The 72,089-nt window shown below is 36.2% G+C and overlaps 1 protein-coding gene across 1 annotated transcript; it reads right to left on the reverse strand.

Moving 5' to 3' along the window:
- Window positions 1–25,784: 25,784 nt before the first annotated feature.
- LOC120088021 (PTI1-like tyrosine-protein kinase At3g15890) lies at window positions 25,785–29,752 on the reverse strand. The gene is made up of 4 exons (XM_039045048.1): window positions 29,288–29,752; window positions 28,691–28,838; window positions 26,908–27,170; window positions 25,785–26,832 (listed from the first exon to the last, which is right to left on the reverse strand). Exons 1-4 carry the CDS (start codon window positions 29,329–29,331, stop codon window positions 26,178–26,180), a joined length of 1,110 nt encoding a protein of 369 aa, XP_038900976.1. The 5' UTR covers window positions 29,332–29,752; the 3' UTR covers window positions 25,785–26,177.
- Window positions 29,753–72,089: the final 42,337 nt, after the last annotated feature.

The raw sequence follows: 72,089 nt of genomic DNA on the forward strand, positions 1-72,089 counted from the left end.
GGGTTTGTTGATCTTCTTGGATGATCGGCCTTTGAGCTTGATGATCTTCTTGAATGATCGACCTTTGGACTTGTTGATCTTCTTGAATGATTGGCATTTGGACTTGTTGATCTTTTTGGATGATCGACCTTTGGGCTTGTTCATCTTCTTGGACGATCGGCCTTTTGGCTTGATGATCTTCTTGGACGATCGGCCTTTTGGCTTGATGATCTTCTTGGACGATCGGCCTTTGGGCTTGTTGATCTTCTTGGATGATCGGCCTTTGGGCTTGTTGATTTTCTTGGATGATCGACCTTTGGGCTTGTTGATCTTCTTGGAGGATTAGTGATAACTTGTAGAAATACAAGTTATTGTCTCTCAAAAGTTGGAACAATCAGGATTCTTAATGACAAAATCTCATCTTTCTTGAAGGAAAACACATGAAATCCTTCAGGCATAACTAACCTTTACAAAAACATTCTTTTTGATCAAATTGTGTCACTAACGCATCTTATCGTAAGATTTCAATAAATTTTACCAAGTGTTACATGCGCAACTAACGAAAAGGCATGCGTTTGAAGAATTCCAATGTATAACAGATACATTGGTTCGAGCTGTTCCTGTCAAATCACCACTTGCAAGTATGGGTATCTGAATGTCGGCATCTGAAAAGCAACTGAAATGGAAATTAATGCTGTCATATCACAAATTGCTGAGGGAGAACGCCTATAAATAGAAGACTTGCACCTGAAAAATGAAGCACTTAGCATAGAGAGCATAGCATAGCATAACATAGAGAGCTTAGAATAGAGTAGTGCCGCTGCTGTAAGAAGATCACTAGAGGAAAAAAACGATCACCATTGTTAATCAAGGAGAATTGAAGAGAACCAAGCTTGAGAGATAACTTTTCTTCATTTCTTTAACAAGTTGGTTGTACACACATTAAGATCAAGCCAAAGAGGACAATAAATTGAACTCTGCGGCTTGACTCATTTTCTTTTTACTCTATTTCCATTCATCATTCGTGCAATTAAGTGTGTTATTGTAAAGACAATTTCAATCTTTATAAAATCGTGCATTTAATCAATTCACTTGCCTCTACTTACAGTCTACCGTGTTAAATGCGTTTATGACTTTCTGCATGCTAAAATTCTAAAAGCTTTAATCATTCTGATCATTTGGGTGAAGTTATCTCAGCTAAACTATTCGAGAAAATAGGATAGCTAGAAACGCATCAAGTCAAAACGCACAATAGCTCTAGAGATAAAGATATTTATGATTCACTGTTTTCTGTATCCAACGCATGCACCCTAGGGATAGGGACATGTGGAATTTGCATTGAGAAATGTTAAATGATTAGAAAGACAAAAACCCAATGCATTAACATACACTTGATTGTAAACATGCATCCTTCATCTTCATTCTTGTCCTCTCTTTCTTGTCCATCTTACTTGGATCAACGCATTCACTTATCACCTGTCTCTTATACACATCTAGATGTGTATAAGAGACAGGCTTTGAGAAATGTTAAATGATTAGATGGATAGAAACTCAACGCATTGACATACACTTGATTGTAAGCACGCATCCTTCATCTTCATTCTTGTCCACTCTTTCTTGTCCATCTTACTTGGATCAACGCATTCACTTATCACTTAGCACCATTCCTTCATTGAACCTTATATTTAACTTGAACTCCTGTTTCTTCTTGTACGCAAGCAGTTAAAGTAGTGTAGAAAACTTATTTTAGCATTTATTTAGAACCCCTCTACATCTGTGCAACGTAAGGCTTGCATTAGTTTAACCTAAATCCCTGTGATCGACTCTGGACTTACTAGGAACTTGAATTAGATTTATACTTGGATCTAGCTCAGGTAAAGCTTGTACCCATCATCCAGTGAGTGTAATGCATCATCCATTCTTCTCACCTAGGGAAGTCATTCATTATTCATCTTCATTCACATCAATCTTATCTTTTATTTCCACTCATTATACACTCCTAACACACATCAGGAAACCATGAACAAGTTTTTAGCGCCGTTGTTGGGTATTTAACAACAAGGCTAACTAGAATTTTGTTTGTATCTTTTGTAGAAAACTTGTAGCTGGGGGAGTATTACAAACTAAGCCGAAGCTTGTAAACGTTTTATGAGTAGGGAAAACACTCCTGAGCTCCTATACGACCCTGAAGTTGAAAGGACCTTTAGACAAAGAAACCAATCAAAACGTCGTCGAAGGTTAAGGCAACAACTAAGACAGCAACAACAAAGACAAAAACAAATGGTGGATGATCAACTAAACCAGAACATAGCTCAGCAATTAGCCAACGCTGCCACAAATCCAATACTGATGGCGAACAATAGTACGTATCCAATGCGGGAGTATGTGTCACCTGTGCTGTATGACTTCTCACTAGGGGTCATATACCCGACGTTAGATGGAATGTGATTTGAGATGATGTTTATAATGCTCTAGATGCTTCAAACTGTAGGTCAGTTTGGAGGTGCCCATGGTGAAGATCCTCATGCCCACATGAAATGCTTCCTAGAAATGTGCAACTCGTTTGTGGTTCTTAGAATCACTTTGGAAGCCATCAGACTCTCTTTATTTCCCTATTCTCTCCACAATGACGCAAAGCAATGGGCAAGTTCCTTGGAACCTGGCAAGATAACAACATGGGAGAAATTAGTGGAGAAGTTCATACAGAAGTACTTCCTTCCAACTACTAACGTAAGGAGGCGTAGAGAAATTATGAACTTCGAACAAGGAGAGTTTGAAACATTGAGTGCTGCATGGGAATGCTTCAAAGGGATTAGTTAAGAACTATCCTAACCACATCACTTTTAACTATTCAAATGGAAAGCTTTTATGGAGGGTTGAACCGAGCTTTTCAAATGGCAGCTGACGCAACCGCAGCTGGCGGCATAATGGATAAGTCCTACAATGAAGCTAAGGAAATACTAGATCATCGCATTGCGAAATACAACATGAAATGGGTAGACGGTACTTATGATGCCAGAATAGACAATAGGAGGCGTTCTCAGAGTGTGAACAATGTTGACTCAAACGCAATTGCCACACTTTCTACATAGGTGGCTGCTACGACGAACCTTTTGCAAACTTTATCATTGGGAAATGTAGCTCGTACTCAAAAGGTGAATCAAGTGGACACATTTGTACAACCCATGGTTAGCTGTGTGGGCAATGGAGAACCTCACTCCTATAATGATTGGCCGCAAAATCCGCAATTTTTTCGTTTTATCAAGAATAACCCATTCTCAAATACTTACAACCCGGGATGGAGAAACCATTCGAATTTTTCTTGGGGAGGTCATTAGCAGGAACAACATCATCCAGGGCAACCCAACAACAAAGACAAGAACCGCCGCCTGGATTCCAGTCATCACAACAACCTCAGCATCAATCCTTCAATAGAGGTGGTCAGGTGTCGAGTTCAACTTCTCCGCTTGAGAATCTCTTGAAGGAGTACATGGCCCAGAATGACGCATTTTTGAAGAGCCATGCATCATCTATCAGGAACTCGGAGGTGCAAGTAGGGCAGATTGCTAGTGAACTGAAGAATTGGCAGTAAAGAGTGTTGCCTAGCAATACAGAAACCCCTGGAAGTAATGATGGGAAGGAGCATTATCATGCAGTGATATTGCGAAGTGGTAGACCTCTAATAGAGAAGAAGATGAACCCAAGAAATAACAATCCTTCAGTAGATGAGCACACAACGCATACCAAGGCATTTGAAGAGCGAGAAGAAAGAACACTTGAAACTAAAAGTCATTCCGAATCGAGCACGTCTAATGTATGGTCGCCTATGGTGCATTTAAATGCACCATTTCTCAGACGCCTGTAGAAGAAGAATGATGAGCAGCAATTCAGGAATTTCCTCGAGATCCTAAGGCAATTGCACATTAATATTCCTCTTATAGAAGCCTTGAAGAAAATGACAAAGTATGTGAAATTCCCAAAGGATGTTCTAACGAAGAAGAGAAAAGTCGGTGAGTTGGAAGTGTGGTGCTGACGTAGGAAAGCAATGTGTTGATCAATAACAAAATTCCTAAGAAACAGAAGAACCCGAGAAGCTTTACAGTCCCTTGTTCAATTGGAGGGATAGACATAGGAAATGCGTTGTGTGACCTGGGAGCCAGCATTAACCTTATGTCCCTTTCAGTTTTCAAGAAACTAGGAATTGGTGAAGCGCAACCCGCTTCTGTGACGCTTCAGCTTGTTGACAGGACAATCACATACCCAAAAGAAAAGATTAAAGACGTTTTGGTGAAGGTTGACAAGTTTATATTCCTGGCCGACTTCATTATCTTAAATTATGAAGCATATTGGGATGTTCCAATCATCCTTGGACGCCCATTTCTTGCCACTGGGAAAGTATTGATAGATGTACACAAGGGAGAACTGACTATGTGCGTGGATAACCAAGATGTAAAATTTAATGTGTTGAACGCATTGAAGTTCCTAGACGATGAATAATGTTAACCTGACAGTCCAATTGACCTGCATGATGAAGAAGAAATTGACCAAGTTTGCGAGTAGGGTTGATAACGGGGCCGGGGCGGGGCGAGTGAGGGTCCCCCGTCCCCGGCCCCATGGGGGAAAATCTCCCATGTTCCCACCCCCGTCCCCGTCATTTGAAGGCGGGGACAGGGGTGGGGATTCCCCATCAGGGAAACGGGTCCCTGCGGGGCCCCATTCCTCGTTTCCCCACGGGGATTCCCCTACTAATTCCCCACGGGGATTCCTATAGGATCCCCGCGGGGATTTTCCATTTTTTTTTCTTTTAATTTTTAGTTTGGGCTTAACTTTTGGGCTTAAATTTAGAATTTATATATTCAATATTGGGCTTACACACATATAAGTCTATAGTATACATTATAAACATACATATAAATAAGTTATTTTATATATTATAAATATATTTATAAAATATTAAAAATATAAATATATAAAATTGGGGTCGGGGTCGGGGTGGGGATACCATCCCGTCCCCGCCTCGTCCCCGAACGGGGCCTCGAAAAAATACCCCGGTTTGACCCTATCCCCGATCACACCGGGGATTCCCCACCCCGATCGGGGCGGGGCACCGTGGGGATCCGACCCTGTGGGGAATTTTGCCAACCCTATCTGCAAGGTCCATAGTTGGAAGAAACCATAAGAAAATTTTAGCTGTTAAGTCTAAGTGAGTGGCAAACCAAACAAACACGTCCATATTTAGAAGAACCACCAACATTGGAATTGAAATCTCTACCTCATCACTTATAATATGCTTTTCATGGACCCAATAACACTTTGCCTGTGATTATTTCAGCCAATCTTTCTGAGCCTAACAAGTGTTCTCTTTGCAAATGTTGAAAAGGCACACGCGTGCAATCGGGTGGACATTGGCTGATATTCGTGGTATCAGGCCATCCTATGACATGCATAAGATTCGGCCGGAGGAAGGGAAAACAGAATCGATCGAGCCTCAGTAGGCTAAATCCTGTAATGAAAGAAGTGGTAAAGAAAGAAATCATTAAGTGGCTCGACGTAGGGGTAATTTATCCCATCTCAGACAGTAGTTAGGTTAGGCCAGTCCAATGCATCCCCAAAAAGGGAGGCACCACTATGATAGTTAACAGCAACAATGAACGCATTCCCTCCAGAACTGTCACAAGGTGGAGAATATGCATGGACTACAGAAACTCAATGCATCGACAAAGAAAGACTAGTTCCCTCTTCCTTTCATTGATTAGATGCTTGATCGGCTAGTTGGAAAAGAGTTATATTGTTTCTTAGATAGATACTCCAGATATAACCAAATTCTTATTGATCCTGAAGACGAAGAGAAAACAACGTTCACATGCCCCTTTGGAACATTCACTTTCAGACACATGCCCTTCGGGCTCTGTAACGCACCAGGAACTTTCCAGAGATGCATGATGCCGATTTTTTATACTTGATTTTATGAAGTGAAAAAATGGATGATATGTGTTGATGAAATTGCGTTGTGCACTCAAGTTTCCCCAGCGAAATCTAAGTGTAAATTCCTCTGAGTTTCCTGGTAAGTCCAGGGTCGAACACAGAGACTTGTGAAAACAGATTGCGAACCTTGCTGTTGATTGCTTTAATGAGAAAATAAACAAATGCGGCAGATTTGAGAAAAGGAAGTTGCGTGATAGATTTAATGAGTATGCGATGAACGGGTTGAAAAGATCTTTAGTTAGCGTTACTTGGTAATGCGTCAGACTATGCAATCATGTTACAACCATACACAACAAGTCATTTTCAAATGCAAATGCGATGCTCTTAAGTCTAGGACGCATGTGTTGAATGCAAAAGTGTCCATAAAGCTTATTCTTAAATCTCTACTCTTGTCCTATGCGATGATGCAAAATACATGAAAGCAAGGTGACTGCATACAATCGTATCCATATCTCTAGGATGCATGCGATGCGTTAATAATAAATAGTGCTCATTCCTAAGCTTCTATCTCTTGATTATGTGTTCTAATCTGGCTTTTCCGAGCCTAGATTCTAACCTGGCCTTCCCAAGTCTAGATCCTGTCCTTAGATTACCCTCCCAAGTATCTCTAATGGATGAATGAAGCATACATAATACAAGATAATCGTAAAGAATGAAGATTCCCTAGTTATGCTAGCTAAATGCTTCTCAACCCATTCAACTAATTTAGCTACTCATGCATAAATAACAGAGAACGAACAGATATAGAGAAGGAAATTCCATTTTTATAAATGTGTTTGAGTACAAAATGACAATGGAGGTAAAGGTAGAGAGCCTGGAAGCAATTCCTTGTTAACCGAGGCTTTTACACTGAAATCTCTATTCCGTTCTAAAGATGTTCCTGCTTCCGCAGGCGTCGGCCCTCTCTCTGCCCTTGAAACTTCCGGCACTCTCCCAAGTTTACCAGAACGATCTGCCGGCACAACCTCCTTCCTCGCTTCCACCTTAAAATGAAAGAAAACTAAGAACAAAGACGTATGAACTAAAGAATGGTGAACTAATCAACTCGTCAACCCCTTTTCTGAAGAATGCCCTTGGTATTTATAGAGCATCCATAGTGAAAGGCGGTTTCTCTCTTATGATTGTACAGATGGGACGGCTTTAATTCCTAACTGATGCGCCGAATAATTGTCACCAAAAAGCTGAATGTACTTTGTGATCGTTATCGACTGTCAACTTAATTCAGATTCGACTATCATCAACTTTCTATCCCATCGCGATTGATTAGTCTTTCACTCAGATGCGCTCACCATGTTGTGCTGACCAAGTTACGGTGATCCTTCTCGGGTGAATGTTTGCGAACACAATCATCGCAAAGCCTTATGGTGAAGTTGCGTTCGACCAATGATTTCTTATGATCGAAATTCTTGCATTGCATCAACGCATATTCTGCACAAAAATACAAAAATCAACTATTCTAATGTGTTGAACGCATGCGACCGTAATATTATGAAATCGATGCTTAATGGACGCAAATTAACATATTTCATCAACGCAATCCAACATTGTTTAAGAACTTAGCACTATGATAACGTGCATTTCTACCCGTTATCAATTTTCTTTGACTTTTTAGAACAGACTGTTGAAGTTTTCATGGATGATTTTACTATTTTTGGGGACTCCTTTCAATCCTTCCTAGACAACTTAGAGGTTATTCTCGCACAATACGAGGAAACAAATCTTGTGCTGAATTGGGAGAAATGTCACTTCATGGTGACTGAAGGCGTTGTCTTGGGACACAAGGTGTCCAAAGTAGGACTGGAAGTTGATGAAGCAAAAATTGATGTTATAGCCAAACTTCCCCTGCCTGCGAATGTTAAAGCACTACGAAGCTTCTTAGGCCACACATGCTTCTATAGAAGATTTGTGAAAGGATTCTTTCAAATTGCACGACCTCTAAGCGCTTTGTTAGAATTAAACATGCCTTATATTTTTAAGAAGATTGCATCAATGCATTCGACACATTTAAGTATGCGTTAACAACAACTCTGATACTGATAGCCCTGAATTGGACGCAACCCTTCATTTTGATGTGCGGTGCGAGTGATGTTTTCGTTGGAGCCATGTTAGGGCAGAGAAAAGGAAATTTGATACATCTCATCTCTTATGCATAAAAAACACTAAACGAGACCAGGAACAAGATACCACTACTGAAAAGGAAATGTTGGCGGTAGTGTTCGGTATAGAGAAGTTCAGAGCATATTTGGTTGGTGCGACAACAATGATCTACATGGACCACTATGCTATAAAGTTTCTGATGGACAAAAAGGATGCAAAACCAAGGCTGATTAGATGGGTACTACTATTACAAGAATTTGACATAAAGATTAAAGACAAAAAGAGAACTAAGAATCAGGTGGCTGATCACCTGTCAAGGCTTGAAAACAAGGAAATATAAGAAAAACAAGCTAAAATCAGAGATGCGTTCCCTGATGAATGCTTGTTTAAAATTGAAGATATGGAACCATGGTATGCTAAAAATGTTAATTATTTAGCCATAAAAGATTTCCCTGGGCACTTCAATGCATAACAGAAGAAACGACTTATTCATGACAGCAAGTTCTATTTCTGGGATGAACCATTTCTCTACAAGCAAGGTCCTGACTCCATTATGCGTCAATGCGTTTTGGAAGTTAAGACACAATGAATCTTGGCTGGATGTCATGACTCACTTTATGGGGGTCATTTTGGAGGGCAAAGAACTGCTGCAAAAGTTGTTCAAAGTGGGTATTTCTGGCCCACCCTCTTTAAGGACGCTAGGGAGTACGTGCTGAAATGTGATCCCTGTCAACGCACTGGAAATATTTCTTTAAGGGATGCTATACCTGTCTCTTATACACATCTAGATGTGTATAAGAGACAGGTATGGGGCATTGATTTCATGGGACCTTTCCCTCTGTCTTGCAGGCAACAATACATCTTGTTAGCAGTCGATTATGTATCAAAGTGGGTCGAGGCTATAGTGTGTGCCAAGAATGATGCGGCAACTGTTTCAAAATTTCTTACCAAAAACATTTTCATGCACTTTAGAATGCCTAGGGCACTGATAAGTGATGAAGGTACACATTTCATTAACCGTATCATTTCTAAATTACTTGCTAAATATAACGTCAGGCAAAAATCGCTACCGCATACCACCCCCAAACCAACTGTCAAATAAAAGTATCGAACAAAGAGATCAAATCTATATTAGAAAAAGTGGTCAATGAATCTAGGAAAGATTGGGCACAAAAGCTGGATGAAGTGCTTTGGGCTTACAGAACTGCCTACAAGATACCAATAGGTATGTCTCCCTATTCTTTGGTATTTAGAAAAGCATGTCACTTACTCTTGGAATTGGAATACAAAGCATTTTGGATAGTGAAGAAGCTAAACTTGAATAAGGAGATTGCTGGTGAACAACGCAAGCTGCAACTCAACGAGCTCGATGAGTGGCGGCTTAATGAATACGAAAACACCAAGATCTACAAAGAAAAGACCAAGCGTTGGCATGACTAACACATCGGTAAGAAAGAACTTTATATTGGTCAAAAGGTCTTGCTATTTAACTCGCGTTTGCGATTGTTCCCAGGAAAATTGAAGTTCAGGTGGTCAGGTCCATTCATTGTAAAAACAATCTTTCCTCATGGTCCTGTGGAACTTACACGAGAGGATGGTACTAACACATTCAAGGTAAATGGGTAGCGGGTGAAGTGTTATCTTGATGGAAATCTAGAAGTGAAAAATCATCCCTTGAACTACGCGATGCTATCTGAAGCTTGGGTTGAAGCCTCCCTGCGTTTGATTAGACACATATTCCAGGGACACTTCCTCTTCTTCAATTTTTTTTGCCTTGTGTATTTTAAGCTATTAATTTGATATTTGATTCTTGTTTAAATTTTGGCTTTCTTTGTTTCTTACTTTGATTGCTTTTTTGTTAATTCACATACAAAAAAGCTTCGTTTTGAATGTTTGTTCAAACCAACTTAACAACTAAATGTGTTAGGACTAGATCAACGCATCGACATGCGTTAGAAATTGGAAAGACGCTCTTTGGGGGGATCAACCATTCGAGTATTTAGAATCCCAAGACACGTCTCTTCGCATTCACAATTAATGGGCAACCTAAACATCCAATTGACTGACACATCATAGTTGTCCTTTTGCCTCTCTCTCTTAGGTTGGTTTATAAAAGGGCTTCCAAACCCTTTTTCTTCTTCTTCATCTTCCTGAGCCTCTATGTTTCAAAAAGAAATCGCCCAACCCTTACCGTCCGACCCAGCCAACCCTTCGTTTAAAGCTCCAATCATCCATCAAGTTTGCAATGTTGGACACCTCGGACAGTCAAAATCAATCAATGAGCATCGCCGGAGATTCACCGGTAAGCTCTTTTTCTTCTTCGTCAGTTTCATTATTGCATGCCTCTTCCCCTTCCCCCATGTCGAAGACCCCCATTTTAGCTAAGTAGCGAGGCGGTTCTTCCTCCACCTCTCGAAGGCCATCTCAACCCAAAGCGGCTGCAAGACCTGCTCTGCTCATAACCCTCACGCGCACTTCGACATCATCCAAAAGCCTCCAAAAATCCCAAACCTCAAATAGAACTAAACCTTCCGCTCCAACCTCTTCCAAAGCCCCAACCTACTCCATCCAAGTCGCCACGGTAGGTTGCATCTAAACGACCCATTTCATCTTCTACCGCACGACCATATAGAAAGCCTGCCTCACCATCAACCATCCCAAACATCACCCTTTTTATGTCGACGCATGACCCAATCTCGAACCATCTTTGCATCACCCCATCACTTGCCATGCGTCCATTGGCCCCCTCTTTATTCAACCCTTGGCCATAATTTTTCCTTCTGATGGAGACCAAGCCAACCAAGCCACCTAACCTTCCTCACCCATTATCATCTCCTCTCTCGGTTCGCCGATACCCTTTCTGCCACCCTTTCTATAACCCACCTGAACCCACCAGCAACCCTCTTAGCTCTGACAGTCCTTCGTCAGAGCACAACCCAACAAACCCCACTGAATTGGCCGAAGAAATGAACAAGAGGTGTTCAGAACCATTTTAGCCAGTTTAAACCCTAAGCAAATGGACGAGATGGATCAAATGATGCGTCGAGAGCCAACCAACACATCAGCTGAGGTAATGGATGAGATTGAGCATTATGCAATTTTTTTGGAAGAGGAATTGGAAAAAGAAGAAAACGAAGAAAGAGAGAGAGAAGCAATCTGATACATCGCATCCTTGACAATCTGATGCGAATGATGGGCCATCAAAAAGAAAAAGAAGATTAATTTTGATGAAGATGATGAAGATGATGAGGATGAAGAACATGTTGCACCTGCCCCTGTAGGTGTAATGCATGATCATTGCTCCGACTCAAGTATGAAAGAACACAGGCTTGAGAAGTATAGGCCTGCGCGTCAAGGGCAAAGAAAAACGACCCTGCTAAAGGAATTAGAGAAGGAATTAAGGGGACTAGCTTATGAGGCAAGACAGTTTACAGCTGGGAAAAGCAAGGTGACAGCTACGTCACCAAGGCAAGTGAAGGGAAAGAAACGCTAGTTCAATGACATATTGATAGAGAAAGGGTTCTTCCCCGAACGCAGCCCATTGCCGACATACATAACAGACACAGTAGACGCAATGGGCTGGCGTCAGTTATGTATTGGTCCTACAAGGATTTGGCCTAAACTTGTCCGCTGCTTTTATAGGAGTGAGTTTGATGAAAAGAAGGACGTGACCCTTTTAGACTACACTTTGGTATGCTTCTCTTCAAGAAAGATTAATGAAGTGCTCGACGCAAACAATAACCGGATGTAGAAGGAAATCCCATCTTGGAACAGCTAACTTTAGATCATTTAAAGGATGTGTTAAGAATAGTGGCCAAGCCTGGAAGCCTATGGTAGATTTCAAGAACGGGAGTTATGATTTTGGCTTCCTGAAACCTCACACCAGACGAGAACCTATTGCTGTATTTGATCAAGAATCGCATCATGCCAACAACACATGATGAGACGGTCTCCAAAGAACGTGTATTAGCCATTTACTATATTATGCAGTGCATCCCCCTTGACATTGGAAAAATTATAGTAGATCATATCAAGACTATCAAGGAGAAGCCGCGTAGTCAACTGTATTTCCCATAGCTTATTTATGCGCTATGCGAACACGCGGGCATCCCTCTAGGGGATAACCATGAAAAGTTCGATGGTCTTATGGACATCAAGTTAATCAAGCGTTTGCTCCATGGTTCACCAAATCAACCTGCCTTACCACCTAAAACCACAGCAGGAAAGCCTCAACCTTTTAAACATGCGATAAAGAAGAGACGCATTCGGGAAGTGGAACAGAGCGATCATAATGCTTGTATTTTCAAAGGAATTCAGTCTTCAAGCCTCGTGTGAACACTAATTGATCTGATTCAACGGTCATGATAAAACCACGTGGCATCATTGAAATTTATCTTCAACTTCAGTTTGGGACATATGTCACCTCCTAGTTGGTCCCAAATTTGATGATTTGGAATTTTATCATTAATTTAGTGAATGACGTTGCAGTTTGTGATTGGTCCAAAATTTCTCGTTCAACATACTTATGTTAAAATATTTCTAATATGACTAGAAATATTTCAATATATATATTTTTTAATAGGATTAAATTGAAAATAATAAAATATTAAATTTATAAAATAATTGTCTATAAGGGACCTTTGTCTAAGGAAGGTTCTGTTTAAGGCTGGGGTATTTAAGCTGATGGAAACAGAAGATCTCTACCTGATAACCAACCTAGAAGGTGAATTAGACAAATATTTTATAAGCATGCAATATATGATTAAGTTTATTAAAGTGGTTAATGAACAAGAATCATATGTTGTTAAACTATCCAATATAAAAGTTATATTGGGTCAATTTAACAACTGACTTAGATAAATTGATTAGTCGGATTTATCTAATTAATAAATCATAGGTCTTAAAATACTTAGTGGAAGACAAAGATATATATGATATGTCTGATTCTCTTATGTTCTCGAGTAATTCACACCGTGAGATTCATGCTTGGCCCCGAGATGCCTTGATACGTCCCCCTATAGATGGTATTTTCATGGATCAATATCAAGGGGAATTAGAGAAAGTATTTATAGTAAGTAGGAGAGGGACATGTGTCAACATATCCCGCGGTCTCCATCATTAGTTGATATCATGAAATTCATGTTTGACCTCGAGGTGCCTTGATGCATCACCCTATGGATGGTGTTTGCATGGATCAATATTAGAGTTAGCACTTAAAAAAGATAAGGTTATGATTTTTGTTACTCAATATTGTTCTTCCCTACGACATTTGTTGGAGCAAAAATTATAATTTCTAAAACGATGGGTTACACTTACAAGAATTCAATAAGGTGGTTAACGAAATTATGACCAAATAAATGATAACTAAATATTATAGGAATAAGAATTATTCTGATGTAATATTTGGTTGAGAATGTCTCAATTTAATGAAGGAGTAACTGCCTGCCCTATGGTGGCTTTTATTCTAAATGAGTAAAGCATCATTGCAAAATAAATTATTAGGGTTCATTATTGTTTTCTTCTTAAACATGATTGGATTTGTTTTTAAGAGTTATATAATATAAATGAATTTGTTTGGTTTCAGCAAATATGTCAAATTCAATTATTTTCTTATTAGCTTCTGACTCATTAACCGTTAATCATTATACAACTTGGAAAATTTTAATTAATGCAAACGTCATGGTAAATGATCTAGAATTCATCGTGTATGAGGAATGTGTTGGGGTTGATGCCCTAAATCTCGTGGTCTTGTAGTTTGTAATTGTATTGTACAAACTTTTTATTTATCTAATAACATAAGAGTATTTTATTCGACATCTAGTTGCATTAGCCCACAAAAACCAATAAACTATGATCCACAGTTATTTTCTGTAACTTAAACATGTATGTGGAGACATGCAGGTGGATCATGTTTAAGTGATAACCTAAACGGTCTATAGTAGATGGATAAGACTTTATACCTTATCCTGGTGACACTACCAATACAACCCACACTTTGTAGTTATTACAATTGTTGTAAAGTGCTACTAGTGATCTGATCCTGATCATTCATGTAGAGACATGTGAGCAGGAAAATTCTATAAAAAGAGTTTGTATAAGACTGGACCACGGAATGAATATTCTCTCTTAACGCCATTGCTAAAAGAGACATTTCATCAAAATGACCATGGATGATGATCTGAATCCTAAGTGAGTTGTGAACTCTTGCCGATGAAGGCGGTTCTTTGATCTGCATGGGTGAGAATGGCCAATTTTGTTGACTCAATATGCCTACGTTTTGGGGATTTGTCTGATTGGGGAGCTGGGAACGCAGCTACACAAGAAGAAGAAGGAATTCATTCCTTCTCTATAGTTAGAGTAATTAGAGAAATTGTTCCCTTAAGGGCTGATTTCGAGGCTTGAACAATGTGACGCCACACTCTCTCCTAGTCCGAGAGGGTTTGGCTATAGTTGGACTATAATTTATTGTTCATTAGAGAGTCAGTGGTACTTAAGGAGTTAGATCTAACCACAAGGGCAAAATGGTAATTTTGGCCTAACGAGCAATTTGTGAAGGCTGAACGCATCGTTGATTGGTTATGTCCAATAGACACAGAAATATATCTATGGTGCGAAGAGTGTAGTTGTCAGTTTTTAGTGGAGTGACCGACAATTAATGAAAATTGGTTAATTTAATTAAAGAGTTTAATTAATTAATCAAGTACCATTAAATCTTCAACCTATAGGTCCATAAACTTCCCTCGTTAGCTCAATTGGGATTAATGAGCACCTAATTAATTTTGGATTAATTTGAATTGTTCAAATTAATAAAGGGATTTAATCATATTAATCTCATTAATATGGTATTCCATCAATTGATTTGAACAATTCAAATCATTCCCCTTTTCCTTTAGTGAGCTACAAGGGAATCTTATGGATATATAGATTAGAAGCTCCAATGATATGATATTAATTAATAAAACCCTTTAATTACATTAATCAATATTCCATAAATATCAGGACCTCCACTCAAGATCGATAGTTGCACTCTGTGTCCATGGATATAACCAAGAACAAGAAGTTAATCCTTCACGAGTGTTCATAACACCAATTAGGTCAAATTACCCTTTTACCCTTGAGTTGCCTCTATACCCTTAAGTACTAGTGCTCCTCTAATGAACAACCTGTTTATGGTCCAACCAATAAATAGAAACCCTTATCGGGTCAATGAGAGGGTAGAGCCCTTTGTTCAAGTCCCAGAGACACCACTTAAGGTAACACTCATCTACTTACCCTAAAGTCGGAAAGGAGTGAATCCCATCTTGTATTATTATGTTCCCAACTCTTCATTCGGTCTTGTTCCCAAAATGGTATTGAGTCGAAAAACTGACCACTCTCACCTATATAAATCAAAGGACAATCCCTCGTGAACAAGAGTTCATAATACACTTAAAATTAAGACTAAGATGCCTAGGTCATCCAATTGAAATAGGAACCAAACTAGTTAACGACGTTATATCTAGCGGTTACTATTTTGCAGTCTGGTCTTATGCAAACTCATTGCATAGAATACCTCAACTCGCGTGTCACCTACATGAACGTGTTGAATCATTGCATTTGTATCAAATATAAAGTGGGTCATATCCATAATGTCACCAGGATAAGGTACTCAACCTTATCCCTATACTATAGACCCTTTAGGTTGTATCTTCAACATTGATCCCTATATGTCTCATCATACAGTTCAAGACTCATAAGGTAGCCTTGGATGTTAGTGTTGGGTTTTGTATCCTAAAACTCGTGGTTTGTAAACATTAGAACTTATTCTGAGAATTCAATAAAGTTGTTGAAAATATTGTTTTTTAGAAATCCAATAAACTTAAGTCCCTTGACTATTATATGAGTACTTGAACTTTATGTGGAGACATACAAGTGGATCAGGTTTGAGTAAATAGTCAAAATGATCTATAGTATATGAATAAGGTTGGGTACCTTATTTTGGTAACACTATTGGATGTGGGCTACTTTGTAGTTGTTACAAAGAGTTGTAAAGTGCTACATACGAAGTGATTCTAATTTATGCATATTGAGACATGAGGAGTGGGGGTGTCCTGTACAAATGAGTTTTGTGCAAGATCGGACCATGAAACCTGTCACTCTTACTTTATAACGTTGTTTACTATTTAAGACTGACAATTTCAAAGTGATGACCTAGGTAACTTAACCATAATCTTGAGCTAACTATGAACTCCTGTTTGTTTGGGATTATATTTTGATCTGCAAATGGTGAGAGTAGACCAATTGCCTCTGCTCAATAAGCTTACCATTTTGGGGATAAGACCGGATGAATAGCTGGGAACATAGGGTACAAGAGGGAATTCACTCCTAATCGATTAGGGTTAGTAGAGAGGTTGTTCCCTTTAAGTACTGATTCTGGGTCTTGAACAAGAGGCCTCACCCTCTCATTGGCCTGAGAGGGATTCGATTTGTTGATTGGATCACAAATCAATTGTTCATTAGGGTTCAGTGGAACTCAAGGAATAAGAGGTAATTTTGGGGGTAAAACAGAGATTCGACCCAACCGTTATTACGAGTAACCTGTGAAGGGTTAACTTACTAATCATGGTTATATCGAGTGGACATAATATATCTACAGTGAGGGGAGTTCAGCTATGGGCTTTAGTGGAATTACCCATTAGTTAACGAATGGGGGTTAGATCGGTCTAATGAGTTTAGCCAATTAATCTCGGATCGTTGGAGCCCATGATCTGTAAGTCCGCAAGATTTCCCTACTAGCTCGTAAATGGTTATGCTTTAGGTAGCTTGAGAAATTAATTTGAATCGTTCAAATTAAACGGAACAAGAGAATAAATATTTAAATATGATTTAAATATACAAAAATGATTATTGTGTAAAAATTAATTTAAGAAAATCCATTTAAATTAATTGATTTAAAAGTCTTTTTTTGTTTTAAAAAGGAAAATGGAAAAATCGTTTTGCATAGCACATAGTGGAAAAAGTTTTTTTTTCCATTATCATCATCTTTATGCTCACACACAAACCATGATCTTCTCTACCTTGATTCTCCAAGCAGGAGCTGTAAGCCATGCACTCCATCTCTTTTCATGTTCATCTTGATATATAAAGAAGATTGGAGTTCTTGGAGAAGAAGATGAGATACATAATTTTGAGAGAAAAATCGTGCTGAAGAAAAAGTTGTCTTCTTCAACTTGCTACTGTGAGCTTCCTTTGTTTCTCCACATCTACAAGCTGTTCTTGAGTCCCACAACTCTGCCTAAAGCTCCAAGAGCATAGTAGGGAAGGCTTTGAGGTGGTTCACATTGATATTAAATGAAGACAACAGCTGAACAACGATTTTCTTGAAGTGTTCTTCAAAGGTATATTCTGAAAACCCATTTTTATGAACAACATGCTTTAGTTTTTGCCAAAATTAGTGAATTAGAATGCTTATGGATCCTTGATACTTTCGTTGCATGTTGTTTAACTCTAACAGTTAGTTTATTGGAGCTAGGGTTATTAAGATCAAATAAAATACAACATAATCAATAACATTTCTTGAATTAACATCGATAACTCTTTATTGATGACGACCAATTAATAGTAATTACTATCTACGAGTTTTAGGGCTTAAAACCCAACAAACTCCCACTTGAACTAAAACTCTAGTCAGTGGGTTGTACATAATATCAGAATCCAAAACATTGGAAATATGGTAAATAAATACAATAAACTAGGGCATCAATGTACCCATTACACATCTCTCACTTGCCCTAGATTATACGATGTACATGTCTCGTAGACCTAGATTCTTTAGATGGTCCTTGAACACTTTAGCCGAGAGGGCCTTCATAAATGGATCGACAATTTTGTGCTTTGAGGCGATATTTGTGACGATCATATCTCCTTGTTGCACAATCTTCCGTATCAGGTGATATTTCCTCTCAATATGCTTTCCTCATTGTGACTGTGAGGTTCTTTAGAGTTGGCTACTGCCCCACTGTTGTCACAGTATAAGGTGATGGGCAAGTCCATATTTAGAACCACTTCAAAATCACTTAGGAACTTCCTGAGCCAAACTACTTTCTTTGCTGCTTCACAAGTAGCTACATATTCAGCCTTCATAGTGGAATCTGCGATGTATCCTTGCTTGATGCTCTGCCATAATACAGTTCCCCCGTTTAGGATAAACAATGATCCTGAAGTGGATTTCCTAGAATCCTTGTCAGTTTGGAAATCAGAGTCGGTGTATCCCGTAAGGATAAATACTTAGCTCCATACACCAGCTTGTAGTCCCTCATTCTCCTAAGATACTTGAGGATGTTTTTAACCACAGTTCAATGGTCTAATCCTGGATTATACTAGTACCTACTGACTATTCCCAGCATAACAAATGTCTAGCCTAGTGTAAAGCATAGCATACGCTAAGCTACCTACATTTGAGACATAGGGAATACGTCTCATATTCTCAACTTCTCTAGGTGTTTTAGGACACTATTATTTAGACAAGTGAATCCCATGTCTAAAAGGTAATAAACCCTTCTTAGAGTTCTACATGGAATATCGAGTCAACATTTTGTCGATATAAGTTGCTTGATACAATGCCAGCGTTCTGTTCTTGCGATCCCTAATGATTTGGATCCTAAGTACATACTATGCCTCTCCCGATTTTTTCATTTGGAATTGGGCTGCCAGCCATTCCTTAATGTTAGTAAGGTACCCTACATCACTCCCAATGAGTAGGATATCGTCGACATAAAGTACTAAAAAAGCTTCTTTATCGTTGATGCTTTTCTTGTAGATACAAGGTTCATCAACGTTTTGATCAAAACAAAAATATTTGATTGTTGTATCAAATCTAATGTTCCAAGATCTTGATGCATGTTTCAACCCATAAATTGATCGATTCAGCTTGCAAACTTTTTGCTCCTGACCTTAGGCTATGAACCCCTTGGGATGAGACATAAAGATGTTCTCTTTAAGATTACCATTTAGAAAATTAGTCTTGACATCCATTTTTCATATCTCATAATCATAATATGTGGATATAGACAAGAGGATACTCATAGACTTAAACATAGCAACAGGGGAAAAAGTTCACTCATTGTTAACCCCTTCAGGGTATAACCCTTTACTACAAGTCTAACTTTAAAGGTTTGTACCTTTACAGCTACATCTTTCTTTCTTTGGTAGATCCATTTACACCCTATGGGTTTGGCCCCTTCAGGTGGATCTATAAGCTCCCATACTGAATTAGAGTACATAGACTTCATTTCAAGATCCATGGCCTTGACCCATTGGTCCTTGTCTATGTCATTCATTGCCTGTTTATAGGACAATGGATCCTTAATGCCATCATTTGGTATGACAACTTGATTTTCAGTTAAACCTAAGTAATGGTCAGTATCACAACCCTCCCATTGTGGTGAGGCACTATCAACGATGAAGAAGGACGAGACTGACCTAAAGTGTTGGCTTCTTCAATAACTCTTGGTAAAGGACCAGCTGCATCAACAACCCTTGTTGATTCTTCAGTAGCTTCACTTAATATTATTTTGCTACGTGGTTTATGATCTCTCATGTGGTCTTCTTCTAAAACTATAGCATTTGTCAATACAAACACCTTATTTTCCTAAGGTTCATAGAACAGACCACCTCTTATTTCCTTAGGGTAATTAATAAATTGGCATAACCTTTAACGAGGTTCCAACTTCTTAGGATTTATCACTAACACATGTGCAAGATAACCCCGGATTCTAAAGTAACGTAAACTTGGTCTACACCCCTTCATAACTCAAAAGATGTTTCAGAAACACTCTTTGAGGGAACATTGTCAAGATGTGAGCTACAGTCTCTACTGCATACACCCAAAACGAGTTAGACAATTGAGCATAGCTCATCATGGAATGAACCATATCTAATAAGGTTCTATTTCTCCTTTTTGATACACCGTTCTGCTGAGGTATACCAAGTGATGAAAGTTGGGATTGAATTCTATGTTCTATCATATAGTCTTGGAATTCTAAATCCATGTATTCTCCACCCCGATTAGATCAAATTGTTTTAATCGTTTTACTTAATACTTTTTCAACTTCAGCCTTATACTCTTTTAACTTTTCAAAGTGTTCAGACTTATGTTCCATTAGGTATAAGTAACCATATCTTGAATAATCATCTATGAAAGAAATTAAGTATTTATACTCTCCTCTAGCCTCTACATTCATTGGACCACAAAGCTCTAAATTTATGAGCTCTAAGGGCTCTTTAGCTCTATATCCTTTTCCACTAAAAGATTTTTTAGTCATTTTTCTTTCAAGACAAGATTCACACGGAGGTAATGAATCATCTTTTAACTTTCTTATAAGTCCATTCTTGACTAATCTCTCGATCCTATCAACATTTATATGACCTAATCTCAAATCTAAAGATACATATAATTGTTACTTGGAGAAATTTTTGCTTTTTTGTTTGAGTATTCACAGATTTAAATATCTCATGATTTAAAAGTACTTTTGATTCAATTGGTCTTAACACATATAAGTTGTCTTCTAGTTTAGCTGAACAGATAATCACAACATTTTTCATAATGAACGCTTCATTAGATGAAAAAGAAACAGAGTACCATTGTTCAATTAAATAGAAAATAGAAACAAGGTTCCTTCTCATTTTAGGAACAATGTATAAGTTTTTTAAAAACAAAAATCTATTTTTAAAAAATAACTTAGCAGCTCCCACTGTACAAGCTGAAATGGCATCTCCCATTCCAACCTTGAGCGTCATTTTACCCTCCTTGAGCTGTTGGAAGGAATTGATTCCCTGTAAAGAAGAACAAATATGATTAGTAGCTCTCGAATCAAGTATCTAAGCATTATGGTCATTTTCCACTAAACAAGTTTCCAGGATTAGTAAATCATATTTACCTTTTTTCTCTTTCTTCTTTTTGACGAGGTACTTGGGGCAATTTTGTTTCCAGTGACCATCCACATTGCAGTAGATGCAATTGCCCTTGTCAGTCACCTTGGCCTTGGCCTTGCCTTTTCTAACAACGAGAGCCTTCCCCTTCCATTTTTTCTTTTTCTAGATCTTCGTAGAACCAAAAGATGAGTGAGCAAACTTAGTTCCCGAGGATGAACCCTTGTGGAATTTTTTGGAATGGGCAACATTTGCCTTTTCTTCTATTGGGCCCTTACCTTTCATAAGGGACTTATAAGTTTGTAACTCATTAATAATGGTAGTCATGGAAGGACTCCATGATCTAACGTACATCTCTTGGAAGGACTCCATGATCTAACGTACAGACATAATGGCCTCATGCTTCTTAGTAAGAACATCAGACAAACTTACCAAGATGTAGACTCGAGCCTTGTCATTGGCCTTCGTTCAATAGTCATAAGCATTCTCAATGCTTGGGATGCATTGCGAGTGGGGACTGTAGGACATTCCTCCATCAAGATGAACCGTAGACCATCAATAACCAAAATTGTATTTAGGTTAGATTTCCATGTCGCATAGTTTTCGCCGATTAAAATTTTTGTTTTTAAGTAAGGAAATGTTGTGGAATACATGCTAAAACAAATAACAAACAATTGATCGTATTAGTTCTATTTGTCTTAACCCATTATTTAATTATCCAATAAATTTAGCAAAAACATATGTAATCACAGAACCTTAGTTAAACTATTGATTTAGTTTTTGCAACAATACTTCAGAGGTTTAGAGCAATAACCACCGAAGGGTGATCAACTACTCTTCCCCTGAGTTGAGATAATCTCAGCTAATCACTAATACTAAAATAACTCTTGTTCCTATAGGTTATAGCTATCGTTTTTTGGTCAATGGTTTATTAACTAGCTTAATTCATCCCCTTAGTTGACCTCTCATTTTCGGATCCCAAATGTACACTTCAACGGGCTACCGAAAGGAAAGACAATTGTTGAAGATTAACCTAAGAAACCCTATCTATTGTTGGAGTTTGTGTTGTTCTGACTCTTATGATTAGGCCCTCCGAAGGGATGGTCAATCTAGGATGATATACATGCTGATGGGTGGAAAGTGGAGAGTAAATATGCATGCATCTTATGATATGCATTGATCTCCATGCGTCGATGGTCATGTGTTGGACTAAGAAATATGCAATGTGCATTTAAGAATATATGCGATGACCATGTATTTCTGCCACTAGTTTTCTTGCTCTCTCACCAAGTATAACGAGATCGCAAGTTTCTCGGGGTGATCTGAGGTCAAACTCAGGGACTTGTAACTAAATGTTGCGAAGTAATGTGTTTGCGGCGATGAATAAGAGAATAATGAAGTTAAAAGACTATGCGCTACTCCTACTCCTAACTAAACAGATTGAGCAATGGAAGTATGACTATGAGAATTGGTAGAGACACGGCAACTGTTAACCCGAATAAGATGCATGGAAAAATAGATAAAATGGTGGAGATAAATTCATCACATCATTAAGCTTGATCGCAAGGGTAATTCTAGCTAGCACAAATTATGCGATCATGCTATACACAAATATACGCATGCAATGCATATGCGAAAACCATCAAGAGAACTTATTTCTAAGTTTTTATTCTTGTTTATGCGTGTATAAGACAAGATGACCACATACCACAATTCCTATTTCTAGGGCGCATGCGACGTGTAAATAGCAGATAGAACTTATGTCTAAGTTTCTATTCTTGCTTATGCGATCTAATCCGACTCTCTCCAGCATAGATTCTATCTTTAGACTACTTTCTCAAGTACGTCTAAAGGGTGAATGATGCATACATAAGACAGGATGATCACATAAAGCATGGTTGTGTTGAACATAAGATTATTCCTATCTCTAGGAACACTGCTTACTTTGCTTAGTGAGTTCCACTACTTACCCTCTCGAGCAGTTAGTCGCCACTGATCAACTCATAGACAAGCATTGTGACCGCTCATAGACAAGCTACAACCTCACACTAAGAAAAGAGTATTAACTCACTATACTCGTGCAACGCACACCTCTCGGTGGTTTACTACATGCTTCATATGTCTATGTCGCATGATTGAGTAAGCGATAACTCTTGCAATCTTACTTAGTTTGTTGCAATGAAAGTAAGGGATGATAAAGGAGATAATTTAGATGGTGTCGAAGGAAATAAAGAGATGCATTGATTACAAAATTTATTAATGTCTTAAGCCAAAATGTAATACAATACAAAGATGAGAAGAGAGATGGAGGGCTAGATGTAGGCAATCTCTTGCTTCCATCAGATGTGTGTCAAGGCTGTCAGTGATACCATGGATGGACGGTGGAGTAGTCTCTCTCGAGATCTATCTCTAGCAAAGCTCCAGTCATCACTCGGAATGGGTTGAAGGAATGAAGAACTCTCAAAGAATGTCTTCTCACACTCTCATCTATGATCACAAAGATCTGCCTTAAGGCAGAAGCTCAGATACTTTGAATTTGGGCTCTACGGCTCTATTTGTAGAGCTCAATCCCCAACAGCATTGATGATCCTGCTCTGAATCACTGCCACTAGCGGTGCGATAGTCCTACTTTGAATCTCTGCCACTAATGGTGTGGTAGGTGAAATTTCAACATCATCTTTTTTATACTCCCAAGGCTGTCTCTTATACACATCTAGATGTGTATAAGAGACAGTAATTGGACTGCTCTGAGTCTAACATTCGGCGCGTTAATCCTTTCTGAACCTCTACCACTAATGGTGTGGTAGGTGAAATTTCAACATCATCTTTTTTATACTCCCAAGGTATGCGTTCATGCTTGGTTTCTGAAGTACCATCGCATTCCACCAACCTTGCGACACCCTTCTATCATGGTCATTACTCTGTAGTCACAACCTCCATGCGATGAACGTATGCGATCATCCTTGCGATGGTCTGGGATTCACCGCATGCGATCAATTCCTGCGATAGCTACAAAAATAGACATTTTGACGCATAATAACGCATAATATTGGGTTAGCTGAGATTTTCAATGTTGATCGATACAAGCTCACTTTTCATATGAATTCTTAGTATTATCACCGCATATTCTACTTGTTAGTCCTCATAATTCTAAATAAAATGCTGCAATAACTTGTATTTCTACCAGCTATCACATGTAGACCATAGAAATCTCACGGTGCAACCTAATGGAGGAGACCGTAGGATACGTTGTGTCACACCCCCTCTCGAGCTCACCTCTCAAACCTGAAAGAAGGCGTGAGGACTGTAGATATCACCCTTTTGTGGTATCTACTGCCCATCTCTTACTCAACTAGCATTAACTCAACATCGCCATATTAAGAATTAACTCATTGTTCTATTTATAAAAATAACAAGAGTTTTGCAGACATTTGCCCCAACCCATTTTAACTACTATAAACACATTTAACTCATGGTAGACCTCATCTTCTCGCAACAACCTAGACTCCTTTGCTACCTGCGAAGGAAAACATAAAAGAAAAGAGTGAGCTTCAAAAAGCTCAGTGTGTGGTAAACAACTTACAGGGTTTCTTTCAACCCTTTAGAGACAAATAGCTCAATCAACATATCCACAGTGAAGTTACTACTCAGACCTCAAGCTTGAACGAGGCCATTCTCTACTCTACTTATACATACGATAGATGGTCAAACATATCTCTTTTATTACTATTATGTGCACATAGATTCCTCTCTTGTGGGCTCAGAAGCTAAATCTGTCGATCCTTTAACCATCCCATATGAGGTTCCTCTCATGGTGGAAATGAACAAAAATATTGTAAAACCGAATTAAAACTATATATATATATCATCTCAGGGCATGTCAAAACACAAAAAATGAGTCGAATGAGTACTAGTATTACTTGGTATTTTTTTTTATAGTTGAGGAAAGATGTAGAATAGATAAAATGTTAAGAACATTTCAAAATCAAGCAAGGAAAAAAATCTGATTTTTTTATTTTTATTTTTCATGCCCCGGATTACGTCTCGGGTCATTAGATAGGAATCCGAAAATGCTAATATATACACATTCTATTCACTATTTGACACATGTTTAGAAAATATATTATTTTATTTCATGAGCCCCACACCATTAAAATGTTACTTTTATTGTAAGCTTTTTATTTCAAAAGTTAAATTTGCTAATACAACTTTTGAAAGTTCACAGAGGTTCTAACCTTTTCTGTTCATCTATTTATGATAAGGAAATTTTTTAGCTTTTTTTTTTTTTTTTAAGTTTAAGGATATTATTAAAATTTTTAAAAATCTCTAAGTATTTTCAAAATAAAGTATTAGCAATTTCCATCTAAAACTAACAATAAGGTATTTTTAAATTTCTTTTAAATAATTTAAAGACATTATTGAAACTTTTGAAAGCTCAAAACTATTATGGAAATAAATTACAACTTCCAGAGCATTTTCTATAATTTACTTCCTTAATATCACTTTCATTATCTTTCATTAATTTTAATAAATTAAACGTGGTGAGTGATTGAAGTTAAAAAGTTAATAACTACCCCTGTAATTTAATATTGATTTTTTTATAAATTTCTCAGTATTTTAACCAAGTTTCTAATATCATAATCATTTTAATAGTACTCTCTCCTCTTGTCTATATCTATCTCTATCTGCTCCTTTGTTAGTGGGGACTGGGGAGAGGTTTCTTCTCTCTCCAAGGCACCTAAACAATTTTATAGTGTAATAACAATAATAATAATAATAATAATTTTTTTAATTTAAAAAAAAAAAATAGTTGGTGTAAAGAATCTTCTCCCTCCTACTAAAACAACAAAATGAAAACAAAAAGTAGCCTGTACATACAAAGAGAGAACCACCAGGTTGGATACAGTTTGATGCCACTTACAATATGTATATATATCCAAACATAAATTGGAACCCCCAAAAAAGAGTCTGAAAGGGCAACCACAAATCATACAATCTCAGCTGCACTCATAAAACAATGCTTGAGAATCAATAGGCAATCACCACCCTGGCATGCTTTGTAAAGGACAGCCAGAGCTAACCTGGAACTTGAACTACTGTATAACCAACCCACAACTTCCCAAAAGAAAAAGGAAAATAAAAATAATAGAAGAAAGAAAGAAGCTGTCTGAAATTTCTTTCTAAGCTAGTAGACTCAGCTACTACTCTCATGTGGGGTTTTGTGTTGAATTTTCTATCACCTTCTCTTTTGAATCTTTTTCTTCTGATATGAAGTCTGAGCTTTCTTCACCAGCCTGTATTTCTGTAGTTTGTGCAGCTACTTGATGGCTCTTGAACAGCTCATCATCTTCTAATTTGGCTAGCTTCTCTTTTGATTCTCCTTTTAGCAGCTCAACCACCTCAATCATGGTCGGTCGTTTCTCAGATCGTGAATGGGAACAACAGAGTGCAACAAGGATGACTCTCTTTAGTTCGTCTACATTGTAGTCTCCATTTAGCTTCGGGTCTGCAAGTTCGTCAAATTTTTTCTCAACTACAATCGGTAGAGCCCAATCTATGATTGTGCGTTTAATTGTTGAACTCAATTTCTCAAGAGGCTTCTTGCCAGTTGCAAGCTCGAGCAGGAGAATGCCAAAGCTGTATACATCACAACTCTCTGATGCCTTACCTAACATGGCATATTCAGGAGCAAGGTATCCGAGTGTGCCCTTGACTCTTGTAGTTACATGTGTTGCACCATCAGGGATAAGTTTTGCGAATCCAAAGTCAGCTACACGAGCTTGGAAATCTGGATCCAGCAAAACATTACTAGCTTTGATGTCTCGATGAATTATATGCGGAGTTGCTTGGTGGTGAAGATAGCTGAACCAAACAAAATTTGGAGTGATCAAAATGCGTAAGAAAATGTCAAGATAAAATAAAGATGTGTTTACATACGCGATTCCCTCGGCAGACCCAATAGCGATTTTCATACGACGTTTCCAATCAAGGTGGCATTCTGATGAGTGATGTCCATGTAGATGGGAGAGTAGACTTAGATTAGGCATGTAGTCGTACACGATCAAGCGCTCTTGCCCCTCAGCACAGTAGCCTCGTAAACTCAATAGATTCTTGTGCCTAACTCGGGCCAGTATCTCAACTTCCACAGAGAATTCCATGTCTGCTTTGTTGCTCCAGACCTTCAACCTCTTAACTGCAATCTGTGAAAACGTCCCATTTCGATTTCAGAATAGGTTGCTGTTTCTAAAATTCAAAAATTCAAATTATGTGAACATGTTCAGATAAGACCAAAACTTGAAGTTCTGACATGGAATTTCAAACCATGAATTATGCAGAGTAGGAGATTAATTTACATACGATATTCCCTCTTTGAACTTTATGGTATTAATTCCTTAAAGTGCTAAATGTACCTAATTACTACAATTTATTGTCAATCCTAGCTTTAGAACTCAAGGACAACTCATTGTACAACCTACAGAATAATTCATGTTCAAGGTTTTTTATTGTCAATCCTAGTTTCAACCAATCTAAATTTCAAATCTTTAGGAATGGACCCTTTTTATTTTTATCTGCGTGAGTGCCGAGTCAGCTTCTATGCACCTCAACTATTCTCACGAGACAATCGTCTGACTCTACTACATTTGGTTTCCAAGAAAATTTGTAGGATATTAAGCCCTTTATTATTCTCATGGTCCTTATTGACACAAGGCCAACCCAGGGTGGTTATCCTTTAGATTGGCATTAACCCGGAAAAAAATCTTTATAAATCTAGCAAACCTTCACATGTGGCTCCTCAAACATTCCAAATCAGCCAGAGAAGAAAATGAACATGTATCCTTATCCATTACCAATTTACCATGTACGCACTTCAATGTAGACCAAAAACAAATCAGATCAAGTTTACAATAGCAAGTTACTATTTCTATGTATAAATAGATTTTCAATGGAATATGAAATAAAACCAAAATAGTCCCAAGATCATAGAGCAGTGATTTTGTTCGGGTTGATAACAATTCAATTCTTTTTTCCTTTTTTAATATCCGTGAGTATCCGGACCAACTTACACGCACCTCGACTAATCTCATGGGACAACCCGCTTGACCCTACAACATTTAAGTGTCAAGAAAACTTGTAGGATTTTAATTCCTAGGTAGGTGGCCACCATAAATTGCTATAACGATTCAATCTTAAAAACTTATGATACGTAAAATCATTAGACACTCTCGTAAGTAGTAACATCCTGCTGGCATGGTAAGGTAACTAAACAGAACAAGATAAGAATCTTAATGATAAAAGCCGTACCAAACAGCCCTGGTCACCGTCCTTTCACAATCATGTGATAAACATTTAAAAAATTTTACATGATACAGAGCATGTACATGAAGTTTTAAAGAAGTGTAAACTTTGCCTCTTGAATTCAAAAGATTTTAGTACATTCAATAGATTTTGGCACAGGCAAGATCTTAACTTGGTCAGCTTACTCGTAGTTTAAAACTAATAAAACAAGTATTTAAATGGAACTAAAACAACTCGCTAAGTTCGAAATAACCAAGAAAGGTGGCAAATTTTCCTTGAAACAACTTGAAAAAGAATATTCTAAATTTAAATAAATCTATGTCACATCAATTGATAGGATAAAATATGATTAGGCATCCTTTGATTATTATTGAGCAAATAATTACTGGAGTTTGTAAATTAAGAAAAGTTAAGGCATGATTACTTGTGATCCATCCCATAGCTGACCCCAGTAAACGCTACCAAATCCTCCTTCTCCAAGCTTGTTATCATAATTAAAATTATTTGTAGCCGAGTGCAATTCCTTCAACGAAAAGACCCTCCATGTTTGCTGTTTCTTCCCTCTTTCTTTCCTGCAGCATAGAACAGTCAACAAACAAAAACCTCCTAGAAAATTGCATATCTTATGAGTCAGGTTCATACAGTTTTGGTATCAGATCAACAAAAAGAAGTAAAGTTCACTGAAAATTCTTATGTTATCCAAATTTAACTTCAATATCCAAAACCCATCACTCTTCCCTCCAAAGACATCATGCCCACAAAATGCTCGATAAAAATCCCCTTTGAAGTTTAAACACTATCTCACAAATTCGAAGTCAGACCCGAGCCCAGAATTAGAACCCCACATCAGATTTTCAGAAAACAAAAGATTTTTAAGCCCAACCCAGAAGCAAAATCTTTCAGATAACCAAAAAGGGGCAGAGAAAAAGAGGAAAGAAGGGCAACCTAGAGAGAAAAATACGAAACCAAATATACTGATGAAGTAAATCAAGAGAGTTAAAGTGGGTTGGTCCAAACGTACCGATCCGAACCAAATCCACAGCAGAAGAAAGGGCGAAGGGCCATGAAAACAGAGCCAAATCAGACCCAAGTTATTGTGTAGATAAACAACAAAGCTTGGTATTGCTTATTTTGGTTACAGAGTTAACTATGTGTTGCAGAAGGGAGAAGAGAGAGAGATGCGAAGCGTAAAGGGATGGAGGAAGAAACAAACATTTGAATAAAGAGGAAAAAGGAAATGGGTTTGATTTGGTTTGAGTTGAGTGGCTTTGGGTTTGATGGGGTTTTGATTTTGGGTGTGAAAAAGTTCAAAAAGAGAAGTTCGACGAATGTTGGGCTTTGTTTGAGGACAGAGAGGCGCAGACAGAGGCGATTGAGAGCGTAGAGAGAGAAACAGAGAAATGGCCTCCTGTAGTCTTCTTCACGCCTCCATGTCTGACTCTCTCTCTCTCTCTCTCTCTCTTTTTTTGTAATTTTAAATTTCAAATATTCCAGCTGTGTACAAATTCCCAACTAGAACGACTCGGGAGAGCAATTCCATTGTTTTTTAAAAAACAATAGCATTGCCTCAATAATAAATAAATAATAATAATAATCCTAGTAATCATAATCATAATAATAGCAAGAATCAATAATATTTATTAATTTCAAGGTCTCTTGAAATATAAGTTACGATAAATTATACAAAATATCTTTCAATTTTATAGGTTATGTCAAAAATATCTTTAAACTTTTAAAAATTTTAAAAGTACTACTAAACTTTCAAAAGGAGTTCAAAAATATCACTATCATTAGTTTTGGATAGAAAGTATAGGTATAATGTGTCAAAAATATGCATGAACTTTCAAATTTTCAAAAATACCTTTAAACTAAAAAAAAAAATTAAAAAAATATTCTTACTATTAATAGATGAACAAAAATCGATAATACTGTCTTACTTCTCTATTTTTCCTATTTTTTCTCTCATTTTCTTCACTATAATCTTACCCTCTTTTTGTAGGTTGTTTGACACATTTATTTAACTCTCAATAATAATAATAATAATAATCATAGCAAGGATCAATAATATTTATTAATTTTAAGGTCTCTTGAAATATAAGTTACGTTAAATTATACAAAATACCTTTCAATTTCATAGGTTATGTCAAAAATGTCTTTAAACTTTTAAAAATTTTAAAATTACCATTAAATTTTCAAAAGGAGTTCAAAAATATCACTATCATTAGTTTTAGATAGAAACCGTAGATATAATGTGTCAAAAATATGCATGAACTTTCAAATTTTCAAAAGTACTTTTAAACTAAAAAAATATTCTTACTATTAATAGATGAACAAAAATCAATAATACCATCTTACTTCTCTATTTTTCCTATTTTTTCTCTCATTTTTTTCTATATAATCTTACCCCCTTTTTGTAAGTTGTTTGACATATTTATTTAACTCTCAATAATAATAATAATAATAAATATGTTAAATTACAAATTTGGTCTCTATGGTTTGATAAAAGTTAAAATTTAGTCTCTATGGTTTTAAAAGTTCGGATTTAATTCTATGGTTTGATAAAACCTCATAAATGGTCCCTCTAATTTTAATAAGTTCTCCTTCGGAGTTCCTATCATAGGGATTCTTCATAAAACTTTTATCAAACCGTATAGACTAAAATTCTAAATATAAACAACAGGGACCAAACTCTAATTTTTTTTCCAGATTATAAGGACCAAATATACAATTTAACCTAATAAATAAAATTGGCCACTTCAATTAAGATATATGGACTATAACAAGAAGAAAGAGAATAATGGAAGCATTAAAGGATTTTAAGACTTAAATATTTTAACAAAATTGTACATTAGTAGTTGAATGTGTGTTAGTAGATAAATATTTTTTTTTTATTTGACTACTTATCATTTTGGTACATTTTAAGGGAAGACTTTGATTTTGGAATGTGAGATTTTATATTTTAACTTAGAGTTTTAGTTTTTATTTTGGTTGTTGAGAAAATTGGTGTAAGATTGGGAAAACGATAGAAAAATACGAGTATCTATATGAAGAAAAAATGAGGATATCTATTAATTATTTTTGAATTAGTTACTTTCAAACTCAAGAAAACTTCAAATAAATTGATAATTATACTAACGATAGGAACGATGGCATTTTAAAATATTTTTTAGAAAATTTTTTAGTTATTTTTACAACGGTGTATTAACGATTTTTGTTCATATACTAATTGTAATGTATTTTTTAACTTTTTTTTTTTTTTTTTTAAGTTTAAGGGTATTTTTAAACTTTTTGAAAATTCAGGAGTAATTTAAAACAAAATATTAACAAATTTTCATAATTAATTGTAAGGTATTTTTTCTTTTTGGAAGTTTAAAGTGTTTTTTAAACTTTTGAAGTTCAAGAGTATTTTTTTAAACATTGTACAAAGTCTGATTTTTTTTTTTTTTTATATATAATTTAGCCTACTATTCAATAAAAATAAAGTTTTTTTTATTAAAAAAATGAAAATAAGGTTGTAGTATATGTGTGTTGCATGAGAAAATTTGACTAATCACAAACTACTACATTATTTCTCAAATTAATGACAAAGTTACAAATGATCCAATTTGGGACTAATTAAAGCTAACATGTATCCCAAATTGAAATTGAAGACATAATTTGGCAGGTTTCGATGATGCCATATGTTTTCATTGTGATCTTCGGATTAAAAAAATAATTTAGTCCAATTTGATAATAATATTTGAGTTTTGGCCTAATTGAGCCAACAAATAGACTTAATTTGGCTAAAGGCCAACCAAACCAAAAATCCAATTAGTTGACTCAAAGATCAGGTCGATAAATCAACTAAGCCTAGACCCATAAATCCCATCCTGAGAAATCTATAAATAAAGGAATTCTTCATTTGAAAGTTTAAAAAATTTTACACTTCAAAGAACCTATAAAGAATTCTCCAAACAATTAGAAGACTCCTTAAGCTCCTGAAGATTGTATCACACTTGAAGACTAAATCCTTTGAAGATACATTCTTCCAAGACTTTAATTTCAAGAACATCATGTGCTCTACTTCCTCAAATCAAGCATATGCATTCAAGAGAAAGAATCAGTGGATCAAGTAATAGAGATTGAACCACATTCGCATAAAATAACATAAACACAAGTTCTACCCTACAAAATACGTTTCTTCGGAAACCTCATGTGAATAATGTGTTTGGTTTGGTAACTAATCTAGATATTGAATTTTAATTTAAACAATTATTCTAATTATTTTCTCAAAATTGTTTTAAATGTGTTTAATACTATATTTATAGCCAAAGCGAACATAACTTAACTGATATACAGATGTGTTTGTGACTAGAGGATTTAAACCCCTACTCTCTATTATATATACTAAAAAAGACTATATTAATTAATTTATGAACATGGTTTTATATAATTTATAATATATTACATATTACATATATTTGTTACATGAAAATGCTATATTTCTAATTATTTTTATCTTGTTTTAAATTTAAGGGATGTTTTAAAATAATCAATGATAAACTGCGATAGACATGTATCAGTGTCAGTAATAGATGTCTATCGAGGTCCATCGCGCTCTATTACCAGTGACATTTTACTATACTTATAAATATTTTAAGTAGTTTTACCATTTAAAACAATTGTCCTAAATATAATTCTTTATTTTAAAGTATAAATTCTTCCAAATATAGATACACTGAAGATAAAAATATTGTTTGCATAATTTACATTATTTGAATAACAAAATTGAAAAAAAAAATTGCAATGCATTCTAACTACTCAGTAATAAAGTTAAAAAAATAGAATAATTTTCACAAATAGAAAAAATGTCAAATTATTTACAAAAAAAAAAAAAAAAACACGGATAGATACTAATGAACTTCTATAAGTGTCTATCAGCGATACATTTCTATTAGTTTCTATTATTGATAAACACTGATAGACTTCTATCAACATCTATTAAAGAATATTAAAATTTTGTTATTTGTGTAAATAGTTTTTCTTTTTTTTTTCTTTTTTTTTTCTTTTTTTTGAAAATATCACAGTTTGATTGAATATTGGATGGATTGTAAAATGATAAAAATAGCTCGAGTTGATTTTTTTTTTTAAAATTAAGGAACTGCCCTATTTAATCATGTTCCATGAAACTTGAACTATAATAAAATTTAATTAAATTAAAAAATGGGTACATATCAATTTATACCTCCAAACTTTGGGAGTTCTATCAATTAAAACTCTAAACTAATAGATATATTAGTTTAAACCCTTCGTAAGTATATCAATTTGCACATTATTTCATATTTCGTTTGACCAATATTGTGTAAAACTTATGATTTGAGTCAATTAAATTTCCAAATTTTTATAAGAATTTATATTGTTAATTATCTTTGAAAATCATCCATGCATTGATTCTCAAATGTGTGTAGACTTCTTCAAATGTCAATTCTACCAAATGGACGATTAAAGCAAAAGCATGGACGATTCTCAAATGAAATTCTAACTTAAGAGTCTAAATTGATCCATTTATGAAAATTTAGGGATACATTGAATCGATACAATTATAAGATTCACATGAGGTTTTTTCAGCAGAACGTAATAGATTATGTAACTTGACATAGTTATAAATGTTTATAATTGAAATTAATACCATTATTAATTAAGATTTAAATTGATATAATCTCTAAAATTTAAGAGTATAAATTAATATTTTAAAAAAATGGTCATGAATTTGAAATTAAGGTTAATGCATTTGAGATAAAAATTATTATGATTCTCTTCACTTGAGATTGGAATATGAAACAATAATAAGGTCCTACATTATAAAAATTTGGAGAGTGCATCCTTGAGATGTTCATGGTCATTCTATCTAAAATTGACTTTTCTTTGTGAAGTACTGTTCAAAACCATTTGTTTAATACAGAGTACAATTACTTATCTGAATAGACTCCAAAGGAAGAGTATATATTAGTTAGACTAAGTTATTTTTATATTGACAAATATTCAAAACATTTTTAACCTAACTAATTATATATGTTGGAAGTGTTTGAGTTGTTGAATTGATTATTATAATCTATGGTTATTATAGTTTTTAAATTATGATAGTCTGTAAGTTATACTAGTATGTTGCTGTTTCTATTGTTTTCTTAATTTTTTTCTTAATTTCATTTTATAATATAATTAGCTTTTAATATCGACCTACGGAAAATTGATTGACTATTGAGAGCAACTCTGTAACGAGATCATTGTTTTTAATAACTTTGCTACTGTTTCTATTTTTTTTAACTTAATATTTTAAATACTCATTCAAATAAATATATGTAATAATAGTAATTTTTTTTTATCTAAAATATTTATAATTTCAATACAAATATCAATTTTTAATTGATTTTAAATAAATAAATAAATAATTTAAAATTACAATAGAAATGGAAAATTTTTTCCTACGGGGACCTGTCCTCGAATGGAGATTCCTCGACCCCGACCTCGACTCCCCAAAATGGGGAATGGTGTGGAGATGGGGACTACAAATCCCCATGGGGATAGGGATGGGGATGTATCTCGGCCCCACCCACTCCATTGCCAACCCTAAGTGCATACTATTTTATTTTGAGTTATAATATTCTATGTTTAGTGTGCAGACTATTTTAATCTAAGTAGAAAAATAGTAAACACGATAACAATGAGGAGAAAAGAGAATAAGTGGAAAATATAAACACTATAACAGAAAGAAATTTGAAATATTAATATTGTGTAGTTAATCATAGGTTATGATAGTGGAAACACCAACTATTATAATTGAAGCCTCAAACATTAAGTTGACTATAATAACTTAGGGGTGTTAAAAAAAAATCGATGACCCAAAAAAATCGAGCAACCCAACCCAACCCACCTAGTTTGGGTTGGTTTTAAAATAAAAAAATTTTGGTTTCGGTTTTTTTAGTGAACCTGAGCAGGTTGGTTTGATTTGAGGGTTTAAAGAGCAAAAATCAAGTTTGAATCAAACCGACCCACATAGCCCTAGCCCATTTAAATATGTTTAGGGTTCCTCTACCTTCATTGCGGCAGATCGCCTTTAATGAAAAGTGGTAAAAAAGTGAGCCTAACCACAGATACTTTGACTTCCTTATAGAAAATCAATTACATGATTCTTACAATACATTTTGTTGATTCTGAATGGAATTTACAGAAAAGAATATCGAATTTTTGTCAAGTGCCTAATCATAAAGGAGAGACAATTGGTAAAGTAATTGAATGTTGTTTATTGGATTAGGGTATTGATAGAGTTTTTTCAATTGTTGTTGATAAAGCATCTTCAGATGATTCTGAAATCTCAAAGAGAAAACTAAAGACTTGGAAGTCTCTTATCTTAGATGGTGAATTATTGCATATGAGATGTTGTGTTCATATTATGAACTTGATTGTTATGATGGATTGAAAGACTTGCATGATTCGATAGCTAGAGAACGAAATGTTGTAAGATATGTTAGATCTTCTCCTAAGTGATTGAAATTTTTTTTAGAGTGTGTTGGACATGAAAAGATTGAATCTAAAGTACTTGTTTATCTGGATGTGTCTACAAGATGGAATTCAACATATATGATACTTCATCATGCTTTAAAATTCGAAAAGGATTTTCAATGCTTAGGTGAAGAGGATGAAGATTTTGTACATCACTTTATTGATGATGAGAAGGGAAAGAAAAGAAAGGGACCACCGACTTTACCTGATTGGAATCATGTTAGGACATTTGTCAAATTTTTGAAGATGTTCTATGATCTTATATTGAAGGTCAATGGTTCAACTTATGTCACTTCTAATACATTCTTTCATGAACTTTGTGGGATTCAACGACATTTAATAGGTTGGAGCCAAGATGTAAACAATATGATATATACTTTGGCTTCCAATATGAGAATGAAATTTGACAAGTATTGAGGGTCTCTTGACAAGATGAATAAAGTGTTGCTTCTAGCTATTATACTTGATCCACAATATAGGTTACGTTGGATTATGTATCCTTTTGTTCCATATGTATCCATGGGGATGGAGTTGCTAAAACAATGACTAATGAGGTGAAAGTTAGTTTGATGCAATTATATGAGTTTTATAGATAACTACTTCAAGTGGTCATGCTTCTAAACAACCATGTCACATAGTTGAAATAATTAGTGAAGATTGTGATGATATGGAAATTGATTTACAATTAGAATACAAACGAAGAAGAAAAGAAAAAAATTTGAATGAAATAAGAAATGATATGGAGAGATATTTGCCAGAACCTAATAAGAATCTGACCGAAAATTTTGATATTTTGAATTGGTGGAAATTAAATGCTCCTAAATATAAAGTTTTATCACAAACTCAACATGTCTTAGTTGTACCAGTGTCAACAATTTCTTCGGAATCAACATTTAGTACAGGAGGTAGAATACTTACACTTTTAGAAGTTTTTAAGTCCTAAGATGGTGGAGACTTTAATACATACAAAAAATTGTCTACGTGCAAGGCCAATGTTATTAGATCTTACTCCACAAATTGAAGAATTGGAAACTTGTGATCAAGTTTTATTAGGTATATAGTGTGACCTTTTATATTTTACTCTATATTAATATATTGAAATTGTGATACATTCTTTTATAATTTATTTTCTAAATCTCGTTTAGGATTCAAGGACCAATGCAAGATTACAGACGAAGGGTTTGAAAAATTATGAGAAAGTTTTTGTTCATGAATGGATCGTTCAAGTTTGTTGGTTGCTGAATTCAATGGATTGCTCTTTTTAGGGGATTTTGTAGACACTAAAGTCGTATTTTTGGATTTTGAAGACTTTTGTAGACATTATTAGTTTTGCTTATGGATTTTGTAGACATTTGAAGACATTGTAGTCTTTATTGTGAATTTTGAAGATATCATTAATTTATAGTATTTCTTGTGAATTTTGGAGACTTGTTCTTATAGATTTTGGATATTATTATTTTGGAATTTTATGTTTTATTATATTAATTGATTCCATGTATATTTATTTCAATGAATATTATATAGTTACTTCATATTTTTGAAAGAGAACCAATGGAACCGAACCAATCCAACCTATTTTTTGTAGGTTGGGTTGGTTGGTTTGGGTTCATAATTTAACAAGAGTCAGTTGGATTAGAGTAGGAGTGTACATGGGTTGGATTGAGGTTGTTTCTTGGACCAACAAAAAAATCGAGTTGGTTGGGTTGGCAATCCATGTACCCTCCTTAAAATTTCTAACCCATGTACCCATGTAAAGTCTCCAATCCAACCCAACACAACCCTTGAAGTTTGGGTTGGGCTGGGTGGGTTGTCGGGTTATAACTTATTTTTTCTTTTAAATTAAAAATGTGAAAAATTATCTACAACACATGACTCATAACTAAAATCTCATAAAATTCAAATGTTAATACCAAATATCTATAATATCTATTATAAACCTTAAACAAAGACAAATATCACAACAACTTTAAAAAAAATATATAAAAAATTCACAAAGTAATCAAACTTTAAATAAGGAGGTATTTATATATATATAATTCGGATTGGGTTGTCAACCCAATTTCTTTTCAATCAACTCACAATCCAACCTAACCCAACAAAAATAGAAAAAAATTTAATCCAACCCAATCCAAGAACAAAATTAACCCAACCCAACACTTACATTTTGGGTTGTGTAGTCCAGATTGTCGGGTCACTCGAACACCCCGAAGTTAGAGAAATACACAAATCGAAACATAGGATTGGATCTAAAATATCCCGAAACACAACCATCTACTTGAAATTGGAGGCTCAAACACTCCTATGATCTACTAGCTAAAAGGCATTTAGATAATTATTTACTTTTGACTATGATTCGTATTAAACTAATGTTTGTTTCACAAATATTTACTTTTTAAATTAGATAATTATTACCTCTCTCTCCATTATAACTCTTTTTTCTTCGAAAGTGAATTGGAGAAACCAATAATTACTTTCTCGAGATAATTATACTCTTGACTTAGAATTAGGGGCCCAAAATGAAATTTTAATTGTAATCCTTAATTTTAAATGCTTTAAATTATATCTAATAGTTTAAATTATTTTTTCTTAAGCAAATTCTATAAAATAAATATATAAATTTAACTCAAATATTAGTTATCATGCCCAATCAAATACATATATATAGTCAAAATGAACTTAACTTAATGATATTAACATGCGTTTTGATCTAAACGATTGGAGGTTGATTCTATTATACTAAAAAAATATATATATACAGACATATAAGTTTTAGATTTTTAACTTTCAATTTCATATGTATACTCATCATATAATATCTAAATTAATCCGTTTACACACACCATAAATAAGAAACATGGTTCTTTAATTAATATATTTCAGAAATCTTATTTTAAACTAAGTTTGATATTGTGTTGACTAGATTGAAAAGGTATTCTTAAATTTTGTTCTTTAATTCTATATATATATATATTTCTATTCTTTCAAAAATTACATGACTACTTTAACATTTTTTTAACTATTTCAAAACTCCATTGTGATAGAAATCCAATAAATTTTTGGATGGGAATTATGATATGAAGCAGATGTGATGATATCCTGAAATAGTACATCGGGTTGTATGTGAATTTTAATTTTTGTTTTGAGTCATCCATATTATAAATATGTTAAATTATGTATAATATAGAAGCCCATTATTAGTGTCATTAACCATGTGTCCCTTATCCATTATCTCATGTGTTGTCTTGTCCATGTATCTGAAGAATACACACTATTAGTGTCTATGTAATCCACCTCCTACTTGCTTGTCTATAAATAGTGACATTTGGTGGGTTTTGAAAGACACAACATTGGTGATCAATCCAAAAAGATTGGAGAAAGTGGAGAAATCCATTCTTTTTTATTTTATTTATTTTTTGTTATTTATTTATTTATATATTATATTAATTAATTTATTTTATTATATATTATTATTATATTATATTTTCTCCATATATATGTTCTCATTGTGCACCATTGTACTCCTCAAATTCACAACATGTTATCAGCACGAGCTTCTATCGTTTTCCTCGCTAAAGGTAGGTCCTAAAGGTATGTCAGTTTTTCCCACTTCGTTATAATTAATAAATTTAACGTTATTTTTCATATTTAATATCCATTAAATTTCTAATAAAAATACAATATTTTAGGATAGTGCTTCCATGACAAATCTCACAAAATTAGAATTTTCCACCATTGATATTAATGACAGTAATTATTTGTCATAGGTACTTGATGTCGAAATCCACCTGGATGCTATGAACCTTAGAGACTATTAAAGAAGGAAATGCGATATCCAGTCAGGACAAAGCAAAAGCTGTGATTTTCCTTTATCATCATCTCCATAAGGAATTGAAAATGGAGTATCTTATAATAAAAGATCCTTGTATCTTCTGAAAAAATTTAAAAGAGAGGCATGATAATAAAAAAATAGTTATTCTTCTTAAAGCTTATTATGAGTGGGTGCCCTTGAGGCTACAAAATTTCAAATAATTGGATTGGGAGACCCGACTCCTTAGGATAGTCTGAGGTCATGAGTTGCGCCTAATCCACTAATCTAATAGGTAAGGCAATGTTGGAGTACGTAAGCCATTGGGAGTTGCCATAGGTTGTGGGTTGTGGTTGTATTCCTAAGCAGGAAGAGTTTGTGAGCCAGTTCCTGTTGGAGTTGCTTTACTTGGTAGAGATTATACGCAACAGAAGCACCTGAAGTACTAAACAAAATAGGTATTAGTTTGGTAATGGTTGGAGCAGCAAACTCGGATTCGGCAAGAATCTCATTTTTTGGTAGTACGAAGGGGGAATTGGCCCAAAAATTGGATAGCTGATAAACGTATTTTGAGATATCTAAAAGCTTGACTATTCTGGAAACCTTGCCATTCAATTCCTAGTAGTATCAATGAGACAAGTCGATTCATAGATCAAGAAAGAATTCAGCTGCTTACAGGGACGGTTACGCGATACGAGACGTAGAAGAAAAAAGTCAAAGGCTGCTCACCTGACCCCATCCAACGACTTTAGCGTCAAAATCTCGTATATTCAAGTGATTACAACTCCATATTATTTAAAATCAGTTTGAAACCGTTGTTATGTGGAGAGAAAATTACTGATGCTGATATATTAGAGAAGATATTTTCTACATTTTATGTCTTGAATATGCTTCTACAGTAGCAATATCGAGAGAAAGGTTTTAAAGAACATTATAAACTAATTTCATGTTTTCTCATGGCCAAACAAAATAACGAGTTATTAATGAAAAATCATGAATCTTGACCAACCAGGACAACACCATTCCCTAAAGTTAATGCTGTGAATTTTAATCATAATTATGGTCGAGGTCATGGTCGTGGTCGAGATCGTGACCATGGTAGAGGAAGAAATAATTATTATTTTTATGGTGGTCATTCTAATCATTCAAATTTCAAAAGAACCACACAAAATGATGATCACAAAGGAAAAGCTCCACAAGATAAGAGTTCAAAAAGTGTTGAAAATAAATACTTCTGACGCGGAATGATTGGACATTGGTCATGTAACTGTCGTACGTCAAAACACTTAGTTGATCTCTATCAAGCAACCTTTGAAGGAAAAAGAGAAAAATATGGAAGAAAATTTTGCATACCTAGATAATGACATATTTGACCCATCCAATATGACAATTTTGGATGTGGCAAACTTTTTTGAATCTCCTAAAGAGAAAATCGGCAGAATTGGTGGAACATCAAATGTTTCCTTTAACTTTGAACATATCTAGACTTAATGTTGTTTTTTTTATTCATCTCCATGTTTTTTCTTCTTAGTAGATACTTTTGTATATTCAAAATGTTAATTTTCTTATTCTAATTATTTCTTAGTGAAGAAACCTGGATCATTTTCATATATTGGGTGACTAAAAAATGAGTAAAAAAGATCTATGTCTGACAGACAGTGCAATTACACATACAATACTTACAAGTAGAAATATTTTTCCAAACTGACAATGTTGGAAGCAAAAGTCAATACAATATCAGGTTCTGTAAACCTCATTGAAGGGTTTGGGAAAGAAAATATTATTTTGCCTAGAGGACCGAAATTTACAATTGACAATGCATTGTTCTCTAATCAATCAAAGAGAAATCTACTTAGTTTTAAAGATATATGTTGCAATGGTTATTATATTGAGACTGATAGAAAGAATAATATAAAGTATCTTTATATCATGTCTACTGTCTCATATGAAAAACGTATACTAAAAGAGTTGTCTGCTTTATCTTTTGGATTTTTTATACTCATATACGAGTAATTGAAACATATGTAACAATGAACTTGAAGTTCATGAATCTAGACATATTTACAATTTGACATGATAGATTAGTTCATCCAGGGTCTATAATGATGAGAAGAATTATTGAGAATTCAAATAGATATCCATTGAAGAGCTAGAAGATTCTTCAATCTGATGAATTATCATGTGATGCTTGCTCTCAAGGCAAATTAATCATTGGACCATCACCAGTCAAAGTGGCGACTGAATCACCTATATTTTTAGAACGAATTCATGGTAATATATGTGGACCTATTAACCCACAAAGTGAATTATTTAGATATTTTATGGTATTAATAGACACATCCAACAGATTGTCACACCTGTGCTTCTTATCAAGTCGAAATCTTGCATTTTCAAGATTACTTGCTCAAATAATTAAGTTAAGAGCTGAATTTTCTAATTATACAATTAAGACCATTCGTCTTGATAATGCTGATGAATTTACATCCCAAACTTTTGATAATTATTGTATGTCAATTGGGATAAGTGTTGAACATCCTGCAGCTCATGTTCATACACAAAATGGTTTAGCAGAATCATTTATAAAACGTTTGCAGTTAATTGCTAGATCATTGCTTATGAAAGCTAAGTTTCCTACATTTGTATGGGGGCATGCTATTTTGCATGCAACATCACTTGTATGCAGTAGGCTAGTATCTTATCATAAGTACTCTCCACTACAATTAACTTATGACCATGAGCCAAATATTTTCCATATGAGAATTTTTGGATGTGCAATATATGTCCTAATTGCTCCACCACAATGTACTAAGATGGGTTCTCAAAGAAGGTTAGGAATATATATTGGATATGATTCTCCATCAATTATCAAATATCTTGAACCTCTGACAGGTTATGTATTTACTACACGATTTGCTGATTGTCATTTTAATGAGACAAATTTTCCAACATTAGTGGGAGGAATTAAGAAGTTGGAAAACGAAATTACATGGAATGCATCGTTATTGTCTCATTTGAATCCTCATACAGATCAATATGAACTTGAAATTCAGAAGATAATTCATTTGCAAAATATAGCAAATCGATTACCATATGCATTTATAGATGCAAAAAAAGTAACTAAGTCACATATACCTACTGCAAATGTTCCATAAAAAATTGATATCACAACACAGCAAGTTGTCACTAATGAATCTGAAACACGCCAGAAGCGTGGTAGATTAGTGAGTTCAAAGATAAAAATCCTCGAAAAAGAAAAATAATTAATAGTCAAGAAGACTTGGTTGAGGATGTAAATACCCATGAAGAAATTTATGACATGACTAATGAGGAAGGTGGAATACATAAAGATAATAATGAGATTTCAACAAACTATGTCATGATAGGAAAAGGATGGAACCAAACTCATGTAGTTATTGACAACATTTTTGTGTATAATGTTTCTCTTGATATTATATTTGAAAATGAGGATTCTGAACCAAAATCTATTGAAGAATTCGACATAGAAAATATTGGCTTCATTGAAAAGAAGCAATCAGGGCAGAATTAAAATCACTTCAAAACGTCAGGTTTTTAGACCAGTAGACTGAATACTAGAAGGTGTCAAACCTGTGGGATACAAATGGGTATTTGTGAGGAAAAGAAATAAAAATAATGTCACAAGATATAAAGTGTCCGCCTTATGATTTGAGTCTAAAAGTGCTATAAGTGAAAATAAAGAGTGGTAATGAATGGATAAGATGAGTGGAAATGAATGATGGATTATCTTCTCACTAAGAAAAATAGGCGATGCATTGGAGTGGATGGAAGCATACCTTGTGAAATGTGTACAAGCTTTTCGAAATTAGATCCAAGTATAAATCTAACTTAGGTTTCTTGGTAAGTCCAGGGTTGAACGCATGGATTCTAAAGTAGTTTAACGCAAATTCTATTATCAATCTAATGCAGAGGGTTCCTAAATTTGCTTAAGTGTGAATTATGTTCACTAACCTAAATTCAAGCATACAAGAAGAAGTAGAAGTTCAAAGAGAGGATGGAAAATTATGGATGAATGATCTTTAGTATTGATGATATACGTTGATCCCAAGTGGGGGCAACAAGCTTGTGAGTACGGTGAAAGTGAGATGAAAATGGTATGAATGTTGGTTTACAAACTGTGTTAATGTTATATGTAGGTGTTTCTATTCCTTAAAGAATTAGTTCAATATCTCTCAATGCAAATGCCAAATGTATTCCTATCTCTAGGGTGTATGCATTGATTATAGAGAACAAAATAAAGATACATGCAACTTTATCTCTAAACCTACTATGTGCTCTGACTTGATGCATTCTATAGTTAAATGCCTCTCTCAAATGGTTTAACTACTTGGTAACTTCAATCAACTTATCATGATGACCGATACATGGAATTCAAACATTCATTAAGTCAGAAAACTAGCAAACACGAACAGATTTGAATTAAACAAATGGATAAGTGGTGAATGATCCATGATTGAATTAAAGATAGCAATTGTTTGTACAACAATTTTAGCTTGACAAAATGAATGAGAGATGGAAATAAGATGTAGAACGAAGGAATCAAGCCGCAGAGTCCAATTTCTTGTTCTCTTTGGCTCAATTATAAAGCTTGTTCAACCAACTTGGTGAAGAATGTGATGAAGACTCCTCTCTCAAGCTTTCCTCTTGATCAATGGTGAAAATGGATCTTCCCTCCCATCTCCTTCTTGTAGAAAGCAAAATTGAGCTAAAACACTAACTGGCTCTCTAATATCTATTTATTTTTGTAAAATGGCTAACTTCTTCTTTTGCAGTTAACTTCCTTTTTTAAAGGAAACTCCAAGCAACTTGTTGACAGAACTTACATTATATTGTATACCCTAAGTCAGCTGATTGCCACCTCTGAGACATTTAGATGCCGTCAGTCAGATGCTTATTCCTACAAGTGGTGATTTGACAAAAAATATGTGAGCCAATGTATCCTTTCTGCATCGAGCATCCTTGGACACATAGCCTTTGCGTCAGCCAGGTCTGCAACATTTAGTGAAATTTCTTCAATTCATGCATTGAGATGCGTTAGTGAAGCATATTTTAACTAAAATGTTAGTTTTGAATGATTTAACTTTGTGCAAGGAATTCTATGTGTTTTTCCTTAGAATGGATGCGTTTTTATCAACAAAGATCTTAATTGTTTCAACTTTTAAGAGATAATAACTTGTGTTTTTACAAGTTATCACACCCCCAAATTTTGAACAATGCTCGTCCTCGAGCATTCCTAAAATAATTCCTTATCATATTTTCATCATTTTAACGCATTAGCTCTACTTCTCATCATGTCTAACTTATAAATATTTAAGGTTGACATTTGAAAAAAAATACAGGTTTGACCCTTCTCTAAAGAAATATATACTTGATCTCTTATGCGACAAGCCTTTTTGTCAAAACTCTTTGTTTTCTAAAATATTCTCATCTTTCTAATCCAATAACGTGTTTGAAGCTTTTCTTGTTATAAAAACTTATTCAAATGCAAGTTGTTATTTTAGGACTACCCATGCATCAATTTAAGTAACTTACCATCGTTTTGGCTTGCCCCTATGGGTGTCACACAGAAATCCAACTACAAGCAAGTGTCCTTCACAACTTAAACTCATATCTAAGCATCTATGTGCTTAGATTTTTTTTTTGGGGGCTTACATAGTGGAGTTGGGATGCGTTGGTCTTGGTTACTTAACTTTGTTTAGGTTTATCCCCACGGGTGTCATGCGGGCATCAAAATACGGTTAAGTGTCATTTCCAATATTAACTCTTATCAACTGGAGTTTCCTCTTTGCTTTGATAGCTAGTTAATAACTGGTAGAAATACAAGTTATTATAGCCTCTTATTTAGAATTATGAGGGCTAACAAGTAGAATATGCAGTGATTATACTAAGAATTCATGTGAAAAGTGAGCTTGCGTCGATCAACATAGGAAATCTCCGCTAACCTAATATTATGCATTATTCTGCGTCGAAATTTCTATTTTTGTAGCTATCGCAGGAATCGATCGTATGTGGTGAATCACAGACCATCGCAAGGGTGCTCGCGTACGTTCATCGCATGGATGTTGCGGCTATTGATCGCATGGATGTTGCGGCTATAGAGTAATAACCATGATAGAAGGACGATCGCAAGGTTGGTGGAACACGACGATACTTCGGCAAAAACGAGCATGAACGCATACCTTGAAGTACCAAAAAGATGATGTTGACATTTCACCTACCGCACCATTAGTGGCAGAGGTTTAGAGCTGGACCATCAGGCTATTAATGGTAGAGATTCAGAGCGGGACCATTAATGCTGTCGGCAATTGAGCTCTATAAACAGAGCCTTAGAGCCCAAATTCAAAGCATCCGAGCTTCTGCCTTAAGGCAGATCCTTGTGATGGCAGATCCTTGTGATCATAGATGAGAGCATGAGAAGACATTCTTTGAGAGTTCTTCATTCCTTCACCCATTCCAAGTGACGACCAAAGCTTTGCTGGAGATAGATCTCGAGAGAGACTAGTCCACCGCCCTTCCATGGCACCATCGACAACCTTGACACACATCTGATGGAAGCAAGAGATTGCCTACATCTAGCCCTCAATCTCTCTTCTATCTCTATATTGTATTACATTTTGGCTTAAGACATTAATACATTTTGTAATCAATGCATTTCTTTATTTCCTTCGACTCCATCTTCATTAACTTCTTCTTTATCTTCCTTTACTTTCATTGCAACAAACTAAGTAAGATTGTGAGAATATCGCATACTCAATCATGCGACATAGACATATGAAACATTTAGCAAACCACCGAGAGGTGTGTGTTGCACGAGTAGAGTGAGTAAATCCTCTTTGCTTAGTGTGAGGCCGTAGCAACGCTTGTCTATAAGCTGATCAGTGGTGACTAACTGCCCGAGAGGGTAAGTAGTGGAACTCACTAAGCAAAGTAAGCAGTGTTCCTAGAGACAGGAATAATCTTATGTTCAACCATGCTTTATGAGATCATCTTGTCTTATAAGTGCATCATTCATCATTTGGACATACTTGGGAGAGTAGTCTAAAGACCAAATCTAGGCTTGGGAGAGTCAGATTGGATTGCATAAGCAAGAATAGAGACTTAGACATAAGCTCTATCGACATTTTCACATATGCATCGTTTGTGTATATTTGTGTATAGCATGATCGCATAACTTGTGCTGGCTGGGATTACCCTTGTGATCAAGCTTAATGATGCGGTGAAGCTATCCCTTCCACCATTTTATCTATTTTTCCATGGATCTTATTATGCGTTAACAATTGCCGCGTCTCTACCAATTCTCATAGTCATACTTCCATTGCTTAATCTGTTTAGTTAGGAGTAGGAGTAGCACATAGTCCTTTAACTTCATTATTCTTTTATTCATTGTTGCAAACACATTACTTCACAACATTTAGTTACAAGTCCCTAAATTCGACCTCGGATCACCCCGAGAAACTTGCAATCTCGTTATACTTGGTGAGAGAGCAAGAAAACTTATGGCAGGAACACATGGTCATCGTATATTCTTAAAAGCATATTGCATATTTCTTAGTCCAATGCATGACCATCGACGCATGGAGAACGAACACATATCATAAGATGCACACATATTTACTCTCCATTTTCCAACCATCACTAGTTTTGCTTATTACGTCAAAATTATTTGTGATGATTTTTTAAGTGATTAAATTAAAACAGGATTTTATAAACCAGAAGACGCATCAACTCGGACCATCTCAAATTTTGGAGATCAGCAAGGTCCTCATTGCGGAAAGAGAACTATAAAAATGCCTTAGAATTTTTAAAATGAGGTTTGAGTTGAGGCTTACACGTATTAGAAATGAAATATATGTTTTATTTAGAGAAGTTTTAAACTTGAGATTCTAACGCCTAGCTTGAACTTATAAGGTATCAACACGGAACACAAGACAAGAAAAGGAAGAAATTATAAAAGGAATTCTAAAAGGCAAATGAAAAGATCATAATTGATATGTTTCATTCATAGCTTAAAGAAGAGTACATAAAATTCAAAACAACGTGACACATACAAAATTAATTTACAAATCAAAATAGAAGACCAACACCCCTAGATTTTCTACTATACTGGTGTGTCGTCCCGGTGTTCAAGTGCAGAATCTTCATCCATGAATCTAAGTGGATTGACTAGGTGTGTTGGCAAAGGAGGGAATGCGAACATCCCCATCAAGACCTAGTTGATATATTGTGTTGTGCAATTAAATTGGTCTTGACTTCTTTGCGTCTGTTGGCGCAAATAATCCCTTAGAGCCACGTTTTGGCATTGCAGTTTTGTGAGTTGAAAATGCAATGCTTCCATGGATACGACTAGTGGTCTGATCTATGCTTGGATGAATTGTTTAAGTTCATCCATATTGGCTTGAGGTATTGAGAGGGTAGATGCGTTGGTTGGGAGAGGCTGGTTGTCATGCATCTCCCCAGTCGGGTCTTCAGTATGTTATTGCTTGTACCCAACCCAATTGGTTCATAAAAGGTTGTGGGAGGAACAAAGGAAGAAATTATGGGTAAGCTAAGAGGGGAAAGTTGAGGGTTGTGAGTCTCACCAATCTAATCCTCATGCATTTCATCTTGAGGCGTTGGATCGAGTGGGTCGTCACCGGGTGAAGGCAAGGTTAAGGTATGAAGGGGCAAGTTCAGGTCTAGGATACTAGGCTCTTCATGCTCTAACACTAGCTCAGCCTTGTATTCTTACTCTTCTATTGAGGCTATCAACAGTAAAACAGTTACATTCTATTTATTAGTTACAACAATTTATTTGTTACATTCTGTTATAACAATTTATTTGTTACAACAGTTATGATTCTGTTTGAGTTTGTATTGTATTTTCCAGCTGTTAGTTAGTCAAGCAAACTAACAAGTTCTTCTATAAAAGGAACTTGAAGTATGTAAATACAATAAGTGAAAGTAATAAGAAAGTATTTCCACATACCTTTTCTCTCCATTTGTTATGGTATCAGAGCATTTCTGGCAAGAGAGAAAATTAAAAAAAACCCACCCAAATGACATTCTCTGCAAGCCTATCATGACGACATCAAAAGAGTTCAACAGTCCGGCAACTCTTCGGAACTCGACACAAATGAATCCCTTCATCCTTCATCATTCAATCATCCCAACCACCAATCTGGTATCTACACCACTTGTAGGATCAAACAACTACTCTCATGGAGCAGAGCAATGAAACTTGCATTATCAGGGAAGAACAAGATTGGTTTTATTACTGGAGAACGATTTGAAAAACCATCAGAAGAAAGCTTACAATCAGATGGAGATGTAATAATGCTGTGATAACCTCATGGATTATCAACTCAGTCTCAAAAGAAATTACTGCCAGCTTAGTTTACAGGTGAAGCGTCAAAGGATATGGATGAATTAAAGAGAAAGGTACCGTCAGTCCAATGGGCCACATATATACCAGTTGAGAAAGAATCTTGTAACTATTACTCAAGGAAACCTTTTAGTGGAAGATATTATTGCAAAAATCACTACGATATGGCAAGAACTTGTTGAATACAGACCAACAGATGAATGTACTTGTCAAGGGTCAAGAAGATGATAGATTCTGATGAATGCAGAATTTGTAATGACATTCCTTATGGGCTTAACGAGTCATATGCACAAATCAGAGCACAAATTCTATTGATCGACCCTCTGCCAACAATAAAACAAGGTATTCTCTCTATCATCTAAGAAGAAAGGCAAAGATCGCATTGGATCCACACCTACAATTGAAAGTATAACTCTAATGGCTAATGTTGAGAAAAGGTTTACATCTGAGAAATCTAAGAAGAAAGATACTCGGCCAGTATGCACTAACTATGGATATAGAGGTCATATTTCTGACAAATGTTATAGACTACATGGTTATCCACCAGGGCATAGACTAGCAAATAACAATTTAGTCCACCAACAAAGGCCGCAGAACTCTATGCAAACTAGTAATGAAAAGCCATTAGAAGCTCCTAAGAGCAATCAGTCTGCTTTCTTTGCCAGCCTAAATAATGACCAATACTCACAGCTCTTGAACATGCTGCAAACACACTTGAATACTCAACAAATTGATGAGATCCCTAAGACAGATACTACCCACATAGCAGGTACATGTCTTTCTACTTCACTCATCGATTCTTGTTGGATCATTGATTCTGGAGCCTCTTCTCATATATGCCATGATAAATCTATGTTTAAAGAACTACTTGGCATAATCGTATGGGAAACCCCTCTATTAGTAGAATAAAAGAATTGTCAAAGATTATAGAGATTTATGATTTCTCAAATTGTAAACAATTCTGTCACATTTGTCCTTTAGCTAAACAGAAGCGTCTTTCATTTCCTGCCTTAAATAATGTTGCTGAGAATACTTTCGACCTTGTGCACTGTGATATATGGGGTCCCTTTAAAACCCGAACAAGTGCAGGTCACACTTACTTTGCCACCATTGTTGATGATAAATCAAGGTACACATGGATATATCTCTTGGAAAATAAAAGTGACATTCTACAAGTCATTCCCAGTTTCTTCAAACTTGTTGAGACTTAATTCTGAAAGAAAATCAAAAGTTTTCGTTCTGATAATGCTCTTGAATTAAATTTCAGAAATTTTTTTGCCAAAACAGGAACTACTCATCAGTTCTTCTGTGCATATACTCCTCAACAGAATTCAGTGGTTGAAAGAAAACATCAACACCTCCTCAATGTTGCAAGAGCCATAATGTTTCAGTCCAATGTTCCTCTCACTTTTTGGGGAGAATGCGTCCTCACTGCAGCATACTTAATCAACAGAACACCTATGGTTTTACTATCCAACAACACTCCCTATGCTGTTCTATTTAACAAAACTATTGACTATGGCTTCATAAAGACATTCGGATGCCTTGCCTATGCTTCCACACTAACAGTTAACAGGTCTAAATTCGATCTAAGAGCAAGACCATGTGTCTTTATGGGATATCCATCAGGTATAAAGGGCTATAAGCTATATGATACGACTACAATGACACTTTTTATCTCCAGGGATGTCTTATTCTTTGAAGAAAGGTTCCCATTCCAGTCTGTCAAAGAAGACAACAAGCCCATTTCACATGATTTTATTGATCAGTTCGTCATACCAAGCCCACTATTTGATCACTTTGAAAACAAAGGTATTACTGAAAATCTTGTTGTTAATACCTTAGAACGCTTATGTGAGAATAGACCACGGTATTGATGATTCACAACCTCAATATTGAAACCTTAGAAGAAACCAATCATACCACCCAAACAACCATTCCCACAACTCCAAGAAGGTCATTGAGAGCACATTACCCACCCTTCTACCTAAAAGACTTTCACTGTAACCTCACATCCCACAGAAAATCACCCTTTTCCTCTTCACAAATACCTTTATATAATAATTACAACCAAAACCATAAGACATACATCTAAATGTCACTTCCATCTATGAACCCACCTATTACCACCAAGCCACGAACCACACAGATTTGGAAAAAGGCTATGGCAGAGGAAATAGAAGCCATGGACGAACTAATACATGGACTATTGTCTCTCTTCCAAAGAATCATCATACCGTATGCAGTAAATGGTTTACAAAGTCAAGTACAAACAAGATGGACATTGACAGATATAAGGCGAGACTTATAGCAAAAGGCTACACAATCAACAAGAAGAATAGATTTCTCAGATACCTTCTCACCTGTCGCCAAAATTGTCACTGTTAAAGTCTTCTTCGCCCTTGCTGCATCCTACAATTGGTCACTCACTCAAATGGACATCAATAATGCCTTTCTAAATGGTGATTTGTTTGAAGAAGTGTATATGTCTTTGCCATTGGGTTTCAAAACCTCACAAGTACCACGGAAAGGTGAGAAACTAGCCTACAAACTTAACAAATCTATATATGGGCTGAAACAAGCCTCGAGAAATGGTTTCTCAAGTTTACAAATCTATAAATCTTCACAAGGCTTTCATCAATCCAAGTCTGATTATTCTTTTTTTACCCGAGGACATGGACATGATTTTGTAGCATTGTTGGTATATGTAGATGACATATTACTAACTGGACCATTACCTCAAATAATCAGCTCAGTCAAAGAAGTCCTCAAAGGACATTTCAAACTCAAGGATTTAGGCCATGCGAAATATTATTAATGGGATTAGAATTATCCAGATCTTTATAAGGGATCATGATTTCCCAAAGAAAATATTGCCTCCAAATACTTGAGGATACTGGATTTCTTGAAGCTAAACCAGCTACAACTCCTATGGATCCCAATTTGAAACTATCAAAGAATGAAGGAGAGCTTCTAAAGGCAGATGACATCACATGTTATAAGAGACTGATTGGTAGGCTTATATAGTTAAATATCTCGGCCAGACATATGTTTTACTGTTCATTGGCTAAGCCAATTCATCCATAGCCCCACCAAAGCTCACTTAAATGCCGCTCATCACTTACTCAGGTACCTAAAACAGTCTCCTGGACAAGGCATTTTAATCAGCCCTACCACTTTCTTTCATTTAAAAGCCTTTGTGGATGCTGATTGGGGATCATGTCCTGATACTAGAAGATCCATTACTGGTTTCTGCATATTCCTAGGGGCATCTATCATATCATGGAAGTCAAAGAAACAAGCCACCATTTCTAGATCTTCTGCAGAAGTGGAATATAGGGCACTAGCCTCAGTTACTAGTGAATTAATGTGGATCTTCCAACTCCTCAAAGATATTCAGGTTAAGATCCTAATGCCCACTACTGTATTCTATGACAATCAAGCTGCTATTGCCATTGCCTTTAATCCAATGTTTCATGAGAGGACAAAACACATAGAAATTGATTGTCATTTTGTTCGGGACAAGATAGCTATGGGTTCCTTAAGGTTCTCTCTATCCAATCTAGTCAACAACTCGCAGACATGTTCACTAAAGCATTGCCCACATCTGTTTTGTCTAAACTAGTATCCAAGTTTGGCATTATTGACATTCATCGTCCAACTTGAGGGGGAGTATCAACAGTAAAATAGTTACATTCTGTTTATTAGTTACAACAATTTATTTGTTACATTCTGCTATAACAATTTATTTGTTACAATAGTTATAATTTTGTTTGAGTTTGTTTGTATTTTCCAGCTGTTAGTTAGTCAAGCAAACCAACAAGTTCGTCTATAAAAGGAAATTGAAGTATGTAAATACAATAAGTGAAAGTAATAAGAAAGTATTTTTACATACCTTTTCTCTCCATTTGTTAGAGGCTTCATTGTTGTGTTCATTATCAAAGACCTCGACGCATCTCCTTTTTGTTGCACACTTGGAAGGTTGAGGTCTTGCTGCCTTAGGCTTGGAAGGTAAAGTCGATTGGTTAGGTGAGCCACAAAGCAGATGCCTAATCAGGTTAATGTCCATAAGACCCTAAACTTCTTCAAAATCATTGCTTGTTGCTTTGCGGCTGGTGTAATGCCACCGTAAAGACTGATGATGTGTATGATATGCGTTGCTTTGTCTTAATCACGCTTCTAGATAATATATGTGATGCTACAAAACACTATGGAATGCGTTCATGTAGTATGTGCGTGTCACATGTTTTATTGCGTTGAAACCAAGTATAATTCCACCGCAAGTTTCTCAGAGTGATCCAAGGTCGAACACGAGGATTGCGATGCTAGATGCGATATTGATGTGATACATGCGACCGAAATCAAAATAATAGTGTGTTGTGTTTGAAAAGTAAAAAGCGGCGACAAACAAATAAATAAACAAATAAATGAATAAATGTGAAGTTGTGCAAGTGTATGAGGGAATGCGATGGCAAGTCCTATGAAAGGTATTAGAATGAGAACAGATTGGGAGAAAGGACATCGTAAGTTTGTCAATCATGTTGAGGATGCAACTAAGGTTCTGCCTTCCCTTGGCTTACACCTCTCAGTGATCGGCCACATTCCCATACCTCTACGATGAACAGGGATGAACGTTGCGAACGCAAGGTGGTTTCCATCTCTAGAAATACTTTTTGCTTTAGTTAACGCATTCTATCAACCTTCTTTCGAGAGGTAATTCTGGCAGTGAGGAAAGCTGTCTTCCACGCGGGGACAGGGGCTTGAGAAGGGGATGATGGTTGGGAAGAAGAGTGTGATGACTGTCTGACCATAAGTTCGGTGAAGGGAAAGAAGATAGTGGTGATTTTTTTTTTGTGGAAGAAAAGAGTAACGACGCGATGTTCGAGAGGCTGGGGGGGGGGGATTTAAGGTGTCTTGAAGGGCCTAACTCAATCGGTAGTGCGCCAGCAGGCTTTGGTAATCCAAAAAGCCTGCCGCGCCCCTCCCTATTATGACATAGCAGACAAGGACGTCCTTTCGTCTGCTATGTAATAATTCACCTCGGGAGCTGAAATGCTTGTACGATTACTTTCTCTGCAAATATTTTATCATTTTTTTATTTTTGGAGGATGGGCGCAACGTATATCTATTAACGCATGACACACCCGTCAACGCAATGCATACCTGATGCTGGTTATTTATGAAGTGGAAATATAAATGATATGCATTGATAGATTTACGTTGTGCACTCAAGTTTCCCTAGCAAAATTCAAGTGTAAATTCCTCTGAGTTTCTTGGTAAGTTAAGAGTCAAACATAGGGACTTGTGAAAATAGATTGCGTTGGTAATTTTGATGAAAAATTTGCGGTAACCAAGTAAATAAATAAGTGTTGGATTTGTTGTTTGCGTTGATGAAAAAGAAATAAATAAAGGCGGTAGATTTGAGAAAAGACAGTTGCGTTGATAGATGCAATGAGTATGCGATGAACGGGTTGAGAAGATCTTTAGCTAGCGTTACTCGGTAATGTGTCAGACCATGCGATCATGTTACAACCATGCACAACAAGTCATTTTCCAATGTAAATGCGATGCTCCTAAATCTAGGACACATGTGTCGAATGAAAAATGTCCATAGAGCTTATCTCTAAGTCTCTACTCTTATCCTATGCGATGATGCAAAATGCATGGAAGCAAGGTGACCACATACAATCATATCCTATCTCTAAGATGCATGCGATGCGTTGATAACAAATAGTGTTCATTCCTAAGCTGCTATCTCTCGTTTACGCGTTCTAATCTAGCTCTTCCGAGTCTAGATTCTAACCTGACCTTCCCAAGTCTAGATCTTGTCCTTAGACTACCCTTCCGAGTATCTCTAATGGACGGATGAAGCATACATAAACAAGGTAATCGCAAAGAATAAAGATTCCTTAATTGTGTTAGCTAAATGCTTCTCCACCCATGCAACTGATTTAGCTACTCATGCGTGAATAACAAAGATTGAACAGATATAAAGAAAGAAATTACATTCTTATAAATGAGTTGTGTACAAAATGACAATGGAAAGTAAAGGTAGAGAGCCTGGTAGCAATTCCTTGCTGACCGAGGCTTTTTACACTGAAATCTCTACTTTGGTCTAAAGATGTTCCCACTTCTGCAGGTGTCGGCCCTCTCTCTGTCCTTGGAGCTTCCGGCGCTCTCCCAAACTTACCGAAACGATCTACCGGCACAAATTCTTTCCTAGCGTCCGCTTTAAAGTGAAAGAAAACTAAGAACACAGACATGGACTTGTGGAACAAAAGATTATAAAAACGGTGAACCCCTTTTCTGAAGAATGCACTTAGTATTTATAGAGCATCCATGGTGAAAGGCGGCTTCTCTCTCCTGGTTGTACAGATGGGACAACTTTAATTCCTGATTCATGCGCTGCATAATCGTCACCGATAAAGCTGAATGTACTTTATGACCATTATCGGCTGTCAACTTAATTTGGATTCGACTGTCATCAGCTTTCTGTCCCATCGCTCTTAATTATCCTTTCACCCGGATGCATCGGCCATATTGTGCTGACCAAGTTGCGGTGATCCTTCTCGGGTGAATGTTTGCGAGCACGATCAATGCAAAGTCTTGCGGTGAAGTTGCGCTCGACCTGATTTTCTATGATCGCAATCTTGCATTGCGTTAATGCATATTCTACACAAAAATACAAAATTTATCTGTTCTAATGCGCTGAACGCATGCGACTGCAATATTATAGAATTTATGCTTAATGGACGCAATTTAACATATTTTATCAACGCAATCCATCATTGTTTTAGAACTTAGCACTATGATAACGTGCATTTCTGCCCGTTATAAATACCCGACATTACATCGTATCACCAACATCACAATGCTTATCCCAAAATCGTAATGATAAGATATTGCGGTGTTCACTCAAATCATTCATTCAACAGTTCATTAAAATCAACGCAATCAGAGATGGAAATGGAAATTAATTCAATAAAGCAGGGAAACTAATTCAATAAAGCAGTAATAAAGCAACAGTAAAGTAGTAAAAAGAGTTCAGATGCTGTTCGAAAATATTTTTAACATTAGCGCAATGCATCCCCGCAGGCGATCAAGCTTGCCTGCCCAATGTCACCACTTGAAATTGCTCCTTCCCACTTGGTCCAGGTGCTTTCGAGTTGCTGGGCAGCGTACCAGGTGTTTTGTTCTTCAATTTAGTCACAAGCTGCCCGACCTGCACCTTCAAATTCCTAATGGAAGATGCTTGCGATTGCATGATCACATCGATCTTTTCTATATATTGTTTGAGTAGTGCTTCCTAGGACGATGAATTGAATGAAGTGTTAGATGAAGAGGGTTGGTTGTACGGTTGTCTGTTCTAATGATTACTCTAGCCTTGACCCTGGTGATGAAAACCTGGATGATTTCCTCTATTCCCGGAATGATTGGTCTACAGATTTCTCTGTCCTCCCTGGTCGTTGTTCCCTCCCCAACTGAAGTTGGGATGATTCCTCCAACCTGGGTTATATGTGTTGCTGAAGGGGTTGTTATGAATAGAATATACTGATTGTTGGTTTGACGGGCAAACTTCCACTGAATGACCCTCTCCGCATTGTATACAGCTTACTGCTGTCACTTGCATCAGTGCATTGGCTTGCACTACAATCTGAGAGAGAATTCCTTGATTTATAGCCATGGTTTGGAGGAGCGAGGTGACTGCGGCCAGCGTGGTCATTATATCCACTAATACAATGTCGCTCTCTGTTTTCCTTCGTTCCGTGCCTTTGCCTCCATATCCGTCATCAACCTAGTCATCCATATTTCGAGAGATGCGATCTAGGATGACTTTTGCTTCAGTATATGTTTTATCCATAAACCCTCCTGCTGCGGAGGCATTTGCAATTGCTTGTGTTGCTCAGTTCAGGGCATTGTAAAAAGTTTCCATGAGGATGCAATCAGGAATCCCAATATGCGAATAGTTCTTCACCAATCGTCAAAAGCGCACCCATGCGATGCTCAGAGTTTCATTTTCTGCTTGTTCAAAATTTAACGCTTCCTGTCGTCTTCTTGCCTTGACGGCGGGAGGGAAGAACTTCTTCATGAATCTTTCAACCAATTAATCCCAAGAATTTATCTTATTTGGCTCCAACGAATGAGCCCACCTTTTTGCTTCGTCTCTAAGTGTGTACGGAAAAAGATTGATTTTGATGCCTTCGGGAGTCATGCCAGGAATGGAGAATGTATTGCACATCTTGACAAAACTGGTCAGATGTGTATGGGTGTCCTCTCCTTGCAAACCTCAAAACTGACCCACATTCTGAATCATCTAGAGCATGATAGGCTTAATTTTGAATATGGCATTCTCCTCTACTGTAGGCCTTGCGATACCCAATGAGAAATTGTATAAATTGGGTACCGCATAGTTCCTCATAGGAATGTTGCGGTTAGCGGCTAGAAAGACTGGGTCTTACTGCGGCTGATTCATTCCCTGATTCCCTTCGGGTCTCTCATTGTTGTTGTTCGCCATTTTTCTTCTACGCCTAGTGTGGTTTTGGTGTGCTCTCCTTGAAAGAGTAAAAAAAACATGCAGCGAAAGTATCAAGGATCTATAAGCTTTCTAATTCACTAATTTTAGCAAAAATTAAAGCATGCTCTTCTAAAAAAGTGGGTTTTCTGAACATACCTTTGATGAACTCTCCAAGAAAACGCCTGTTCAACTGCTGTCTTCACTTGTTATCAACGTGAACCACCTCAAAGTCTTCTCACAAGTGCATCACATTTACGACAAGTAATGGCTTAGCTGACTCTTGCTCTTGGAGCTTTAGGCAGAGTTGTGGGACTCAAGAATAGCTTGAAGATGTGAAGAAACCCGATAAACTCACAGCAGCACAACTGAAGAAGACAGTTTCTTCTTCAGAAAAAATTCTCTCCAAATTCTGTATTATCCTCTTCTCTCCAAAAACTCCAATCTTCTTTATATATATAATGCTTTTTGTGTGAGCATAACGATGATGATAATGGAAAAAATCCATTTTCCATATTTGTGCAACATGCAAACGATTTTCCATTCTTTTTTTAAAAAACCAAAAATGATCTTAAATCATTTTAATTCAAAATTTTACTTTCTTAAATTAATTTCATAAATTAATTTAAAAAAATAATTAATTTAATATCAAATATTAAATTGATTTTTGCACAACAATCATTTTTATATATTTAAATCATATTTAAATATTTATTCTCTTGTTTCGTTTAATTTGAACGTTTAAAATTAATCTCTCAAGTTACCTTAAAGCTTATCCATTTATGAGCTAGTAGGGGGACCTCGCGGACACACAGATCATGGGCTCCAACGATTCGAGATTAATCGGCTAAACTCATTAGTCCGATCTAACCCCAATTTGTTAACTAATGGGACACTCCACTATAGCCTATAGTTGAATTCCTCTCACTGTAGATATATTATGTTCACTTAATAATCATAATCAGTAAGTCGATCCTTCACAGGTTGTACGTAATCACAGCTAGGTCAAAAATACCGTTTTACCCCTGTGACTACATCTTGTTCCTTAAGTTCCTACTTCTCCTCTAATGAACAATCCTGATTCATAATCTCTATGAATCAAATCCTTTCTCTATCATGAGAAGGCGGGGCCCCGATTGTTCAAGAGAACAACCTATCTGCTAACCCTAAATAGGGTAGGAGTGAATTCCATCTTGCAAGGCTATGTCCCCAGCTATTCATCTGATCTTATCCCCAAATTGGTAAGCTTATTGAGCAGTGTTGTTGGACTACTCTCACCATTGGCAGATCAAAGGATAATCCCGAATAAATAGGAGTTCATAGCTAGCTCAGGATTAAGATCAAGTTAACCTAGGTTATATAATAAATGAAATAGTCAGTTTTAACAGTAAATGGTCATTATAAAGAAAAGTGACCATTTTCGTGGTCTAGTCTATATGCAAACTCGTTGCATAGGATGCCCCTACTCTCATGTCTCAACATGAACGATTTGTGGATCACATCGTTTGTAGCACCTTACAACTTCTTGTAATAACTACAGAGTGGGCCGCATCCAATAGTGTTACCAGGATGAGATATCAAATTTCATCCATATACTTATTAGACCATTTAGGCTATATACTTTCAACTTGATCCTGTTTATGTCACTACATAAAGTTACAACATTCAAACTATAGCCAAGGATGTGTTTATTGGATTTTCATAATAAAATGCAAAATCAACAAATCATTGTTATTTATAAAATAGAATGTTTAATACGAACTGCGAGTTCTAGGACATTCCCAACACTCCTGTGAAAGGTTCTCTCGATTTATGGGTCGACATTGAATTCTGGATCCGTTTCAGTACACATGCACTGTCAGCTGCTCTTCGCTTAAGCACACTGTACTCCAGAAATCTATCCTGCATAATATCACAAAAATATTCAGCACTAAAGTTACCAATCCCCGACAACGGCGCCAAAAACTTGTTCACAAATTTTATTGCGTTGAAACCAAGTATAATTCCACCACAAGTTTCTCAGAGTGATCCGAGGTCGAATATGGGGATTGCGATGCTAGATGCGATATTGATGTGATACATGCGATCAAAATCAAAATAATAGTGTGTTGTGTTTGAAAAGTAAAATGTAAAATGCGGTGACAAACAAATAAATAGACAAATAAATGAATAAATGTGAAGTTGTGCGAGTGTATGAGAGAATGCGATGGCAAGTCTTATGAAAGGTATCAAAATGAGAATGGGTTAGGGGAAAAGACATCGCAAGTTTGTCAATCCTGTTGAGGATGCAACTAAGGTTTCACCTTCCCTTGGCTTACACCTCTCAGTGATCGGCTGCGTTCCCATATCTCTATGGTGAACAGGGATGAACGTTGCGAACGCAAGGTGGTTTCCATCTCTTGAAATAATTTTTGCTTTAGTTAACGCATTCTATCAACCTTCTTTCGAGAGGTGGGTTAACATCTTCACTTCTGCTCTTATAGGTGAAGATGCCGTTGAGCATGCGCTAGCTAAACATTGCTGACTTCTTCAACATGGATTAACTTACTCACTTAATCCTTTCCCCTTACCCTAGAGGATTAGTTACACATGGTAAGAGAAATGGACGATGAATGTATAGTGGTGAACAAAGAGATGAAGATGATAATAATATTACAGATAAAAATAAAGCGTTTGTTACAGATAGATGAATGAAAGATCAGAAATGAATAACAATTGATGAATAGAAAGTAAGAACAAATGAGGACAACGTGTCAATGTCTTGACACGGATCCCGATCGGAGTTGTATTGCTTATCGGCATGTAGGAGAAGTGAGGTGGAGAACTTTCTTCTCAGGATAGTTCCCCAGGTAGAAATGACCCTTGCACAGAGCTTCTCTTCGGGATTGTAAATGAATTTCTGGCTCCTGAGACTTCCTTTCAGACTTATCTCATCTATCTCCCGGACTCTCTATGAATGTTTCTTTAGATCAGCCTCCTTTCCTTTGGTGGTGATGTAGCTATTTATAGACTTTAGCACCTCCTTTGTCAGTGGTCCTGCTCTGAAAAGTTACTTTTTTTGCCACGGCTTGGTGCTGTCTCTTATACACATCTAGATGTGTATAAGAGACAGTCCTTTGTCAGTGGTCCCGCTCTGAAAAGTTACTTTTTTTGCCGAGGCTTGGTGGAAATGTCCGCTCTGCTCCACATTCAATTTGTCAGATCGTACAATAGAAAAGCTGAACAATTTCAGAAATCCCCGTAAATGTGTCGCTCTTTTTATCCCCGATCGATCGTCGCATGCAGTGCAAATGCGTTGCTCTTTTTTTGTCCACGATCGATCGTCGCATGTAGTGCGAATGCGTTGCTCTTTTTGTTGGATCGATCGTCTCATGTGGTGTGAATGCGTTGCTCTTTTTTTCCTTGAGCGATCGTCGCATGCGGTGATACCTGTTTCCTGCAAAACAAAGACTTGGACATCCCTTTTTGCCATCGCAATGGGGTCAGTGGGTGTGCTTTCGACATTTTACAACCTTTGCGTTTCTAAGTCAATTTCTATATCTTCGACGCAACTTTTTCCTTCCTTTTTCCACATATTCTAAATAAGATGGTATAAATAACTTGTATTTCTATAAGTTATCAATCATCCCCAGAGGATGCCCACGCATTCACACAGTGCTTATATAAGCCAAGGGAAATACAGCTGGCCGCGTGGCTTACCCTTGATGGCTTTAATTTGTTCCATAATGATTTTTTCGATGTCAGGGGTTGCGCTGCATGATACAGTATATGGTCAAGATGCACTCCTTTGAGATAGTTTCATCATGCATTGTAGGCATGATGCGATTCTTGATCACATAGAGCCATGAGTTGGCATTTGGGAACAGGTTTCTAGGAGTCATCGTCATTATGCCTGTTCGAGATATTTGCCACGAACTCCAAGGCTCGGCCACTCTTCTTGACCCATCCTCTAACTGGTTCAGAGTGGGTTGCTCAAGGATACGATTTCCTTTTGCGTCGAGGTTATTCACGGCACTAAGCACTTCATTGATTATTTGGGAAGAAAAGTGGGCTAGCATATCCTTCACCAATGTCGCATCCTTAGCTTCATCAAATTCGCTTCCATAGAAGTCGCGGATGAGGTGAGACCATATTCTTGTCGAACCTATGCATAGTTGACGTCAGTCCATTCCGTCAATGGTGTCAATGATATATTCTGGGAGTGGGTTGCGTTTGGGGAAAAAGCCCTTCTCAACTAAGATATGACTGAACTATGGCTTCCTTTCTCTTGTTAGCCTAGATGCATCAGTGACTTTTCTCATTTTTCTTCCTTCCTTATAAATTTTTGTTTCTTCAGCCAATTTCCCTATTTCTTCTTCAAGCTCTCTTTGAAGAGCAATTTTTCATTGTTCTTGACGTGCAAGCCTATACCCTTCTAACTTGCGTTCCACTTCACTTGAATCAGAGGAACTATCTTCTTGCATTGCGACCGCAGGTTCGATTGCAACTTGATTTTCAACTTCTTCATCCTCTTCATCTTTTTCAACAATAAATCTTCTCCTCCTCCGCGATCTCCTTTCTGATGACCCATCATTTGCATGTGATAAATATGGTAGGGATGCGTCAGGCAAACTCTTCTCACCCTTTTTTCATTTTCCTCTTCTTCCATTTCCCCCTCTAACATCATCGTGTATCGATCTACCTCATCCATCTCCTCCTCCATTGGACTTGAGGCACTAGTAACCCTTTCTTGTCTAGGCTCCTCTTGGACTGATATGTTGGTGTTATCAAGACACATCATCTGACTCATCACCTCCACTTGCCTTTGGTCGAGGCTGGCTAGAATTGATCCGAAGGCCTCTTGCTCATCTCTGCGAGCCAACTTATTAGGATCAGCGGGTTGTGGGGTCTGGTCCAATGCATGACTGTTGGGACATGGTGGATCACTGGAATGTTGCGGTGGAGTGACAGGTGGGGTGGATATGGGGGTATGCGACGAGCCAAGGGAAGAGACAGAGGTAGGCTGGGATGGCTGGGCCACATCAAAAGGGTAAATAGTGGCCAAAGGTTCGATGGCAAGTAGCAGTTCAAAAAAAGGATGGAAAATTATGGATGAATGGTCTTTAGTACTGATGATATACGTTGATCCCAAGTGGGAGTAACAAGCTTGTGAGTATGGTGAAAGTGAGATGAAACTGGTATGAATGTTGGTTTACAAAATGTGTTAGTGTTATGCATTGGTGTTTCTATTCCTTAGTTAAGATCTAGTTCAATATCTCTCAATGCGAATGCCACATGTATTCCTATCTCTAAGGTGCATGCGTTGATTATAGAGAACATAATAAAGACGCAAGTAATTTTATCTCTAAACCTACTATGTGCTCTGACTTGATGCGTTCTATAGTTAAATGCCTCTCTCGAATGGTTTAACTACTTGGTAACTTCAATCAACTAATCAGGATGATCGATGCATGGAATTCAAACATTCGTTAAGTCTAAAAACTAACAAACACAAACAGATTCAAATGTAAACAAATGGATAAGTGGTGAATGATCAATGATTGAATTAAAGATAGCAATTGTTTGTACAAAAATTTCAGCTTGACAAAATTAAATGAGAGATGGAAATGAGATATAAAATGAAGAAGTCAAGCCGTAAAGTCCAATTTCTTGTTCTCTTTGGCTCAATTTTAATGCTTGTTCAACCAACTTGGTGAAAAACATGATGAAAACTCCTCTCTCGAGCTTTATCTCCAACAACTTCTCTTAATCAATGGTGAAAATAGATCTTCCCTCCTATCTCCTTGTAGACAACAGAATTGAGCTAAAGTACTCTAAAATGTCTATCTATTTTTGTAAAATGGCCAACTTCTTTTTCAGTAGCTAACTTCCCTTTTTATAAGCAACTCTTTGACAGAACTTGCATTAAATTCCATACCACGAGTCAACTGCTTGCCACCTCTAAGACATTTAGATGCCGTCAGTCAGATGCCCATACCTGCAAGTGGTGATTTGATAGAAAAAGTGCGAGCTAATGTATCTTTTATGCATCGAGCATCCTTGGACGCATAGCCCTTGTGTCAGCCTGGTCTGCAACACTTAGTGAAATTTCTTCAATTCCTGCGTTAAGATTCGTTAGTGAAACAGATTTTAACTAAAATGTTACTTTTGATTGACTTAATGATGTGGAAGGAATTCCATGCATTTTTCCTTAGAATGGATGCATTTTTATCAATAATTCCATGCATTTTTAACTAATTGTTCCAACTTTTAAGAGACAATAACTTGTATTTCCACAAGTTATCATAAAGCAAGACTAGTTGCACAAGATTTTTCACAAAGACCTAATATTGATTATGAGGAGACATATTCTCCGGTGGTGGATGCAATTACATTAAGATATTTAATTGATTTGGCTGTGTATGAAAGTATGGATATGCATCTTATGGATGTAGTCACATTATATTTATATGAATCTCTTGATAATGATATTTATATGAGAATCCCAGAAGGATTTAAGGTATCTGAAACATATAAATCAAATTTTCGAGAATTGTATACAATAAAGTTACAGAGATCGCTATATGGATTGAAACAATCCGGACGAAAATGTGGTACAATTTCTTGAGTGGATACTGTTGAAAGAAGGATATCAAAACAATCCAATATGTCCATGTGTTTTTATAAAGAAATCACATTCAGGATTTGTTATTATAAATGTGAATGTTGATGGCTTAGATATAATTGAGGCTCCTGAAGAGCTTTCAAAGGCAATAGAATATCTTAAAAAGGAATTTGAGATGATAGATCTCGGAAAAACAAAATTTTGCCTTGGCTTACAAATTGAGGATTTAGCAAATGAGATATTTGTTCATCAGTCAACTTATACAGGAAAAGTTTTGAAAATATTTTATATGGGCAAATCACATCCATTAAACATTCCAATGGAAGTTCGTTCACTAGATTTGAAGAAAGATATATTTTGACCTCGAGATGATAATGAAGAACTTTTTTGTCTTGAAGTACCATATCTTAATGCAATTCGTGGACTTATGTATCTTGCTAATAATACAAAACCAGATATTGCATTTTAGTTAATTTATTAGCAAGATATAGTTCTTCTCCAACAAAAAAACATTGGAACAGAATCAAGCATATACTTCGTTATCTCCGAGGAACGATCGATATGGGTTTGTTTTATTCAAATAAATCGAATTTTGATCTAGTTGGTTATGTAGATTCTGGATATTTATCTGATCCACACAAAATTAGATCTTAAACAGGTTATCTGTTCACATGTGGAGGAATTACTATATCATGGTGACCGGTGAAATAGACCATAACAGCCACTTTCTCAAATCATGCTGAAATTCTTACAATTCACATGGCTAGTAGAGAATGTGTATGACTAAGATCAATGACTTAGCACATTTGTGAAACATATGGTTTGTCTTCTAGTAAAAATCTTCAAACGATATTATATGAAGACAAAACAACATTCATATCCCAAATCAAAAGAGGATATATTAAAGGAGATAGAACAAAACATATTTCACTGAACTTTTCTACACTCATGATCTTGAAGAAAATGACGACATCACTATACAAAAAATTTGTTCGAAAGATAAACTGGAAGACTTATTTATAAATGCATTATCTGCTGCAACCTTTGAAAATCTAGTGCACAATATTGGAATGCTGGAACTCAGAGATCTCAAGTGATGTTTTCATGAAGGGGAGTAAATATATTTTTTAAGAGTATCAGATTAATGAAATATGTTTTTTTTTTTCCTTCACTAGGATTTCTTTCCCAGTGGGTTTTTTTCTAATAAGATTTTAACAAGGCATATTTCATATATAATTGGCATTTGAGGGGGAGTATTATAAATATGTCAAATTATGTGTAATGTAGCTGCCTATTATTAGTGTCCATTGGATGCAAATTGTGGTTATATTTTAGTTTTATATAGTTTGTTAAAATTCTCATAAAATAGTTCTTATGGTAGGAGATTATGAGATTATGTATCAGAATTTTATTTGATCATATGAATTATTTATGAGGTTTTGTCAAAGTATAAGAACTAAATTCTAATTTTTAGAATTATAGAGACTAAATTATAATTTTCTTCAAAACCGTAGGGATCAAATTTGTAATTAAACTTTTTGTTTTTAGTTATTCATTTATTTACAAATTTTAAATGATAGAATGTTTTAGTTTATCCTCCTACCTATTATCTAGATATACCAAGAAAGATGTAAACATCATCTTGCTTTCTTGCCGTATTGAGAAAGTTTACAATTGATATTCATCTTGGACCAATGAGAGGGTTGGGCTCTTTGTCCAAGTCCTACAGACACCACTTAAGGGAACACTCATCTAATTACCCTGAAATCAGTAAGGAGTGAACTCTGTCTTGTATTATTATGCTCCCAATTCCTCACTCAGTCTTGTCCCCAAAATGGTAGGCTTATTGAGTCGACAAACTGACCACTCTCACCCATACAAATCAAAGGACAATCTCTTATGAATAGGAGTTCATGATACATTCAGGATTAAGACTAAGTTGCCTAGGTCATCCTATTAAAATAGGAACCAAACTAGTTAATGACATTAATCTAGTGGTCACTATTTCACAATCCGGTCTTACGCAAACTCATTGCATAGGATATCTCCACCTTGCATGTCACCTACATGAATGCATTGGATCATTGCATTTGTATCAAATACAAAGTGGGTCATATCCATAGTGTCACTAAGATAAGGTACCCAATCTTATCCCTATACTATAGACCCTTTAGGCTGTATCTTCAACGTTGATCCCTATATGTCTCTTCATACAGTTGAAGACTCATAAGGTAGTCATGGATGTTAGTTTATTAGATTTAGGGTTATTAAGACAAAATAGAATACAACACAATCAATAACATTTATTGAATTAACATCGATAACTCTTTATTGATAACGGTCAATTGATAACATTTACTATCTATGAGTTTTAGGCCATATAATCAACAGAATCATCAATACAAACATTAATGAAACATATATATTTTCCTTTCCCAAGAAAATTATGAAGGAACTCTTAAATAAGAGAACCATTGAGTGGAAGTAGATCGTTCCAAACCCATTGTGAAAGAACAATACAATTACAATCAAACAAGAATAGTTATGCATCATCCAGTAAATTACAACATGCTTTTAAGTTAAATACAAAGGAAATCGAGTGAGATACGTTATGAAGAACTATTCTTTGAGTATTCTCTCGATCAACACCAGTCAAGCATCCAAGCAAACTCGATCAAATGCATGAACGCAATGAACAACCAGTGAATCACACGAATTGTCAGATTCTCGAACACAATTGAGTAACACTCGATCCTCGACCCTCGAATAGCAAACTCGACACTACCAAGAGGCTACCATGGTATTCTTAGTGTGAGAATCCAGGAGGTGCGGGCTCTATATGGATTTAGTAGAGGGAAGGAGGAACTATATGATCGACTAAACGATTGAGTAAGTGGGAGAATGTGAAAGTCTATCGTATAGACTTGGATAATCGATCGTTGAGTGGCGAGGAGCTATCGTCTAACAAACTTGACACTTGATCGTTCACTCCCTCAAAGGCTATTGTATGGCTATGTTCTTTTACCCGATCGAATATGTTGCCTTTTTAAAAAATTGAAAACGATTTCCCTTTTTATCCATCAGTTATTAAAACTGATAACCTCCCCCCCCCCCCCCCCCCCCAATCGGTTAATAGAGAAAATGAACCAACCACAATTATCTCATAATTGTATTTGTTATAAATAATATAAATATTAATTTATCATATTATATTTATAACCAATAGTTTTAATATCACATCATATGTAAATATTTAAACCATACTTCTTTTTTCTCCTTTATGATATTTAATATAAATCATATTTATATTAATTTCTCTAATCAAATAATGTATCAAATACATCAAATCAACTATATCATATATAATTGAACTAATTTAATTATATCATATATAATTAAATTCCTTATTGTTAATTTGAACATTTCAAAAAAACCCAAAAACTGATTCTCAACATGAATCCATTGAGCTACTAAGGGGACCTTATGGACCTATAGCTTGAAGCTCCAACGGTACGTGAATAATTGACTAAACTCTTTAATCACGATATCCACCATCTATTAACTGCCGATGATTCCACTAAAGACCGATAGCTGCATTCTTTGCATTACAGATATATTTCTTTGTCCATTGGATATACTAACCAACAGCACGATGCCCTTTCACAAATCGCTCGTAAGTACAGTTGGGCCAATTTCTTTGTTCCCCTGTAGTTACATCTAACTTCTTAAGTATCACTGATTCCTCTAATGAAGAATACATCATAGTCCCACTATGAGTAAACACTTCTCGGGCCATGAGAAGGTGTGGCGCCACATTGTTCAAAGCCTTAAATCAGCCCTTAAGGGAACAATTTATCTACTTATCCATGCTTCGGGGAAGGAGTGAATTTCGTCTTGTGTAGATGAGTTCCTAGATCCCCAATCAGATGAATCCCCAATGTGGTAGGTTTGAGTCAGCGATCTGGCTACTCGCACCTATGAAAATCAAAGGACCACCTTCATAGGCAGGAGTTCCCAACTCACTCAGGATTAAGGTTATGTTACCTATGGTCATCCTAGTGAAATGAAAGTCTCTGTTATGAACGACGTTATATAACGAGACTAAATATTTTGTGGCTTGGTCTTATACAAACTCCTTTGTATAGAGTATCCCCGCTCGCATGTCTAATACATGAATGGTCAGGATCAGACCATTTGTAGCACTTTACAATACTTGTAACACCTACAAAGCGGTCATACTCGTAGCGTCACCAGGATAAGGTTTCCCTCCTTTATCCATATACTACAGACCATTTAGGTTATCACTTAAAGCACGATCCATTTGTATGTCTCCACATACATGCATAAGTTACAAAGATAACCAAGGATCTTAGTTTATTGGTTTGTAGTTCATGCAACTAAAATATCTCACATTTCAAAGACTGAAGTGAATAAAATATCTCATATTATTATATCACAAAATATTTGTTCATACATATGTTTACAAACTATAGGACCCTACGAGATGTAGGGGATAAACCCCACAATCTCCCACTTATCCTAAAGCTAGTGGGATGTACAAGATAATTACAAGTACAAAACAATAAACTAGGGCACTAAGGCCCAGTACAAAATCCCACTTGCCCTAGTCTAACTGCTGTTGGTCTCGTAGACTTTTACTCTGCAGGTGACCTTCAAACATTGTGGCTGTGAGAGCTTTCTTAAACGGATCAACAACGTTGTGCTTCGAAGCTATCTTCGTGACAATCACGTCCCCTCGATGCACAATTTATCTGATGAGATAGTATTTCCACTCTATATGCTTGTCGCGCTTGTGACTCCGAGGCTCTTTGGAATTTATCACAGCACCACTATTATCACAATAATGGGCGATGGGCCTAGACATGTCTAGAACAACTTCCAAATCAGTTAGGAACTTCCAGAGCCAAACAACCTCCTTAGCAGCTTCACAAGTCGCTACATACTTGGCCTCCATGGTGGAGTCAGCGATGCACCCCTGCTTAGTGCTTCGCCATACTACAACTCCTCCGTTAAGAGTGAACAGTGATCTTGAAATGGATTTTCGAGAATCCTTATTAGTCTGAAAATCAGAGTCCATGTATCTCGTAAGGATCAAATCCTTAGATCCATACACAAACATGTAGTCTCTCGTTCTCCAAAGATACTTGAGAATGTTCTTGATGGTAGTCCAGTGACCCTGTCCTGGATTAGACTGATATCTACTGACTATCCCCGTAGCATAGTAGATATCAAGTCTAGTACATAACATTGCGTACATCAAACTGCCAATGACAGATGCATAGGGGACCCGTCTCATTTCCTTAATCTCTTGAGGTTTCTTAGGACATTGTTCCTTAGACAATGTAACTCCATGCCAAAAAGGAAAAATGCCCCTTTTGGAGTTTTGCATCAAGCACTTGGTCAACATCTTGTCAATGTACGATGCCTAAGACAGTGTTAGCACTTTGTTCTTTCGATCCCAAAAGATCTGAATTCCAAGAACAAACTAAGCCTCTCCCAAATATTTCATTTGGAATTGGGTCGCTAGCTAGTTTTTAACTGAAGTCAGTAAACCTACACCATTCCCAATGAGTAGGATATCGTCTGCATATAACTCTAGGAAAACTACTAAACTGTTGATGATTTTCTTGTAGACACAAGACTCATCAATGTTTTGGTTAAAGCCATAAGATTTGATCGCAGCATCAAACTTTATGTTCCAAGATCAAGATGCCTGTTTCAATCCATAAATGGACCGATTCAGTTTGCAAACCTTTTGCTCTTGACCTTGGGCTATGAATCCCCAGCAACGGCGCCATAAACTTGTTGACATAAAATGTGGTCTTTTACTAAGCACGATTATTCACACTTTATGCAATACTACTTTTAGATATATGCATTGTTAACTAAATGCTTGTAGTATGCTATGGAGTAATGCATTGTCACAAGTTTCCTTGCGCTGAAACCAAATATAATTCTAACGCAAGTTTCTCGGATTGATCCGAGGTCAAACACAGGGATTGTTGTCGTTATTGTGTTACATTTGTGATATATGCTACCGGTTTTTACAATTAATAAAGATTGTGTTTGTACAGGAAAGTAAATTGCGATAAAGTACATTGTACAGATAAACTAAAGTTGTGGTAATAAAATAAATTGCGATAAACCTAAGCTTCTGTGATGTAAGATACAAGATACATGATATACATGATATTGAGTTCGAGACTGACTGTGAAGTTTATACAAAGGATCGTGATATGCGATGGCAAGGCTTAATGGATGAAGCAGAAAGAGAAAGAATAATTAGTACAAACATCATAAGTTTGTTAATTTCGTTAAAGATACAACTAAGATTCCGCTTTCCCTTGGCGTACACCTCTCGGTGATCGGTCGCGTTCCCTTATCTCTATGGTGAAACAGGGATGAACTTAATGAACACAAGGTTGCTTCCATCTCTGGAAGTACTTCTCGCTTTAGTGAATGCATTCTTCCAACCCTCTCTCGATAGGCAGAATAGCATCCTCACTTCTGCTTTCACAGGTGAAGATGCCGTCTAGCATGCTTTGACTAAGCTTAATTATTTCCTTAACCCAATTAATTCATTTGCTCAATTATTGCTAATTATGTAAGGGATTAAGAAACCATCATGGAAAAAGTGAAATATGGATGAACAAAAATAGGCAAAGGGTTGGAGATGGAAATGATCATAACATTTAATTATAAAATTAATCGTCTGATACATGGTGTGAATGATAGAGATTAAGAAGATGAATACAACTGATGATAAAGAGATAGAAACAAATACAGATCAGTGTCAACGTCTTGACACAAATCTGGATGGTGGATTTGCTTGCCGGCGTGTGAAGTGGATGAAGAGAAGAGCATCCCTTTCAGGCTTGCTCGTTCGATAGAAGTGACCTTCGTACAGAGCTTCAACGGCGGGGATCGAAAGGATTCTTGCCCTGAGACTCACCTCTCGGCCTTGTCTCTTAATTCTTCCCAGATCTACTCTGATTAGTCACTCAACCAGTTTCTTTCACAGATCAGTATATACATTTTTCTCTGTATTCAAGCATCGTTTTTCAGTGGAATAATCGGAGCTATTTATAGGCTAAACTTTGACTCTCTAACTTGTGGTAACCACTTTATTGTTAAGGAAGTTCCTGAAATGGTGGAGTGAATATTCTTTCTGTTACACAATCAATCCCGTCAGAAATGCACAACGGTCAGCTGTACACGCGTCAGAATCCTCCGCAATTGCGTTGCTCTTTACATCTTCGATCGTTTGCCCGCATGCGGTTGAGGTTGCATTGATCGCTTAGCTCTTGATCGATTGTCGCATGCGCCGTCATTGCGTTGATCGTCTATTCATTCCTGAATGATTGGCATAATGCGACGTAGATGCGTTGTTCAGATTATCTTGAGCCATGAACGCATGCGGTGACTTGATTTCCCGCAAAACAAACTTGAAACATTCTTTTCTACCATCGCAATGGTATCAGTAGGTGTATTGACGAAAATTTATAATTCTTGCATTTCTTAGCTAATTTCTATACAATTGACGCAACTTTCCTTCCTTTTGGCCGCAATATCTAAATAAAACAGTATAAATAACTTGAATTTCTATAAGTTATCAGTTGCAATATATAAATGGTCTCCTCAAGATTACCATTCAGAAAGGCAGTCTTGACATCCATTTGTCATATCTCATAGTCATAATATGAGGCGATTGACAAGAAGATGCGGATAGACTTAAGCATGGCAACAGGCGAGAAAGTCTTCTGATAGTTAACTCCCTTCAGCTGGGCATAACCCTTTGCCACAAGTCTAGCCTTGAAGGTTTGCACCTTCCCATCAGCACCCCATTTCCTCTTATAGATCCATTTACAACCTATAGGTTTAACCCCATCAGATTGATCTACAAGATCCCATACTGAGTTGAAGCACATAGACTCCATCTCGAGAT

Source organism: Benincasa hispida, chromosome 1 (assembly GCF_009727055.1).
Source record: "Benincasa hispida cultivar B227 chromosome 1, ASM972705v1, whole genome shotgun sequence".
Taxonomy (NCBI): Eukaryota; Viridiplantae; Streptophyta; class Magnoliopsida; order Cucurbitales; family Cucurbitaceae; genus Benincasa; species Benincasa hispida.

Excerpts from the sequence above, each read along its gene's own strand:
- LOC120088021 (XM_039045048.1), bottom strand. The coding sequence starts at position 29,331 with ATGGCCCTTCGCCCTTTCTTCTGCTGTGGATTTGGTTCGGATCG. Across the intron at positions 28,839-29,287 it reads TGTGGATTTGGTTCGGATCG|GAAAGAAAGAGGGAAGAAAC; the intron begins GTACGTTTGGAC and ends TCTATGCTGCAG. Across the intron at positions 27,171-28,690 it reads AGCTATGGGATGGATCACAA|ATTGCAGTTAAGAGGTTGAA; the intron begins GTAATCATGCCT and ends ACGTTTTCACAG.